This window comes from Zophobas morio, unplaced genomic scaffold, assembly GCF_036711695.1.
Source record: "Zophobas morio isolate AGI-343-1 ecotype UQ-CSIRO unplaced genomic scaffold, CSIRO_AGI_Zmor_V1 ptg000002l, whole genome shotgun sequence".
Lineage (NCBI taxonomy): Eukaryota > Metazoa > Arthropoda > Insecta > Coleoptera > Tenebrionidae > Zophobas > Zophobas morio.
The window spans coordinates 10,456,708-10,528,796 of NW_026972107.1; the positions used below are offsets into that span (position 1 = coordinate 10,456,708).

Here is a 72,089-nt window from a genome sequence, read left to right on the forward strand (position 1 = left end):
TTGCACCTTCTTAAAAAAAACTGAGTTGGGACCCCTCAGAAGGTTTCACATTATTCTTAAAGGAAACAGTTGGAGCCTTAGAGAAGGTTTCACAATAAAATTGAGACCCCCGAGAAGGTTTCAACTTCTTAAAATAGACGGGGAGATTTCACCTTCTGTAAAAAAATACACAGATGAGGACCCGAGAAGGTTTCATCTTCTTAAAAAAGATAGTTAGGACCCCCGACAAGGTTTTACATTCTTAAAAAAAACAGTTTGGCGTCCCAAGAAGGTTTCAGATTCTTAAGAAAAGACAGTTACGACCCCCGAGAAGGATTCATCCTCTTAAAAAGACAGTTGGGAACCTCGAGAAGGTTTCCTCTTTAAAAAAAAAAACACACTTGGGGCCCCGAGAAGGTTTTATCTTATTAAAAAGACAGTTGGGACTTCAGAACTTATCACATTCTTAAAAAAAAAGTTGGGGCTCCCAAGAAGATGTCAGATTCTTAAGAAAAGACAGTTGGGGTCCCTGGGAAGATTTCATCGTCTTAAAAAGACAGTAGGGAACCTAAAGAACGTTACACCTTCTTAAAAAAAAACTCAGTTGGGACCCCTCAGAAGGTTTCACATTATTCTTAAAGGAAACAGTTGGAGCCCTAGAGAAGGTTTCACAATACAATTGGGACTCCCGAGAAGGTTTCCACTTCTTAAAATAGAGGGGGTGATTTCACCTTCTGTAAAAAAATACACAGATGGGGCCCCGAAAAGGTTTCATTTTCTTAAAAAAGATAGTTAGAACCCCCGACAAGGTTTTACATTCTTAAAAAAACAGTTTGGGCTCCCAAGAAGGTTTCAGATTCTTAAGAAAAGATAGTTAAGGCCCCCGAGAAGGTTTCATCCTCTTAAAAATACAGTTCGGAACCTCGAGAAAGTTTCCTCTTTTTTAAAAAAACACAGTTGGAGCCCCGAGAATATTTTATCTTATTAAAAAAGACAGTTGGGGCCCCGAGAAGGTTTCACATTCTTAAAAAAAAGTTGGGGCTCCCAAGAAGATGTCAGATTCTTAAGAAAAGGCAGTTGGGGTCCCTGGGAAGATTTCATCGTCTTAAAAAGACAGTAGGGAACCTAAAGAACGTTACACCTTCTTAAAAAAAAACTCAGTTGGGACCCCTCAGAAGGTTTCACATTATTCTTAAAGGAAACAGTTGGAGCCCTAGAGAAGGTTTCACAATACAATTGGGACTCCCGAGAAGGTTTCCACTTCTTAAAATAGAGGGGGTGATTTCACCTTCTGTAAAAAAATACACAGATGGGGCCCCGAAAAGGTTTCATTTTCTTAAAAAAGATAGTTAGAACCCCCGACAAGGTTTTACATTCTTAAAAAAACAGTTTGGGCTCCCAAGAAGGTTTCAGATTCTTAAGAAAAGATAGTTAAGGCCCCCGAGAAGGTTTCATCCTCTTAAAAATACAGTTCGGAACCTCGAGAAAGTTTCCTCTTTTTTAAAAAAACACAGTTGGAGCCCCGAGAATATTTTATCTTATTAAAAAAGACAGTTGGGGCCCCGAGAAGGTTTCACATTCTTAAAAAAAAGTTGGGGCTCCCAAGAAGATGTCAGATTCTTAAGAAAAGGCAGTTGGGGTCCCTGGGAAGATTTCATCGTCTTAAAAAGACAGTAGGGAACGTCAAGAACGTTACACCTTCTTAAAAAAATACTCAGTTGGGACCCCTCAGAAGGTTTCACATTATTCTTAAAAGAAGCAGTTGGAGCCCTAGAGAAGTTTTCACAATACAATTGGGACTCCCGAGAAGGTTTCCACTTCTTAAAATAGACGGGGAGATTTCACCTTCTGTAAAAAAATACATAGATGGGGCCCCGAGAAGGTTTCATCTTCTTAAAAAAGATAGTTAGAACCCCCGACAACGTTTTACATTCTTAAAAAACAGTTTGGGCTCCCGAGAAGGTTTCAGATTCTTAAGAAAAGATAGTTAAGGCTCCCGAGAATGTTTCATTCTCTTAAAAAGACACCTGGGAACCTCGACAAGGTTTCCTCTTTAAAAAAAAAAAACACAAATGTGGCCCCGAGAAGGTTTTATCTTATTAAAAAAGACAGTTGGGACCCTGCGAAGGTTTCACATTCTTAAAAAAAAAGTTGGGGCTGCCAAGAGCATGTCAGATTCTTAAGAAAAGACAGTTGGGGTCTCTGGGAAGATTTCATCGTCTTAAAAAGACAGTAGGGAACCTCGAGAACGTTGCCACTTCTTAAAAAAAACTCAGTTGGGACCCCTCAGAAGGTTTCACATTATTCTTAAAGGAAACAGTTGGAGGCCTAGAGAAGGTTTCACAATACAATTGGGACCCCCGAGAATGTCTCAACTTCTTAGAATAGACGGGGAGATTTCACCTTCTGTAAAAAAATACATAGGTGGGGCCCCGAGAAGTTTTCATCTACTTAAAAAAGATAGTTAGAACCCCCGACAAGGTTTTACATTCTTAAAAAAACAGTTTGGGGTCTCAAAATGGTTTCAGATTCTTAAGAAAAGAAGTGGGGGCCCCGAGAAGACTTCACCTTCTAAAACAGACAGTTGAGGCCTCCGAGCAAGTTTCACGTTGTCTCAAAAACAGTTGGAATCCCCGAGAAGGTTAAAAAAAACAGTTGCGGACCCTCAGAAGGTTTCACATTCTCAAAGGAAACAGTTGGAGCCTCCGAGAATGTTTCACCTTCTTTAAAAAACGACAATTGGTGCCTCCGACGTTTCACCTTCTTTAAAACAAAAAAAAGAACTTTAGGGCCCCCTGAAAGGTTTCACATTCTAAAAAAAATTGGCGAACATTATTTCGACAGAAATTCCGTCGAGGTTTAAGTCTAGACTCATAGAACCCGCACAAGTATGGTTAGAATGAAATATGTTTTTTAAAGCAAATAATCAACGAGAAAAATAAAGAAATTCTCAGTTTCTCCGTACATGCTTAACTTCAATTGTTTATGTATATACTTCGAAAAAATTCGACTATTAGGGCGTTCAGATTACAAGCGTCGGTAGCTAAAACGAAATGAAATTTGATTTTATCTTCTCAACGCAGAAGAGAATACTGATAAATTATTTAACCACACTCAGTTTTTTTTTTCCAAAATCACTCATGATTCTGAAGAACATTAGTTCGGCAAAAAAATTGTAAAATAAAGGACAAATTTTGGTTAACCAATGACCTTAAGATGTTTACAAGATTCACAGGATTTGGTGTTAGCAATCACAAAGTACGATTGTAAAATATTGTTAAAAAATTTTCATTTTTTCCCCAAAAATCTGGATGCCAATGGTAAAAACTCAACATAAATGCAGCATGTTATTTTACAAAATTTAAAGAACATTTTTCCAGTAGAATTAAGATCATTTTTGGGGAGGTTATAAAGGAATAGATTTTGATTAACCTTAATAATGCTTCCTGAAACTTTAAAACATATGCAAAATTTCAGACCACTCGATTTTGGATTTTCAAAGTTGAATTTAAAAAATTGTAAAGTGCAATTTTGAATTTTTTCCCAAAAATTTGAAAGTCTATGGTCAAACCGGGATTTTTAAATCATTCATGTAGGAATATATAATTCTATATATAATTTAAACAACATTTATTGAGCAAAATTGTAAAAATACTACTACATAATTTTGGTTAACGATTTACCATGTTTAGAATAATCTAAACATGTTTGCAAGATTTTACAGCACTTATTTTGTAGTTTTAAATTTAAATTGCAATATATTATATAATTTTGATTTTTTTTGCAAAAATATGGATGTTTGGGTGAGAAACTGAACACGGATGCATAAACCACATGTGAAGGTGTATCTTATTTTATATAATGTAAATAAAATTTACTAATGTAAAACCCAAATTTTGGTTAGCATTTACCGTCTACACGATATTCCTAATAGACATATAATTTGACACAATCAGTCTAGTAGTTTCGGAGATAGGTAGGCAAGCAGATGGAAACGAGGGACCTATTTTTTCGTACTCTGGGGGTCCTGAAACGTCGGGAAAACTGAAGTAGCCAGTCGTGGACGAGTTATCGACGAAAGTTGACAATTTACACAAAAATTAAACTCTAATTAACATTAATATAATATAAGTTCCCTTTCTATCTCAATTTAACTATTCGGATGCACAGATGCGGGCAAACATGATAAAACTTGACCTTCCTCTAGGCCCCCGAAATCCCATTATCACGGCAACTTGTAGAAGATACTGGGGTTTACATGGTAGGTATGTGAAACATATAAATTTCATACAGTTTTTTTCATTTCAGGTCTAGAACGAAATCTCACCTGCGACCCTCACTAAATAATAAGTTTGTTCTTGCTTTATTTGTTGTATTCGTTACGAAGTTGCGGACAACTCCTTTGAGTCCTACCCTGCGTGTCCTGCGGCCCTTTCACTACCCAAATTTACAATCCATTTATCAGAGACATGCCCGTATTCGACAGTAATGCCACTTGATGGATGAGTTCTACTGACCATCTCCCCTCAGTCGATAATTAGCATTCAACCGCAAACAGCGTTTGAGCAGTGAAACAGCAGTTGCTTTTCTCTGAAGACCTGTTGGAGGCAGAAGGGTTGGCACATCCCGGCCATTGTCAAATTAAAAGGATATAAAAGCTTTGTTCCTAATTCGTTACGTTTGCACCTTATTAAAAGTGCACTTGTTGTTAAATTGTTCAGGGACTCGGAAATTATTATTGTTCATAATTTTGTTGAGTTCTAAAATACGGTTCTGAACCTGATCCTAAATGGAAGGTATTTGTAATAGGACCCTCGAGTGCAATTTTCTCCGAGGATATAACGTTTCGAGAAATTGTTCTGCTTTATGCATTTTCTAGTTCAGTGAATTTTCCTTTTGATTAATATTTAACAGAAATTAAAATCGTTTTTAGCTAGATGTAATTATGAATAAGTTAGGCGGACAGGAGAAGTTACCTGCTTCAGTTTCTAAAAATAAATAATGCACTTTATTAGAAAGATTTTAATAAATTAAAGCAGTGATTTTGTTTTCAATTTACGACGTTTGCAGCATCATGATGACAAAAATACTTATTTTAGAGCGCTACTCAATAACAGAGTCGGAACTAAAATTCCACGGTTATAACATGGACAAAAACTAGAGCGTTTGACAGTTTTGTGAGTAATAAGTAAAAACGATACAAAAGCAATTAAAAAATAAGAAAAGTGCTTTTCGCTCATATTTAAAAATTACCTCGAGATTTTATTGTAGTCTACGGACGTTCAGATTTTATTTTATATTTTATTTCTCTGAAAATTCGTATCATTATTCAGAATCACCCGTATAAAATACGGAAATTTTCAGAATTAAAGAAATATATATATATATATATATATATTCTCAAATTTTTTGTGGAATTTTTCGAATTTAAAAAAAAATAATTTCAAATCGAATACTTATTTCTAAAATCTTGCTCCGGGACCATACACGTGTGTATTTTTCGATTCAGCACGTAGAAATCTACACCGCAGATTTTTTTGAGGACTTTTAGAAAATTTCGAGTTTTTTCGACCACCTTCGGAAGTTACCTGAAGATATTTTTTTTGCAGATTTCGGTTTTCCGAACAATTTTTGGTTTCATTTCTTCGAAAATTCCTACCATTTTTCCAGAATTGCCCTATAAATTAATCAAAATTGAGGATTTTTAGAAAAAAATTTAAATGTATAACAAATATTTCTAAGATCTTGCTCCGGGACCATAAACGTCCTACATTTTTCGAATCAGCACGTCCAAATCTACATCTCAAAATTTGTTGTGGACTTTTGGGAATTTTTTCAAAAACTTAATTTTTCTTCGGTTCTCTCTTTATGAAAATTTCGACATTTTCTTGACCATCTTTGAAAATGATATAAATATATTTTATGTAAATATCGACCTTTAGAAGTTAGTTCCGACTCAATTGCTTCGAAAACGTCATTTTTCCAGAATTGTCTAATAAAATATGATAAGTTTTCGCATTAAAAAAAAAATGACTTTCAAATCGAATAATTGCAAAATCTGTACTGTAAGCATGTTTTTTAAATCAGTACTAGAGATCTAAATTCAGAATTTTAGAAAATTTTTTCATCAGCTCAATGTGAAATTTCTTACGAAAATTTTTAGCTTTTTTCGACCACCTTCGAAAAATATCTGAAAACATTTTTGTAGATTTATATTTCCCGAAGTTATTTCCGGCCTCATTTTTTCGAAAAATCCTACCATTATTCCAGAATTGCTCAAAATTCCTACTATTCTTTCAGAAGTGCCCAATAAATTATGTCAAAATTTAGGATTTTTAGAAAAAATTGATTTTAATCTAAAATACTTCTAAAATTTTGCTCTGGGACCATAAAAATTCAATATTTTTAGATTCAGTACGTAGAGATCTATATCCCAGTATTTTTGATAGATTTTTAGAAAACTTTTTCAAAAGCTCAACATTTCAATATTTCCTCCTTACGAAACTTTCGACCCTTCTTCGACAATCTTCAGAAATTGCCTGAAGACATCTTCAAAAGTTATTTTCGGCTTCATTTTTTCGAAAATTCCTAACATTATTACAGAATTGCTCAATAAATTATGGAAAAATTTAGTATTTTTAGAAAAACTTGATTGTCATACCAATTATTTATAAAATATTGTTGTCGGACTTTAAACATGCTATATTTTCAGAATCACCGCGTGAAGAAGCAATATTTAGTAGATTTTTGGAAAACTTTTTCACAAGCTCGGTATTACAGTATGAAATTCCTTACGAAAATTTAGAGCTTTTTTCAACGGCCTTCCAAAAATTACCTGAAAACATATTTTTGTAGATTTAGGTTTCCCGAAGTTATTTCCGGCCATATTTCGTTGCAAATTCCTACCTTTTTTAATAAAATTTTGTCAAAATTTAAGATTTTTAGAAAAAAATAGTTTTTGTATCAAATAATTTTAAAATCTTGCTTCGGGACAACAAACATGCTACAATTTAGAATTAGTACTTTTTTAGATTTTTAGAGAACGTTATGAAAAGCTCGATATTTCTACACTTCCCTCTTAAGAAAATTTTGAGCTTTTTTCCACCACCTTCGAAAATTCCTACTATTTTTTCAGAATAATGTCAAAGGTCAGGATATTCAGAAAATATTGATTTTAATATCAAATACTTCTAAAATATTGCTCCGTAACCATAAACATGTGATATTTTTGGAATCAGTACGTAAAGATATCGCAGAATTGTTGGTAGATTTTTAGAAATTTTTTTCAAAAGCTCAATATTTCTATATCTCGTTCTTACGAAAATTTCGACGTTTCTTTGACAATCTTCGAAAGTTACCCGAAGACATTTTCTGTAGATTTCGGTTTCCCAAAGTTATTTTTAGCCTGATTTTTTAGAAAATTCACAACTTTATTCCAGAATTGCTTAATCAAAAAAATTTTAGCAAAATTATGGCAAAATTTTGTATTTTTAGAAAAACTTGATTTTCATACAAAATATTTATAAAATATTGTTCTGGGACCATGAACGTGCTATATTTTTAGAATCAGTACGTGGAGATGCAATGTTTAGCAGATTTTTAGAAAACATTTTCAAAAGCTTTATGAAAATTTCGACCTTTTTTGGACCAGTTTTAAAAATTATCTAAAAATATTTACTTGTAAATTTTGATTTTCAGAAGATATTTTCGGCTTCATTTCTGCAAAAACTCCTACCATTTTTCCAGAATTGCCCAAAAAAATACGACAATTATTTGAGGTTAAAAAAATTGACTTTCAAATCGAATAATTTTAAAATTTTCCTCTGCGACCATAAACACAATATATTTTTCGAATCATTATTTAGAGATCTATATATCTGAATTTTTTGTAAATTTGAGAAAACTTTTTCAAAAGCTCAATTTTCTACCACCTTCAAAAATTACCTGAAAACATTTTTTTGTAGATTTACCATTTCTCCAGAATTGCCCAACAAATTTGGGATTTTTAGAAAAAACTTTTTTCCAATGTCAAATATTTCTAAAATGTTGCTCGAGGACCATGAAAATCCACAATTTTCTAGATTTCGACAAAACTTTTTACAAAAGCTCAATTTTTCAATTACCTAAGAAGAAAATATTTTGTAGACTTCGATTTTCTAGAAACACCCAATATTAAAATTAAAATATTACTGTTTATACGTTTTTTAAGTTGATTTTCAGATAAAATATTTTTAAAATCTTGCTCCCTAAATTTCTGTAAAGTCCGTTAGGTAATCTTTGACATAAGCTGTAATTTTTGTAGTTATTCAGGCAACTCGTTTAAGATAAATTAAACCTCGGTTTAGTATGATTTAATCTGAAACTGAAAAAAGTGAAAAAATAATAACGATAAGAGGAAAAATCAGTAATTTTTTTTAGAGAATTTGTAGATTACGAAATTTTTAGCCGAAAATAAAAATTCCAGCTTGAACTGCAACAAAATTTTGTTTACTCTGTAACGTGAAATACAAAAGATAGATCTGAAGGGAGAAGAACTGCATTGTTTTTGTGGTTTATTATTAAATCATAACCTATATAGTTCCTTACTTCCCCTCGTGTTACCAATTAAATTAATTAAACTGCGGAGAGCATACCAGAAACACGTATACTGTGCATTTATGAGTTCAGTAATTATTTTAATGTATCCAACGTTTGCTAGTACAAACAGTGCACTGTATTAAACTCTCTCCCATCCAATATAAGCACCACGAATTTATCTAACACTGCGACTCCCTTTTGCAGTCAAAGCACAAATTTACTTGTCAGAGGACATAATATTTCGAAAGTGACCGCCGTTCTGGGAGTTTTCCGAACGTAAAAGTTGAGATTGTCACGTAACTGGAGAAAAGCTATATCTGAAACTGAGTTGGAAGAGCAACTCGTAGTTCATCCTGAAACTTTAGATTTGTGAAGAATGCGTGCATCGATTGCTAATTTGATGAACATTTGTCAAGTTCGGGTAAAATTCAGATCGTAATTAATTAATTTCCACTGTGGTTGTGCAAATGTAGTAATCTCCCAGGTCGCATTGTTATGTTTTCAATTATGGAGGGAATTTCCAGCGCAAATACGAAATAAAATATAACATAGTGCCTGCTAAATGTGACGCAAATGTGTATCTGATAGCTTATCAATATTTACTGAATTCGACTCTAATGTTCACTGAAAGTTGTTTCAGTGCGGATATTGGACATAAATCCACATAATTCACCATTCAAATTTTCAACGTTTACCATTTCTATGGCAAACTTAGTGTGCATAATGAAAATATATTGGTTTCAATTCGGAGCCGCCATTTGACAAAAACGTGAAGACTCTACATACAGGATTCATTTTATGCAGGAAGTGAGGTCTCATTTAAGGATTCTGTAGCGACAAGACATTTATAACGTATCGGTTGACTGATAACTTAAACTTGAGCATACTCTTTGCATAATTCAGGCAACAATTACTCTAATGCAGCTGCCACTTACCCCCATTGTCTTCTCCCGCACAATACAAGTGTAATCGCTATAAACGTGCCTTTATTATTTACACTAAATGTAGGATTTGTACCACTGTTATCGACAAACGATAACGACACAAGCTATGATACTAAACGCTCCGACATTACGGTTAAGCAGAAATCCGACATGTTTGGTGTCTCGTGTGATTAAAGTAGGTGACGATTTCCCGAAACGGCACAACCTATTTTCATGAATAATTGATGAGCGCCAGATGGCTGTGTAAAGAATGTTTTGTTTTAAACCCTTTGATATTTTAATATTTGTGGGGTTTGCAGCCGGCATTAAAATACTCTCTCGCTTGTACATTTTGAATTTGCGAACAATAAACGGATTTCATCCGTTGTAAAATCGAAACCGTAAATCTCGGTATAAAATTTTTGTTGCAAAATATTACTATTGTTGACGTTCGAAATGAGGCGTGCCGGCTGGAGGCCGGAGTTATGTCTTTTGTTTATTAGCATGTTTCGATGAAGTTCTGGGTTGTTTATGAATTCGCAAACTGGTGTGGAAATAGACAGCGTATTTGTTACGTCGGGTTTGTTTTTCGTTTCCATTGAACTGAGAACTGAGAAGTCCGGGTATAGGACTGTCTTCCCATTTGTTAAGAATAATGAAAAAAATTTATCGTGGCTGTCAGGGCGACATACATTGGTGTTTGTTGTGGGGCTAAATTAAACAGGAACCACGCAACAACAAAATCTGGAGAATTTAAATAAAAACCTCAAGGGACGGTTTGTTTACTCGTTATGTTCAACGAACAAAAGTTTAAAATTAATGAATTTAAAATATCTATGAACTATGTACTGATGAATAAACAAATATTTATATAATAATGTTTTTGAGATGACAATGAACTTTTCCAAAAAGGCGAATCAATAATTTCTATTTAATACACCTGATGTAGACGTAAATTTCACAAAAATCTCTCATACAATCCGTGAAATTTTTCTAAATTTAAATCTGTTAAAAACTGGAACGAACCCTTAATTATTTATAAATATTTTTATAAGTAAGTTGTGCAAAATTAACGAAATATTTGTGACCCAAGTTAAAATCGTAAAACAACTACAGATAATGTGAAGCTGATAAACCGTGAAAGGCCTCTTTTTTAAACTGATTGTTAGTTCCTACTACTCACTTTTGTTGGAAGTTTTGATTAAAAAATATATTTCAGCATTTGGTCTCTGTATTGAAAAATGGTGGATGCGCCGGGAAAGTTATTATTCAGTATTATGACTACATTCGGATTGCTGAAATCGATCCGAAAATGTATCTGTTGTGAAAAATCAAACAAAATTTTAAAACCAGCCAAAAATTCCAAATTTGGCCTTAACCTGTGATCGTCAATAATGGCAGAATGCGTTCAAATGCCAATTGGTAAACCCTAAGTTTGAAAAAATGTTCCTAAATCAAATACAAAATATAGACGAACAAATGTGTGTTCCTTTATACTGGAGAGGAAAAAAAGAGCTGTAAAATAAGTCCAACTAACTATTGAAACATACCCAAAAAACATCACAATATTTAACAAAAAAAACTAAGAAAATTTACATAAAATAACAGCTCAGGACAATTCATGCAAAGTCAGATCAGACCACGTCAGGTCAGGTCATCTCAGAACAGTTCAGGTCAGATAAAGTCAGGTCAGATCAGGTCAGCTCGGGTCTGAAATCCAACACTACTTATGACAACTTCCCAGATGTCTATGAAGATTGATCATGATGGTCAGATCAGGTCAATGTAGTGTAGGATTTGATCCACACAATTAAATCATTTTGCAAAGACAAACACAAAAATTGTTTTGACAAAAATTTCACCCTTGATAAATTATGTCAAGTCAAGTCCGGTCACTTCATTTCAGATCAAAGGAGGTCAGATCAGTTTAGTTTAGGTAATTCGATGCTTCACACAAATAACACAATTCACACGCACCTCCAACAAGTAAAACTTTTTTTAATAAAAATTTCATCGTAAACAGATCAGGTCATATCAAGTCAAGCCACTGCATGTCGGGTCACATCAGGTCAGATCAGGTTAGATCAAGTTAGGTTAGATCAGGTCAGCTTAGAAAAGATTAGGTTTCAGGATAAACGGGTTTCCCTTCACAGAAAAAAAGTTAGATCAGATTACGTTAGTATTTTTTTTTTTGAAAAAAATGTGTTTTCAAGAAGGGTCAATTAATATAAATATTTAGAACAACAGCACCTCAACGATCAAACTGAGTTTGTCCAAATTAGCAGTTTTCAATTTAGCAGATAATTTTTGCAGCAGCGTCGAGCAAGGGATGTTAGAAATGTTTTCAGAGGACTTTTCAAACAGAAGTAGCATAAATCTGAATATTTTCCAAAGATCTAAAGGAAAAATTTGGAGCTCAATTTTGCAAGGAGAGTAAGTCTGACACATTTCCTCGTTGATTTTGGTCTATTGACAATATAAGATACACATCACATTTCTATACTCAAAAAAACTGTCACATATTAAACTCTCTACCCAATGTCTGCGAAATATCCAGCTGCCCCTTCCAAGTGCACTCGGGTTTCCCCATAAAGTTTTAGGTTACAAATCGAAAACAAAACCGTAAACTTTAACTAGAAACTGCGTGTTTAGCTTCCGCCACATTATATAATGCTATTATTTCGCTTTAAATTCAATTTCAACTTTCTCGAATTTATAACAACTGTATGAGTAATAGAATTAGAAGAAATAAAATAAACAACTTTAAATTACGCCAAAAACAACAAAAATTTACCTGAAATTAAATTATGAATTAATTCAAGTTATGGATTCCATCAAAATGAAGTTCTTCAACTTTATTTCGTGAACTGCGTTAGAAAAGTCCCCAGATCATATTTTAATAAAGCACATATGAAATAAACGCAATCGGCCAGTATTAAATGCAATAGAAAATCAAAAGTAAGGTGAGTTTGGTGCGCATTTCACGTTGAGTTGCGTATCAGCAATAAAAGCTCCAAATTCAGCTTGTTGAACGATAACACACAAATAACATGAAAAAACGAGCACGTATTATACCCAACATCCCTCGGGTCCACTACGTGATATATTTATTTGACTAATGAAAATGTTCAAGGTTTTTTCTCTCAAAATAGACCAAGTTTAAGGTTAGTATAAATGCTATAACTGAAAGATTATAAATCTCGGTGAGAATCTATGAATTGTAGATAAATAAGTATCACTTAAGTAAAACATCCAAAATTTTTAATATAACATGATAAAAGAGTGAAATTTAAATTGCTGAATTTCCTGACATATGGTTTCTACGAACGTTTATATCACTGCGAAAATATGATTACAGCTTCCAAGCAAGAAAACTGATAATATATACGGCGTCGAATGTGATTCATTTTGTGTACACAATGGCTCTTTTCATGAAATTATCAACTATATTTTACATATTCCGCTACACGAATAGTGCCATCCTGCTTCGCATTCCAAAACCCTTCAAAAGTGATGTTTGTCTATTTCTCTAGACTCTTCAGAAGGGCTTACGTCAACCATTTGTAGAGAATCTTATGTTAAATTTTCTGTGCTTATTTCTGCTAACTATATGTTTTCAAATTTCTGTATAAAAGCTCCTTTATATGATATGAAATTTGCGAATTTGTGATTATTCTTGCTTTGTATCCTGAACTAATGGAGAAAACGTCCTTAATATGATGTATCAAACATGTGATATTGATGTGATTTTTTTTTAAATTAGGGGGGCAATTCTGAATCAAAGCTGTTAAATTTAAAGGGTGTTCAATTGTAAATGTCCATAGCAACGAGTTAAAAATTCGTAAATCTGATTGGCTGTTTATTTTTTAACAACCTTTAAATTGTTTGATTCAGAATTGGCCCTCAGATGTATTTACTTCTGAAACTGCTTCTAAGTCCATTTCAGCACACCCAAAAAATTTAAAATGGTAATTTTTTTACAAATAAACAACGTTGCTATCAAAATAAGCTAATTTGTCTCTAAGGTCCAGTTCGGTCAGATGCTTCTCAGTTGCTTTCAATTTATGTCAAATTGTTTTCAAAAAAAATAGTATATTCTCCTCAGGGGAGTAAAACACCAATTTAATCCCTTGGTGCATAATCAAAAAAATTTATGAAAAATAACAGGGTCTTTTATTAGTAATAATTCACTTGAGTAATGACTACTGGTTTGTATGGTTATTGTTCTAAAAAGCAAAATCAGTCTTATCTTAGTAAGTACTAGCCCAGCCCACCTACCCTCTCTTTTCTTAGAAGGTATATCATTTGCCAAAATCGGTCTTATTTTAGCAGCTACTGGCCCCGCCCACCCACCCTCTCGTTTCTTAGAGGATATAGCATTTATCAAAATCAGTTTTAACTCAACAGGTACTAGCCCCGCCCTCCTTTTTCTTAGAGGGTGTCTCATTTGCCAAAATCAGTCTTATCTTAGCAGGTACTAACCCCGCCCACCCACCCTCTCTTCTCTTAGAGGATATGTCATTGGCCAAAATCAGTTTTAACTCAGAAGGTACTAGCCACGCCTTTTTATCTTAGAAGGTATCTCATTTGCGAAAATGAGTTTTATCTTATCAGGTACTGGCACCACCGACCCACCCTCACTTTTCTTAGACGGTATCTCATTTGCCAAGATCAGCCTTATCTTAGCAGGTACTAGCCCCGCCCACCCACCCTCTCTTTTCTTAGATGATATCTCATTTGCCAAATTCAGTTTTATCTTAGCAAATACTGATGACTAACTTTTAATGATCAAAATTTGGAAACATTACGAGCTTACTTATATGCACAAGGCAGGAATTTTGAACATTTCTAGTGTTTAGTTCGTTATGCTTTAATGGATTTTTCTTTTGTTTTTGTTTATGTTTATAGTTTATAAATGACTTATTAAATGTTTCTTTTATTAATAATAATTCACAACGATTAATGGCTAGTGGTTGTTACGATTTATTGTCCTAAAAAGCAAAATCAGTCTTATCTTAGCAGGTATTAGCCCCGCCCACCCACCCCCTCTTTTCTTAGAAGGTATGTGATTTATCAAAATCAGTTATCTCAGCAGGTACTAGCTGACAGATCTGTCATCTGTCTGTCGTCTGTCTGTCTGCCGTCTGCCTTTTATCTGCCTGTCTGTCGTCTGTCTAAACGTTGAATGTACCGGCCATGTCAAAAAATGATCTACCCCTAAATAAAAAAGCAGTCGTTCCCTGAGACAAAAACCAACCTGCTAAAACTGCCTGATGGAGAAAAGTGAACAGAAAACTCACCCCTAAAGAAAAAACCGACGTCACATGAAAAAAAAACTCACACCCTAATTTCTGTGATAATTGTTACAATAAATGGATTCATATATTAATTGTTTGAGTTTAAAATCCTGAAAACAAAAAATAAACAAGTTCAAATAAGAAAGCTATATTTCTACACACAATTTTATTTAATAACTTTAAAGGGATGTCTAACTTTTAACTTACATTTCTGTCGTCTCACCACTTCGAAAAAATTAGATAAGTATTACAATCTCTGAGAAAACCTAAAAACTTTAGTACCGGGGCGCTCCAACCCTAAAGAATCACCCTAACCGGCTCATTGGCTGTTGCTCCTGCCATGGCCTAGGGTAGAAAGGATGCTTGCTACTTAAAGGTTGCTCGCAGTTTCACAAGCGCATCACACAGAGAGTCGCAATTCCACTCCATCCGAGGCGAGAGAATTAAGAAGATTAAGAGGCCTTACGAATTGCATTTACGGTTAGTGCCGTGATTACGCCGAGTGCCGCAATTCCTTCTATGACGAGTAGATCACACAGATAGCCGCGGTTCCACTCCACCCGTGACGAGAAAATTGCCTTAAGCGACGAACTTATCCTCGCCCTGCTAACTCGGGTTGTTGAAAACAAATTAAACTGTTCACACGTACCTTATTTTACACGCATGACCGTGTTCATCTGAAATTTGTACTTCCGACATTATCAGGTGGATTAAATGAATTAAAAACTGAAAAATAACCAAAATTTCATGACACCACACTATAACAACAAAAAGACAAGAATCTCCACGAAATTCAATAAATCAAAATTATTCAATCAACATTACCGAATTGCCCACCACATAAATAAAAAAATACAGGTTAAATACGGTCAAAATCAAAATAATGTCGTTCGGTACACACTTCGCTGTGAGAGGAATCCCAAAAATAAATTTTCAAATATAAAATTTGATAGAGGACAATGGTTTTTTCTAGATAACACGTAAATAACAAATTTAGACGTTGGTAGAGCTTTATCTTAAATTTATTTGTATTTTTTTTTGTACATAAAATGTTATTAGACAAAGTTTATGCAAGACAAAAATTATAGTAGTGATGAAAAGTTCTATCTGAGATGTGTTGGGAAAACAACGAAGGTAGCTCACAACATAATAATCTTAGAACATTTTAATTGAGATTAAGCAAATCACATATTTACTGAGGTGTTTAGAAACATCTGATGGGCATAGAGTCGATCGCGTGGTAATTTAATGCCGCATTAAAAATTTAATTACAATCAAATATTTAATAGAGCTTCTGTAAATCTCTTCCTTCTAACTAAAGAGTCAGACTGGGTAAAGACCCAGTCTCATATTATTATAGTTCTTGTAGTTGCCACTTTTTTTAATTTTTAACTGAAAACGCCGTTTTATAAGCTTTGATATCTACGGAACAAACCTAAGAAAACTACGAAATGGCGTGTAATAGTAGTGATATTTTTTCAAATATAATTCAAAATCCCTCAGCTAACTAGCTGTTAAATTATTTATGAAAGTTGCCGCATCTAGCATATGTAAGTATGCAATCTTAAGAAGCTTTAGTGCGCTTTTCTACTTAGTTCCCGAGTTTAAGCTAAGGAATTATTGTAATAGCGTCCATCGACGTTCCATGATCCCTAGAGAACGAAAAAGTAGGTCTCGCGTTTCCATCTCTCTGTCGTTTGTTATAGAATAGCGTACGCCTCTACTTGAGGTTTATGAATCCGCCTTTATTTTTTTTTTAAATACAATTGGGTAACAACATTTTGCGACTTAACTTTTAAACTGCAAAAAAATGGCCAAACTCACTTGAAACACACGCATAGCATGCAAAATCAAAATTTACAATTTTTCGAAAAAGCTGGATATCTCGTACTGTATTTCAGGTGCGACGAAAGTTCTATCTAAATAATCCGACCAATTTTTCGCAGTTCGTTCAATATTCATCTACTTATCAGTTATTATTTATGACACCATACTTATCAATAAAACAATTTTTTCGAATTTTCGGACGGAATCTTGCTGGCAATGTTCAAATACTAGACACAATTTTACAGCTAGGAGGGTACACAAAGTTTAAAATATATTCAGCAAAATTTGAAAAAATATGCGTCAATTTTTTGAGTGACCATTTGACGTGAGTAATCCTGCCAGGACCCAGTTTTACTGATTAGTGATTACATTTACAAAAACACAAAGATTTACTCTGCTACAATTATTTCATATGAGTTACAAACGATGCAGCTGTACTTTTTACAAACAAAATTCTAAAGAAAATCCCGCAAAACCGCCCACATGCTCCAGTAGCTTTTGGTTAATTAGTTGTTAGAGCTTTCTTAGGATAACAGACACTGAAATCTTTTACATGTTTATTATATTTTTGGAAGATTTGTTTGCACGTATTTTTTTAATTATTAAGATTACCAGATAAATAGTTCTCAACAAGGGTTTAATTTTCTCGGGAAAACGCTCGAACTAATGCTACAACATTAAATCGGGCCGAACCGATTAAGTGTAATTGAACGCTATCTGCAAATCTCCCTTTCTGAGAGGGCCCAACAATGAGTATGTGCACAGTGTTAATGTATAATGGCATTGAAAGTTATTAACTCTGACTGAAACAATACGGCTGAAGTTGGAATTATTTAGAAATGGTTAAATGTGTCGGTTGTTCTATTTATAGTGGTATCTTCGTGTTCCAAAACAATGCTCCCGGCCTGTCATTGTTTATTCCTTGTTACACACGCCGAAACGCCATGTGAAGCCTATTCGTGCGATAATGTGGTAGGTAACTGATTCATGATGTACAACAAGGGCATAATATAAAAATATGAGGCATACAGCACCTGCACTTTTACACTGTTGCTCGCTGTACGCAGCTTTTATTACGTTTCACTTAATTATGGAACCTTAATGTCCTGTTTAATGGGCGCTTTTCGCTCTTAACGTCCCGTGAACAATATAAAAGAATTTTCATCGTGTTTATATAACGCGGACTCTTCCAAAGTTGTAGTTTCGTTGTGTTCGAGCCACTGACGGGTTTTATTGTAGCATCTTGCTAAATAACGACGCTTTTATGGCGTCATGAATAAATCTAATGAAAATTTCTCGTATTAAATTAACAGAGACTTCACTGCACATGCTTGAAAACGATCTCTGATGTGGTCGTAATATGGCTTTAATAATTCAGGACTGATTGTTCAGTAAGATAATACAAAAGGTTAGACTCAACTCCGACGTTTTACCGTCTATTAGAAAGCACTCCCACTGGGGAAGATTACTTTAATATAAGTACGTTTTATCACAATTGGTGTTGGTGGGTGGATATTTATTCATAAAAACACTATTTTGCAAATATACAAAGCGTTTTTCATTTGTTGTCCTATGTTGTGTTTTGTGTGTAAATTACTTTCAGAAATGATATGAGTATACCAATATTTGCTCTAGTATGAGTGAGTTAATTAAAATGTACCTAACGTTCATCATTAATTCCATCAAGAAAGAAAGGCTAACTGCTTCTAATAATCAAGCAGATAATTTATTTAATGAAAACCCTCCAGCTAATTATGCAATTATTGTTAACCCTGTTGTACTGGCGCAAAATTTGAGTCCATCCCTGCATGCATAATAGTGTACTGTAGCTCAATTAGCTTATTAATGTTGTGATAATTCAGTTAAAATTTGATAATTACACTGTTGTGTAGCTGGTAAGTGAATACAAAACAATAACACACATTAAAGTTTTTTGTTATATACCGGGTGTCTGGAAAATTGAGGGTTAACTTTTCAGTAGGTCATATATATGAATACCTCCGGCTTACTTTCTGATTTCGTAATAACGATGGTGACTGAAATGCACCTTTTATTTTCTTTTAGGACAAAAACCAGTCATTAATTGTTGTGCTTTGTTATTAATAAAACAAGCTGTTATTTTTGATTAATAAGATACATTTAATAAGACATCTATAAATTATAAACAAAAACAAAACCAACAAGAGAAAAATCCAACTAAACACTAGAAAAAATGTTCAAAATTCCTGCATTGTGCATATAGTTCGTAGCTCGTAATGTTTCCAAATTTTGATCATTTTTAGTAAAAGTTAGTAATTCTTGCAAGGAAGTATGCATTTTGTAATATGACGCGGAGCTAATTGCAAAATCGATATTTCTTTATAAACATTTTTCATTTAAACATGTTTTAAGTTTCTTGTTATAAAAAGAAATCTAAACATATTAAAACAAAAAAGCAAAATGTAAGCCCGCCCACCCGCCCTGTCGCAATTGTGATGATTTTTTTTCTTCGCCGTGAATCAAGAGGGCGGAGCTTAACTTCAAAATACTTATTTCTTTCCATGAAATTAACAACATGTTTTTGGGTATCGTTTTGTTCAAAGAATACTACGTATATTAAGAAGAAAAAAGGCAAAATATCAACCCCGCCCACCCCCCCTATCTCAATTGTGATTATTTTTTTATTCTTAGACACTCAAGACACGTTTAAAATGGTAAATTTTTGCAAGGAAATATGAATTTTGCAATTAGGCTCCGCCCGTAGGTACGCCAACGAATAAAAACTTCATTACTAGTTAGATCAGGACAGGCATAAGTGAGGCTTAATTTTTGGCTCTAATTTTTGACTTTAATTTTTTTTCATAGTATTCTTTGAATAACACGATTATCAAAAACATGTCTTACATGATACTTTCTTCTAGAGAAATAACAACGATTTTGCAATTAAATTCCGCTCCTTTGGCTCTGGACGATTAAAAAAAAAATCATCAGAATTGAGATAGGGTGGGTGGGCGGGGCTTATAATTTTCCTTTTTTCTTAATATACGGAGTCGTCTTTTCAGAACAAGAAACTTAAAAGATGTTTAAAATTGTAAATTCTTTTAGACAAATATGGATCTGACAACGAATGAAAAATTCGTCACAATTGAAAATTGAGATCGAGGCGAGTATGGGTGGGGCTAATCTTTGGCTTTATTTTTTTCTTAATATACATAGTATTCTTCGAACAACACGACACCCAAAAACATGTTTTTAATTTCTCGTAGAGAAATAAGGATTTTGCAGTTAAGCTCCACCTTCTTGACTGACGACGAATAAAAGAAATCGTCACAATTGACACAGGGTGGGTGGGCGGGGCTATATTTTGTCTTTTGTTTTCTTAGTATGTGTAGACTTATTTCGACAACTCTACTTAATTTTTCATATCAAAAATCCGGGATATGCGTAATAATTTATAACAATTGGAATATCCTTTTCCATTTATTGCATCCTACTCAAAAATGTAGACCAAACTTGCATATTTTCACGTTGCCACTTCCGTTTCCTCTTTATTTTTGGCAACAATTTACTATTAATCACTAATGTACCAACATCCGGTCAGAATTATATGTGCTAACACTAACATTGGTTTAGATCTTACAGAACACGCTTAACGGATTTATTCATCCTACTTAGAAACCAGATAACGTAATTTCAAATATTTGTCTTTATTAGTAATTAATTGGCACGCGTTCAAATTTTAATCGCGTTATAATACAAGAATGTAATTGAAATGTATCCTTATCGCTCTCAAAATATGGTAAATCACGTCGTCTACACTTAATGCTACACATGTACCTATCTATTTTTAGATGACAAATACCATTTCTGATATTACATCAAGTCGTACAATAAAAATTCATTAAAGACCAGTAATTCAACTACTTAATTGAAAACTATATCGAGATATGAATCACACTGCATAAGGCAAATCACGTAACTAGAGTCATTTTATTTACTTTCCCTGACTCTACTTTGATAATTACTTGCTAAGAATAAACTGATTTTGGCAAATGACATGCCCTCTAAGAAAAGAGAGGGTGGGTGGGCGGGGCTAGTCGCTGCTAAGACAAGACTGATTTTGGCAAATGATATCCCTCTAAGAAAATGGGGGGACAAAATTAGTTTTACACTGTAAAATTATTTTCTAATCGTAATTATTTTATTAAAATTTCTATTAACTTATAACATCTAAAGTTATCTGTGTATCTATGGCGCTAGTGTTACAGACGACGCCTCCTATCCCCACTCCCTGGAAGACTGTACAGGGTGGAGTAGGGGAAAGGACCGGCGTCAACCTTAAACACTCGGTACTAAAAAATCTTGACCTGTCTTGAAGACTGGAGAAAAATGCATAAGCTGTTTCAGACGTTAATCCTCAAACTTTCTTCGGATGATGCTAAGTTGCTTGACGAAACTCGTTGACATTTGAATAGAGTTTCAAAGTTCTCTGCTTTAAAGTATGTTTATATGAATGTAGGGACAGTAGTCAGAAGATTGTTTGTTGTGTATTGTATTTTTTTGATTTGGGCAAATCCGGACCACTTAAAAAATTGTCACATAAATAACCACATTAAATATATATATATATATATATATATGTGAATGCACTTATAAATGACAACTGCAGACTCACAATATTTTACACATTCTAGATTTATTGGGCAAAAATTTGGGATATTATCAACTTTTTCTGGGATAAATTTTGATGAACAGATTTTCAGTTTCTAAGTTGGACACATTGTAGATCATAAAATTTATTTTTCTTCAGAAAATTTGGATACTGGAGTAGTTATATAGTGGGACTCCTAGCTCAGTTTGACGTCATTTGTATCGAACGTTTGTTATCGTCTTTTGTTCGGTTGACCTGACCCAAGGGACGGTGGTGTTTTGCGCAGACTCGAATTCTATCCCGATTGTCCCCTCATGTAGTTTAGTAGGAAAGTAGAGACTTATAAATAAGATAATTTAGTATAGTCAGGTTGGCCGAGCGGTCTAAGGCATTAGATTTAAGCTCTGATTCTCGCAAGGGAGCGTGGGTTCGAATCCCACACCTGAGAGTATTTTGCGTTAAATAAAACACGTTTTAATGTAATGTTATTTATTGCGGAAATATAGAATACGACCAATTGTAAATATTTTTAGCATTATTTAATAGACACAAACATTTTTACTTCCCGAGCGTAAGCAAAGGAAGTATTGTAATCGAGTCCGTCGGCCGACTCTCTACTTTTACGTTTTCTCGATCTTTCATGACTCCTAGAAGACGAAGAAATAGGTCTCCCATTTCCGTCTGTCTGTCCGTCTGTCCGTCCGTCTGTCCGTCCGTCTGTCCGTCCGTCTGTCCGTCTGTCCGTCTGTCCGTCTGTCCGTCTGTCGTCCCGGATTTTTATTAGACAGATAATCTCCGAAAGTACTCGACCGATTGTTGTGAAATTTTGTACTTATATTAAGAATATCATGTAGATGGTAAAACGCTAACCAAAATTTGTCTAATCATCCCCACCACTAATGCGATGACGTCACTTCAAAATTGTACATAGTAAATGGGTTTTCAATTGTATAAAATAACATAGTCCTACACATGTAGTTTACAAACTCCGAATCGACTTTTCACCCGAAACGTCCAGATTTTTGAAAAAAAAATCAAAATTATAAAACAACATTTTGAAATTTAATTTTTAATCTGCTAACCAGAATGCTTTGAAATGCTACAGATGTTTTAAGGCTATAAAGAACATCATAAATCTTTAGTCAAAAAATATTTGCTTATCCCCTCCAAAAACTTGATGACGACAGCTCAAAAGTGTGTGGAATAAATCATATCTAAAATGTACAAAATATGATGAGTCTGTACTTGTGATCTATCACTCCATTAATATTTTTTGGATTTGCATATACAGGGTGACTCAAAAAAATTAATGAATGCGTAAATTTATTTTACTGATTTACTCAGAAACTACAAAACCGAATGCTTTGAAATCTTGCAGATTTTTTAAGGTTATAAAGAGCATAATAAATGTTTAGTCAAAATATATTTGCTTATCCCCTCCAAAAAACTTGATGACGTCAGCTCGAAAGTTTGCCGAATAAATCATATCTAAAATGTACAAAATATGATGAGTCTGTACTTGTCATTCATCACTCCATTCATATTTTTTGGATTTGCATATACAGAGTGACTCAAAAAAATTAATGAATGCGTAAATATATTTTATTGATTTAATCAGGAACTACAAAACGGAATGCTCTGACATCTTGCAGATGTTTTAAGGTTATAAAGAGCATAATAAATGTTTACTCAAAATACATTTGCTTATCCCCTCCAAAAACTTGATGACGTCAGCTCGAAAATTTGCCGAATTAATCATATCTAAAATGTATAAAATATGATCAGTCTGTACTTGTGATCTATCACTCCATTCATATTTTTTGGATTTGCATATACAGGGTGATTCAAAAAAATAAATGAAAGCGTAAATTTATTTTACTGATTTACTCAGGAACTACAAAACCGAATGCTTCGAAATCTTGAAGATATTTTAAAATTATCATAAGCATGGTAAATTTTTGATCAAAATGTATTTGGTCGTCCCCCCTAAAAAATTTATGACGTCACCACAAAATTTTACTGAATAAATCCTATCTAAAATGTACAAAATATAGTGAGTCTCTTCTTGTGATTTATCATTCCATTCATATTTTTTGGATGTGCATATACAGAGTGACTCAAAAAAATTAATGAATGCGTAAATATATTTTATTGATTAAATCAGGAACTACAAAACCGAATGCTTTGAAATCTTGCAGATGTGTTAAGGTTATAAAGAGCATAATAAATTTTTAGTCAAAATATATTTGGTTATCTTCTACAAAAAACTGATGACGTCAGCTCAAAAGTTTGCCGAATAAATCGTATCTAAAATGTACAAAATATGATGAGTCTGTACTTGTGATTTATCATTCCATTCATATTTTTGGATTTGCATATGCAGGGTGACTCAAAAAAATTAATGAATGCGTGAATTTATTTTATCGATTTAATCAGGAATTACAAAACCGAATGCTTTGAAATCTTGGGAATATTTTAAAGTTATTATAAGCATGGTAAACTTTTGTTCAAAATGTATTTGTTCATCCCTCCTAAAAAAATTGATGACGTCACCCTTAAATTTTGCTGAATAAATCCTACCTAAAATGCAAAAAATATGATGAGTTTGTACTTGTGATTTATCATTCCATTCATATTTTTTAGATTTTCTTAAGAGGTGGTTCAAAAAAATTAATGAAGTCAATTTATTTTATTGATTAAATTAAAGGCAACACTTATTATTAGTATTACACCCCAACCAACCCAATTTGGTAGACACAAAATTTGTTAAAGGAAAAACTCGGTTGAAACATAAGGGTAGCACGCTTATTTACATCGACTTTAACATTACAGACCTGCATTTGTTTTATGCGCTCACTTGGTTCCGCGAATGTGGAATAGACATGTTTATAATCAACCAATTGTGAATTTCACCGTCAAGAATTAAAATAAAACCCAATGTTTTATATAATAAGCGGAAGTTGAAGCAATAAAACCGATGGTCGTTTTGTTTACAGGTTCTCAGTTTGACTCTCACGTATGCTGTTACGCTTGTCATCTTAAATTAAGAATGTTTATACATAAACGATTTTCAGTTGCCTTTCATATTACTAGACAGCGGATTTTTGTCGGGCTACGTCACGATTATAGGTGGGGACGAGCTGGATCGCCGGTACTCAGTAGCGGGTGATAGATAATCACAGAATTTAATCGGTACTAATTCCATAAATATAATTAACGATTTATTAATCAAACGGCTAAGTAAATGAGAACGGGAATTAACAGCAGAGTGCAACGAAACAGTGTTATTCTAATCTCAAATAAACGAAGTGCAGTCCGCAACCGCAATGAATTCGCATCCCGTACGAGCCGTACCGAGTTTGGCCTTGCCTAGCCCGACAGAAATCCGCTCTCTAGATATTACATACCGGCGCAGTATACGTGAGTAAATTGTTTCGTTATTTTATTGATTATAAGAAATCAATATTCAAAAGGACCCAATTCATTTTCCCGAAAATTTGGGAATACAATAATTTTATTCTTAGTATTACACTGCATCCATCCCAACTGATATACGTGTCCTTGCAAAAATGTTGATGACGTCATCACAATTTTTTTTAAATTCCCACTACAAAAATGTAATGAGAAAAAAAAACACAATAGGCATGCAGTCGTCAAGTTTCCGACAGCGAGGGAAGTACTGTCTAAACTCTTTAGACCAATTTTTTATTATTAGATATATGATAATCACGTGTTAGGATTTCTTTGGTCAATTTCAGTCTTCTGTGGATTCCTGATTCACAATTTTGGAACAGTCTTTTCCTAGCGTTTCCATGAGATAATTTTCTTTATTTCTTCCTTTCACATATACACTTCCCCCCATGCTCCTTGATGTATTCGATCAAAATTTGTTTTATCGTTAAATCTCAACGTATATTTGATATATGATAACGTTCCGAATATCTAATTTGTTTCTTGATGCTGTCATCCAGTTTTTTGAATTGTTGTGTAGGCTTGAATATTTCATCTATTGTGTTAATTTCGTGGTATATATTCTGGCAAATGAAAACCTTGTACGTCGACTACAAACAGCTTCATTTTGTCGGTTATTTTGACTGACGGGTGAGAATCTGACTATGCTTTTCTCTTGTTATCAATCCAACTATTGTGGGTGTTGTTAAAACCTAAGCACTTTACATAAAATTGGTTACCTTTCTTCTTTGGAACCTTTTCTATGCTTTGCACCTTTTTCGTCTTTCAAAAAATATGTCGTAGGGTTTGTGAGATTAATCTTCCTTTTTGTAAACATTTCATTTGACCAATTGGGTGTGTCCTCGATGACAAACTTTCGATAAAAAGTAGTGGGGCTCCTAGCTCAGGTCAAATGAGGTCAAACTGAGCTAGAAGCCCCACTATATAACTACCACCTAGCATAAAAAATCAAGGTGGATTATAAATTATAACATGAGTAAGCTCGCAATGTTTCCAAATTTTGATCATTTTTTGTAAAAGTTAGTCATCAGTACTTGCTAAAAAGACCGATTTTGACAAATGAGATACCCTCTAAGAATAGAAAGGGTGGGTGGGCGGGGCTAGTACCTTCTAAGATAAGGCTGATTTTGGCAAATTGCATATCCTTTAATAAAAGAGAGGGTGGGTGGACGGGGATAGTACCTGCTTAGATAAGAATGATTTTGGCAAATGACATATCCTGTAAAAAAAAGTGGGCGGGTGGGCGGGGCTAGTACCTGCTTAAAAGTAGCAAAAGGCCGAATTTTAAAATCATTATATGTAACTCCATCAAAATGTGAAAAGGAATTTTTTTACTATTTTTCCTAGACTCACCAGTAATCCGTCATTTTCCAGACACCCGGTATAGTACCAAACAATAGAAAATACTTGGCCGATTGCGGTCAAATTTTTATGTGTGATTTAAGAGTATCGTCAATGGTAAAACGCTAATGAAAATTTGTCAAACTGTCCGCACCTACAATTTGATGACATTTCCTCATCATTTAGCGTAGTGAAATATTATTAAATTTAAGGTTGTCCCTTAAGGGTACATTATCGAAGGATCCTGATAAGTACGAAAAAAACTTTTCGGTGTAGATTAGAAGAAAATCGTATCTAATGCATGAAAACCTTTTATTTTTTAGAACAATAGCCATAGCATCAAGATCTTCGTAACTTTGTTATTGCAAGGTAAAATTAATTAAACGTGAAGAACGGAAATACTTATTAAGTAAATGGTTCATTATTAATTGATGCGAAAACTAAACCCCTCTTTTTTTTGAAAAATAATCCAAATTTAAGATGAAGCATTTTTTCAATATTTTCTTATAGTCAAGACATCCTTCGTTAAAGTACCTTTAATGGTGTTCGTGACATTCCGGACTTCCTCTATACTGCTGCACTCGTGTTTTATGAATCTACCTTGAATTTTATCACAATTACTAAAGTAATCTTAGCCGAGTGGGTTTGCTGATGGCTCCTTTCGGAATGTTTTTTTTTACTGTGACTGGTACTAGCTATATTTTTTGACTTATACTGGTTCCCATCCCTAAATAATATTTTCCCATTTCGAGTTTTAACTGTGTTTGATTGCATTTAAAGGGCGAAGACAGCTCTGTATAAATAACCTCAAATATTTCGGAAGCGGCCCATCTAATTTCCCTGAAATTAGAGTAGTATAGAGCTAACATTGTCCCTAATAAGGTGTTACACTGGAATCTAGTTGGGTCCACCAGAAATCTACAACTTAAATTCACGAAATTATTGCGTAGGTTTTGCTGATGATTTATTAGATTGTGGTTATGTTTCAGGGCTGCGGGAAGTGTAGGTGTAAATACATTTTCCACGTTAATGAATGTAAGCTAAATTTGATCGTTTTTCATATTGCTTTGTTAATATGTCGTGTCTGAAATTTAATAAACAAAAAATTTAGTTGTTTTTTGGGATTTTACTGCGAAAACAGAGATAACAGAGAAATTTGCGCATCAGACAATTTGACAGAAATGTTGAATTGCAATTTAATTGTAACAAATTTTAAAAGTAACAAATTAAATTTTGACTGTCTTACTATTTCATGTTTACAATTTTTTTATTTTCTGATGCGAACAAAATCTCCAATTAACCATTTGTTTTTCCTCCCTATACACCTGTACACAGTGCAGTAAAACTCCTAGAATGCACAGATTAGACGACGTAACACACCATTAAAGCTAATTTTAAAAACAATCCAATTACCTCCGCTAATACGAACATACTAGCCTGTTACGCAAAAGCTAGAAACTCTCGACTGACCCCCAATAACATCCATTTCAATTTACTGCACATGCACACGGCCATAAAACTCTTCAAGTGCATAACCCATGTCATGTTAATCTGGCTCATTTTGGTCTTGTAAATTTAGATTCACATCACCCACCTCTGGATATATACGTTGATAACAAAAATTCATCACAATGTAGTTTCCCTATAAATATTAATGCAAGCCAGTATAATTTTAAAAAGGCGAACTTTCAACTGCTTTATGAAATGTTGTCGTCCTGTAATTGGGAATATAATGATGATGTTATAGACGTCGACCAGGCATGCTTGTTATTTTACAGTAAGTTATATGAAATACTTGATTTAACCGTTCCCAAAACTAAGCTGAGGAGTGTGTATCGCTTTAAGTTTCCACCGTGGTTTAATGAGGAAATAATGCGTCATATTAGTCAAAAGGATAAGTTTCATAAGTTGTATAAAAAGTATAAATCGGATTACTATTACCATTTATTTAAGCAACAGAGATCTCTTTGTAAACAACTTGCAGATGCTGCTTATAAAAACTACATTTCTAATATTCAGAGCTGTATCTCTAATGATCCTAAAGCTTTTTGGTCATTCATTCATAATAAAAAGGGTGGTACGAGAATTCCTTGCTTCATGAGATATAAAGATTCAGATCTGTCCTCGCCCACTGATATAGTTGATGCTTTTGGGGAATTTTTTGATAGCGTGTATATTAATTCTGATCCTTTATATGCTGATAGGTTAATAAGTGACATTGCTCCGCAACTAAATGTTTCTGTTGACTCTGTTACTGAGGAGGATATTCTATTTGCATTGAAAAAGTCAAAAGACACCATGACTGCAGGACCTGATGGTATACCCAGTTTTTTATTGCGTGACTGTGCATGTCTTTTTGTTTCACCTCTTCTAAAATTATTTAATCTTATATTGCAAAAGAGTACTATGCCTGCTCTTTGGAAGCAAACATGCATTTGTCCTGTGCACAAATCAGGTGATGTCACTGAGATTAAAAATTATCGTCCCATAAGCCTGTTGTGCAACTTTGCGAAGATTTTCGAGACAATTTTGTATAAACATATTTATTCTAGAGTTAGTCCTTTCATTAATTCCTGTCAGCATGGTTTCGTTCAAAAAAGATCAACTGTCACTAATTTAGGTTGTTTTGCACAATATGTTTCAGAAATAATTGACAATAGAGGTCAAGTGGATTCAATTTATATGGACTTAAGCAAAGCTTTTGATCAGATTGATCACTTTATATTACTGAGTAAATTAAAAGCGTATGGGTTTTCTGATCAACTGATTTCATTTTTTCGTGAATATCTTACCAAAAGGGAACAAAGAGTACGATATCGAAATTTTTACTCGAGTCCAATTTATCCAACATCCGGAGTACCCCAAGGATCCAACTTGGGACCACTCTTGTTTCTTATTTTTATCAATGATATCACAGTTGAGGTATCTTGTAAAGCACTACTTTTCGCTGACGACTTGAAATTATTTTTAGAAATTAAAAGTGAAGAAGACTGCATGACACTTCAGAATAATATAAAGCACATTGCAGAATATTGTAAAAAAAACTGTTTAACTCCTAATAAAGATAAATGTTATATAGTCACTTACACCAAAATACACGAACCTATAAGTTTTTCTTATGAAGTTACCGGCAAGAGTTTGGTCAGGAAGGAGAGTATAAGAGATCTAGGTGTCATATTTGACTCAAGGTTTATGTTTGTGGAACATATGTATGACATAATAGCAAAAGCATTTAAATTCTACGGTTTTGTGTATAGAAATTGTAATGAATTCACCAGCTTAAGAGCTCTTAACAATTTATATTTTACAATGATAAGATCGCGACTTGAATATGCGTGTATAATATGGTATCCATTATGTAATACTCATATCACTCATCTGGAAACCGTACAGCGTAAATACCTAAAATTCTTGTGTTACCGTTTGGATGGGTTCTATCCTGAAAGAGGCATTGATCATCTAATCTTATTGAATCGATTTGGGTTTACATCATTAGAAGTAAGAAGAACTGTTGCTGTAGTAAAGTTTTCATATAATTTAATGCACAATAAGATAGATTGTCCTGAGTTATTAAGTAAACTTTTATTTATAGTTCCTCGTAGCAACTCCCGCAACAGAATTATTATTTATGGTCAGAATTACAGAACAAATGTACTACGTAAATCTCCTGTAACCCTTATGACTGATGCTTGTAACAAAATATCTAAGGATTGTGACTTGTGGGCAGATTCACTCATTAGTATAATCAAAGTAGTTCTAAGATATTTTAAATATAATTAGTGCTTAAATTTTACATTGTATTGTGGGTATAATGCTTTATTTTTTTAATGGTGCTCTATTACCGTAATGATGTGTTATTATTAATTTTTGCATATTGTAGGAATTTATGTTTTTTTTTCTATATTACAGTTAAACAATGTTTTTGATAATGTTATATTAAGTTAATTTCCATGTAATTGGGTGTAACCTGTTTGGAAATAAATCATATCAATCATATCATAACCCATAACTTCAATAAAACATTTCTCCAGATTTGCCATGCACTTAGACCAGAAATTCAAGACTGGCGATTACTTTAATGTTACATTTCTACGAAACCTTGAAACATGTTTCGCCCGCAGCCATGCTGCTGCATGCAGAACATCCGAGCCAGGAACACAAAAACCCTCGAAAAGAAAAGCAAAAAATATTAATGGACTCGATCTCTGTTCTTTATAATTAATTGTTATCAATTCTCACTTCGCTTCCCATCAAACGTTGATTAATGGAACGGGGTGCGGAGAAGAGACGTCCTTTCAGCTTAATAGAAGCGAAAGGATTTGCCCCGGCAAAAAATACCATTCCATTGTTTCTTTACCATTTGTTGAATCCTGGAAGGTAAATCGACCGGTAGAACTGGAAATGAACTCTCGAATGTTTTGATTTTCGCGTTTGTGCTCATGCCGCTTTGAGCAATTAAAATCGCGTGAAAATTGGAGAGATTTGTTTTTCAGAGAATTATTGCGGAGAGCGCATCCGGGCCTAGGAACTTCCCCGATTTGTATTTAGTTGAATACTTCAACATTTTAAATACTCTATTTTCAGTAATCAGCACCAGGGACCTTTAGTCTGAATGAATCAGTTTATTCCCCTTCTAAAAATTGATGACGTCTTCTCGAAATTCCTGTCTAAAATGTCTCAATAATTTGAAACGTGAAGATTCGTTGACAGTTCCACTCGGAATATTTTACCTATCTCTCTGATAAGTTCAGCCGGAGGGTGAAAAAGGGCGCGAAGATGTGAGATGGTTGAAACAACTTGACATTATTAGTAAAAGGGAGGGAAAGTTACGCACTCGATTTAATTGGAAGGATTAATCAATTAGAAATTTCAAATTAAGGCGAGCCTAGTCTTGATAAATAAATCTTCAGCGAGGGACGGACTTGATGATTTAATATTTAAAAATATTCAGACATTAAAATCTAACCATCAGATGAACAATTAATTAAAATTCAGTCGTTTTCCTGTTTCGAAATGTAATAACGCTTGGGTAAGACTTTCTTGGGAATTTAAATGAGACGACAGACTGAAATTAGGTGGAACGAGAAGAAAAATTACGTATGCCTCGTTGCGATGGGTTTCGGTTAAATCAGAAAAAAATGAGCGAGAATAAATGAAATAGCTTCCGCACGAACTTATTGAAAATATAAAATAGGTCATGCAACGGAGAAACCAATCATTTTGAGACGATTTGTTGAAGTCACCGTTGATTTAAAGCCGCCGCCAGTCTATTCTTTAAAGGATTTATTGATGGGAACGGGATAAAAGTTTGAAAAATGACTAAACGTTTGTGTAGGTGGGTTCGAGTAGTATTGTAAGCCACTGATTTGTAAGCCCGGGAGGGTTTGTACCAGCATAATGTCGGAGCTTACCGCTATACCGGCCCTAACAATATTCATCGAAATATTAGTAAAGTTCAATGGTCTGGAGCGGAATTTACGCTGGTTCAGTTAGTTTTATTCGGATATTCGAAATGGTCCTGGATTATAGCTGGAAGCTTGGTAACTCATTGTAACGACATTACAAGAATTTGCATTTGAATGAATATAGGTATACATACTCGCTTTCATTACGCCTCTGCGAGACTTGAAATGGTATTGTCTTAAAACTGCAGGTACAGAAATTACAGAGAAAGGAAGCCGCCCCTCATATATTTCACAATCCTTGATCCAGCCATCGCGTTTCAAAATCGTATCGGATTCGTTTTCAAAGGATTAAGCGTGTTGTGTTGTTGGCTGAAACAATGCCAGCGTAATTTGTAGATTTAAACTGTGCGATTTGTAACTATTAAACTGAAAGGAATTACATATACTGAGATTATATTGATTCTACGAAACTGCTGTTAAATTATACAAGGGTAGCTACTAATATCGGAGCGATATGGGTCGCATGGGCCGACTACGGAATGCTTTTAATATACATTTTCTCCTTGTCTCTGATGAAATTTTCATAAAATTGTTCGGATATGGCTTTTTTACAAATCATGCTCTTCATAAACTTAAGATGAGGATAAATCAAATGAAGCCTAGACGAGGAGTGAATACTGCATGAAATAAAATATGCGTAAAGTTGGAATCTTTCTCGGGTAAAATTCTATTCATGAATGCTTGTCCTAGATAGAATAGAAAAATTGCGAGAAATTTCAGGATATTCGTGAAGTTTACTTCGTCGAGGGATGTTAGAGATCCTGGGCAAAAAGTACAAATGTCTGACTAAAATAAAAAGTAAAATATGACTGATGACATTTACCAGCTCATAAATATTGCATACTTGATATACTTTTGTGTCACATATTATAAGAAAAAATCATGTTTAGATCGAAATATGTTTGTGACCCCGATTTGTACTAAAAAATGTCTATTACCGTAACGTCTTGGTCTTTACGCGGGTTTCACCACTTCTGCATAGAAAACATCTCTCTCACGAGCTGTACTTAATTATTGAATATTTCGCGTGCTCGTTTAACATATTCGGAGGAATGCAAATTTGTTTGCTTCATTAATTTTGTAAATGAAAAATTTCATAAATTCCTTCCGCTTTTATTCTAGTTCTTGAAATTAAATTTAGGGCAGAAATGAGAAAAAAAAACCGCTTATAGTTAGTTTCTCGCTCATCAAGGCCACTTCATTAAGCAAGTGTAGTTTCTTAGACAAATTATAATGTGTCCTATTTGCTGCACCTTGTCATCCGAACACTATTTATCAACTAAGTACTTAGTAGTGCTTCCACACACAATTTTTAAAGCGAACAACGATTTCATCTCCTATTTATTACCAAATGTGGCCCCAACTTGTGTTGAAATTATTCAAAGCTCTGTAGAATATACATACTTTCTCAAACCTGGCAAAATTGCAATATCGGCGTCTCGCATCCGAAGTGAATTCTCAAATTCTGTTGCGCATTCTGTTTTAACAAGACAGGTACCTATGCTACTTTTTGTTAAAGAACTCCTTGTGCTTTAGTAACCAGTTCTGTCGAGACAATAATGGTTGCATATATTTTCACACCTGCAATAATATTTCGTTAAACGTCTACGGTAGAAACTGTTCGCATGAGAAGAATGTCATTTATTTTTCAAGTTTGTTCATTATTATTGTTACTAAATTTTGATGTATTTTCTCCAACACAACGGATAGAGATATTGAAATTAAAAAACGCCATTATTTTTAGCTTAAAGGGGAAGCTTAATTTATTACAGTTTAAATATAGTGCCACATCAACTCGTGTTTTGTTTTAAACTACAAGATATATATATTTTAACGGATTTTGGTAGATCATTAAATTAGAATGACTCATTTTGTGCCTATTAAAAAAAAATATAAATATATAATATATGTATATATAAAAATTTTAGCTTAGGGAAAGACAGTAGTAGGAGTTCATCATATGTTAAAAAGGTTGAAACTTTTCTAGTTTTTTTTTAATCTTGTAACACCACAACAATAAACCTAAAAGGATCTTAAATCTGGGTTGCGAGCTGGCCATTGAGTTGGGTCTCTATTAATTAAATCCAAATTTCATAATAAATGTTTTTTAGATTTAAAAAATACATTTGTTCAATGTTTTGGAATTAACAAAAATTATAAAGCCGAGTTACACTTTTACTGTAATAATCTCTAAAAAGTAAGAAAATAGGCAACACCAGCCATTGCCTAAAATTAAATAGACCGATGAGGGGACACCGACACTTCGTATTCAGCCTTACTTATAAAAAGTTAAATTTTTTTGTAAAAATTTGAATGCCAATCATATTATTTTATATTTATTATTTTTTTAAATCTGGATTCGGGCACCGGGACGCTTTGATGCGTCTCGGGAAAATTCCCAATTTCCAGATGGTCCCATCCGCCCTGCCCATGATGTTTTTTTTTCAGTAGTTTGAAATAATCTCGACGAGAGCTTTTATTTTGTTTTTGAAGTAGTTTGAAAGCATCTGGCAGACCACTTGTATCTAGTTTTTGAAGTAGATTAAAAGAATCTCTGGGACACCTTGTGTCTGGTCTTTGAAGTGGTTTGAAAGAATCTTGGGGACCACTTGTGTCTGGTTTTTAAGTCGTTTAAAAGAATTTCTTGGACACTTTTTGTCCGGTTTTTAAAGTAGTTTAAAAGAATCTTAGGGGCCCCTGTTTTATTTTTAAAATAGTTTGAAACAATCTCGGGAACTTTTTTTTGTTTGGTGTTTGAAGTAGTTTGAAAGAATCTCGCTAAGCACTTATGTCTGGTTTTTGAAATAGTTTAAAAGAATCTCCGGGAAACCTTTTGTATGGTTTTTGAAGCAGTTTGAACGAATCTCGGGAACCACTTGTGTCTGGTTTTTGAAGTAGTTTGAAAGAATCTCAGGGACTTTTTTAGTTTTGTAAGTAGTTTGAAAGAATCTCACTAACTACTTGTGTCTTGTTTCTGAAGTAGATTAAAAGAATCTTTTGACTAGTTTTTGAAGTGGTTTGAAAGAATCTCGAGAATTTTTTTTGTTTGGTTTCTGAAGTAATTTGAAAGAATCTGGCGAACTACTTGTGTCTGTTTTTTTAAGTAGTTTAAAAGAATCTCTGGAACACCTCGTGTCTAGTTTTTAAAGTAGTTTTAAAGCTTCCAAAAAAGACGATGGATAAACGACACCAAAGAACGATAAAAACAGCGAAAACTAAACCACACAAACTGATGAAAAAACAACAAAAAACACATAAAATAAAAAATCACAACGAAAATGAGGCGATTAAGAAAACCGGACACAGAAAAATAAATAAAAAACGAATAAATCTAAATGCGATAAAAAAATTGTACAAACGCGCCAATAAATAAAACACCGACAAAAAACGTTAAAAATCGCTAAAAAAATTAAGACAAAAAACAACAAAAAACAGCGGAAACAAGGAGGCAAAAAAGACGATAGAAAATGACCAAAAACATATAAAAGTAAAAAAATTCTAGACAAAAAGAAGGCGATTAAAAAACGCGAGAAAGTAAACAAGGGGCAAAAAATAGTCAACAAATCTATAAAAAAGGAGACTTTTTTGTTTTGTATTTTGAAATAGTTTGGAAGAATCTCCCGAATCTCTTGGGTCAGGTTTTTGAAATAGATTAAAAGAATCTCTGGGACACCTTGTGTCTGGTTTTTGAAGTGGTTTGAAAGAATCTCAGGGACTCTTTTTAGTTTTGGAAGTAGTTTAAAACAATCTCACGAACCAGTTGTGTCTTGTTTTTGAAGTAGATTAAAAGAATCTCTGAGACAGCATTTATCTGGTTTTTGAAGTAGTTTAAAAGAGTCTCTGCGACACCTTGTGTTTAGTTTTTTAAGTATTTTGAAACAATCTCGGGGAATTGTTTTGTTTGGTTTTTGAAGTGGTATGAAAGAATCTCGCAAACAACTTATATCTGGTATTTAAAGTAACTTAAGAGAATCTCTGGGAGACCTTTGTCTTGTTTTTAAAGTAGTTTAAAAGAATCTCAGGGACCCCTTTTGTTTTGTTTTTAAAGTAGTAAGAAAGAATCTCGGGGACTTTCTTTTTGTTTGGTTCTGGAATTAGTTTGAAAGAATCTCGAAGACCCCTTGTGCCTGGTTTTTAAAGAAGTTTGAAAAAATCTGGAGACTTTTTTTTCTTGTTTTTAAAGTAGTTTGAAACAATGTCGGAGACTCTTTTTCTTGATTTTTAAAGTAGTTTAAAAGAATATCGGGGACTTTCCTTTTGTGTGGTAGTGAAGTAGTTTGAAAGATCTCGCGAACCACTTGTGTCTGGTTTTTAAAGTAGCTTAAAAGAATGTCTGTGTCATTTGTGTTTGGTTTTTGGAGTAGTTTGCAAGAATCTCGAGGACCCCTTTTTTTGCTTTTGAACTAGTTTGAAAGAATATCGCGAACCACTTGTGTCTGATTTTTGAAGTAACTTAAAAGAATCTCTGTGTCACTTGTGTCTGGTTTTTGAAGTAGTTTGAAAGAATCTCGAAACCCCTTGTTCCTGGTTTTTAGACTAGTTTGAAAGAATGTGGAGCCTTTTTTCGTCTTCTTTTTAAAGTAGTTTGAAAAAATGTCGGAGACTCGTTTTATTGGTTTTTAAAGTAGTTTAAAAGAATATCGGGGGCTTTCTTTTTGTGTGGTAGTGAAGTAGTTTGAAAGATCTCGCGAACCACTTGTGTCTGGTTTTTAAAGTAGCTTAAAAGAATGTCTGTGTCACTTGTATTTGGTTTTGGAAGTAGTTTGCAAGAATCTCGATGACCCCTTTATTTGTTTTTGAACTAGTTTGAAAGAATCTCGCGAAACCTTGTGTCTGGTTTTTGAAGTAACTTAAAAGAATCTCTGTGTCACTTGTGTCTGGTTTTTGAAGTAGTTTGAAAGAATCTCGGAGACTTTTTTTGTTTGGTTTTTGAAGTAGTTTGAAAAATCTCGAAGACCCCTTGTGACTGGTTTTGAAAGTAGTTTGAAAAAATTAGGAGACTTTTTTTGTTTTGTTTTTAAAGTAGTTTGAAAGAATCTCGGAAACTTTTTTTTTTGGTTTTTAAAGTAATTTGAAAGAATCTCGGGGACCTTTTTTGTTTGGGTTTGGACGTAGTTGAAAAGAATCCCGCGAACCACTTGTGTCTGGTTTTTAAAGTAGTTTAAAAGAGTATCTGTGTCACTTATGTATGGTTTTTGAAGTAGTTTGAAAAAATCTCGACGACCCCCTTTTTTATTTTTGAACTAGTTTGAAAGAATCTCGCGAACGACTTGTGTCTGGTTTTTGAAGTAACTTAAATGAATATCTATTTCACTTGTGTCTGGTCTTTGAAGTAGTTTGAAAGAATCTCGAAAACCCCTTGTGCCCGATTTTAAAAGTAATTTGAAAGAATCTCGGGGACTTTTTTTGTTTGGGTTTTGAAGTAGCATGAAAGACTCTCGGGGATTTAATTTGTTTGTTTTTTGAAGTAGTTTGAAAGAATCTCGCGAACCACTTGTGTCTGGTTTTTGAAGTAGTTTAAAAAAATCTCTCGTACACTTGTAATTGGTCTTTGAAGTAGTTTGAAAGAATCTCGCGAACCAATTTTGCGTGGGTTTTGAAGTAGTTTAAAAGAATCTCGGGGACACCTTGTCTCTGGTTTTCGAAGTAATTTGAAAATATCTCGGGGGGCCTTTTGTCCTATTTTTGAGTATGAATTTGAAAGAATCTGGGTCTACTGAATGTCATGCAGAAAATTCAAATGTACATTTCAAAATTTACCCAACCTTTGGAAAGAACTGTTTTTTGAATAAAATAAAATATTATTCATATACGCCTATTTTGATTAAATTTCACAATAACTTGTTTTTGCGAATTGCACGTTTCAGGATGCTATTGTGGGTTTTGCGTTCCAAAAGTTTGTGTTTTTCCCAAAATAAGCAGTTCTATTATTCATAACAATGGGCCATAAAAATACAGCTTCAAAATATCTATAATTACAACGTTTGTTGATGAAAATTTTGTTTGTTGTGGATACAACCAATGAAAAGAGAAAACCAACATGATGTTCTATTCATGATAAACTAAAATTCGACAATCCAACACAAAACAAATAAAAATAGTCCTCACAATGGAAATGTTATGACATCGTTAAAAATATGGTGCAAAAATTATTTCATTCTTTGTTGTATTTTGGATTTACACTGTGGGTCAATTGAAAATTTTCTATTTAACCACAAATGAACATACGGTTAAGTTAATTATTACATAGGGATCAGATATAAAGAAAAAACCATCACATTATATTTTACTGCATTGTGTACCATCAAAAGAAGCATAAATTTTGTGTTTTGTTTCACTGACAATAACGATAAAAATCTAAATGTTTCTGACTACATGATCTGCATCAAAAAATAAACGAAAACCATTCGGTTTACATTAGGGTAAGTCACCCATTTTGAGTCGTTAGAGATAGCTGCAGCTATTAAAAGTCTACAAATCAGTAATTCACGGGACAATGGATATTCAATTCGTTAAACAACAAACCTGTTTTAGTCCAAACGGAGTGATTAAAAATTTTTGCTACGACGAAAGCACACATCACCACGACATGCATCGTTATGCTAAAAATTTAGGTCATATTGATATTTTATCATTATTCATTGGTATCCCCACCACAAACTGATGGCGTCACATTTAAAATTATTTTATACGGTTATTTTACATCCAGTTGACACAGTGCTTCCGCGGCAGTCGTGTGTAAACAATTTTACAATTTTTGTTTAACCGCAAAAACGTTTTTGAATAAAGCACGGAATAACGCAAGCACCTAACGGGAAATATTTAATTTCTTCAGTTATGCCGAGTCCGCATTACAAAATTCCTTACATGACTGACCCCAAATGAATGCGGCCGCAAGTTCTGGCGATGAATAAAGGAAAACTAATTTACTCGTCCGCAACACATGCCACAAGAACCAACAACATGCTGTATGTGTATCTGGAAATGTACAAGTCGATGGAGGTTATGTGGCGCGGTTGATTTTACCGACCGCAGTTTCTATTTGGGCGAACCCAGAATGCCCATAAATATCTATGAATTGAGCATTAAGTATTAGATGGAGCGTAGGTTGCTTTTAAAGGAAATGTGTACTAAGTACATCGAAATTTACGGCAGACATTATTCAGTTATTTTTAATAAAGCTCTTAAAATTGTTACCGAAGCTTCACACTTTTATAATTTTACGAAATGATTTATTCGCGGGTTTGGGGCTTAAGGCGTAAATGCTTGCTGGGGAGATTAAATGAGACAAGTGTTCTAGTGGTAGCCAACACCACTATAAAGTTTCAAGTTGGAGTTGCTGTATTACGCAACTTAAAAACGTGCCGTTTTTGAATTATTCGGTACGGAAAAATTACAGTCGTTTAAGAGTTCTAAAGTATGAATTACGCTGTCAAGTAGTTTGTTGTTGCGAGATCTTCCAACGAAAGCGTTTCATTGTATCTGTCGAGCTTCATAAAAGTTAAAATCGCGTTACGCGAACTTTGTTGTTAAAATAGAGTTGTTAAATAATCCAGCTTTAGAAGTAATCGTGAAAATATCATCTGCAGAATTTACACTGGTTGCAGAAGCTTGGAAGAGGATTCCCGGGGTGAAGCACCAAGATGCATCCGCATTGGAAATCACTGAAAAATGATATTATATTTCTTGGGGGATAGATGAAGTGGATTACGGAAAATGTTGTCGGCCATTCAAATAGCGTGAGAAATATACAGCTAGGGGCGATTTTTCTGGACGAGTCGCCAGACATAGAGCGAACTAGGAAATCTAATAATAACGCGATAAATAAGTAAATAGGTAATCTGGTGAAGTAATCCCAGGACCAATTTGCTGAATTAAATGACAGTGACCAGGTTTTTTATTGGCTCAAGTTTTGTGTTGTATAAAATAAGAATCACATTCCGCTTCGTGTCGTATTTTTAAAAGTTCTATAAGCGCAGTATTGTTGCAATTCTATGTATCGATAGTGGTCCCTTGCGAACCAAAACATGATTCAACTTGGATTCTGTAGTCACAGATTGTTTTGTTCACTTCGATAAGGAAAACGATGTGGAGGGAATTTTAAAGTTTAACCATGTGTTTTCTGTGATTGTTCACCTTTGTGTAGATTTGTTTGAAAATAGAACGAGGCATTTATTAGCAATTTCCGAAGAAGAATTTGCTTCTCGTGCATTTGAATAAAAATTGGACGTGTATTAAAGTCGTAAATGTGTTTTTGCGCTGCCATAGTTGTAATTGACATTTTACGTTGACACGTGGCGTGTCGTAATGACAATGAAAAAGGATCTAGCGCCGCAAAATACAAACGAGGAATTTAAGCTTTGAAAAAATAAATTGATTATCACAAAGTAATTACGACTAATTGATAATCATGTATCTAAAGTTATTATAACAAAAAGTGGCTCGAAATTTTAAAAAAGCGCAATTTAAGTTGTAATCTTAAATAGGGGAATTTGTTCAAATTTTGGATTGGTAGTAATTTGACAGTTGACACTACTAGATGGTTTACGTTGTTGACAGCATTATGTTATTAGTGTTTGTTAGTAGTTCTTGCTTATTAAAAAAACCGTTTAAACTTGACGTTATTCACACTATTCGCGACCTCAGGCTGATGATAATCACAAGATTGCGAAAAAACGTACTATTTATTGAATTGTATAACAAGAAAAAAGAAACTAAACATCTGGAGGTAACAACTTACTTATTGTTATTAATAAAATTAATGGTAAAATTATTGCAGTTCGCGAACGTGAAATTTCCCTGTACATCTTTGAATGCAAGAGATGAATTCTTGTTTTGAACATTCATCGACGCAGTCGAAGTAGAAGGTCCATGAACGTCTCCGGCATTTAAGTTTTCAACCGATGGCTCCCAAGTACACTTTGATGTGGACGGTAGAGGGTTGTCAAGGGATGATCTTGAAGAAGACCCAGTGGTTAACTGCTCAGCTATAGCAATTTTGTCGCGGAGGGACTGTTCAATATAGCCTTCTGCTACAGTGGATGATTTCCATCCCCCAATACGTTTAATTCCCAGAAAATCAACACCTTTTGCCGCCAACAATGTTGCACTGCTTCTTCTGAATGAGTGGCCTGTATAACTTTGCGGGTTGGGTAGTCGAAGGAATTCAGCAATTTTCCGAGGCATAGTGCCAAACGTATTCATTCCCACTGGTTGTCGCGAGCATTTGTTATTACCGTAAAATAAGAAAAAACGTTGATGTGGAGTATTTGGTGGTCTTAATTCGTAATACTTGCGAATTACCAACAGCCATTGCTCATTGTTTATAACAAAGGTGCGATTAGTTTTATTTTTTGTGTTGCATAATGTCACAACAATTTGATGCGGCATGAACGTAACATTATCTGTCAGAAGATTTGTAAGTTCCATCCGTCTGCAAGCTCCAGATATTGCAATGATCAGAGCAGTCTACAACATAATACTAATTTTAGATCTTTGTTTAAAAATTTTATGTCTGTATTGTAGTAAATTACTGTATGTATAAATAAAGTTAAAATTACGTTTGTACCTTAATCATTAAAAACCTCTCGTCTGGAGCTGTATTTAAAAATGTTTCCACTTGGGACTCTGTCAGTATTTCAGACTTCTTAGGCTTGTAATTGTCATTCTGCCGTTTTAAAAACGTTGTTAATTTATGAAATTTCGAAAGATCTATGTTATTTTTGAGGCCAAGAGTAGTTTTCAAAATTGAATATATTGTCCACAGTGTGGAAGCTTTCATAATTTCCGACTTGATTTGGAAATAGGCCAAAAGCGTTGTTTCCGAAAATTCACGAATTTCATTTTCTTCGCACCATTGAATGAATTTGTGATATTCTGCCTCATACCGACTTGCGGATTTTGTAGGCAACAAATTTGATGTTGCTTTAGCAGCAATTTGCTGAATATGTGGAGGAATTTCCATTTCAACTTTGAAATTCAAAATCTAGCCCGGACAAATTGACAATTTGGTATTTGACGTATTTGGTGATAAATTCAATACCAACATAATTTCGGTTCAATAATATTTATTCTTTTAGCGATTGAAAAATATCATTTTTTCAAAAAGGCAGCGCAAAAAATATTGTATGATACTCGTGTGAAAACTCCATTGCATTACTCACTTACATACAGCGCTCGACTGCGTCTCGCGCCGTATTCCCGTTCGTAATGCAATGGACTGTTTTCAACACTTGTAACATAAATAACTATTGTGTGCAGTTCAGGCGTGGTGGTGCAGACGGGGACTAATATAGGGGGTAGTATTTCGTTTAATAAGCAATAATGTTTCATTGCGAATAGGCAATTCTTTCCTATAACAAGACATTGCAGCATTACGTAGTCATTTAAGTAAAATATTCCCTGAAACTACAATGCAAGACTTTTTTCATATCGTTTTGCTACAACTGTTAAAAAAGTTGCCACAAACTAAACTTAGATGACGTCCCCTCAAAATTTTCGAGATAAATGCTATTCAAATTTTATAAAATAACATTTTCGCATATATGATGTATTTAAAAAAAATGTTTTGTTTTATTTATTTCAAAGGCAAAGTAAGTTCTTTTTAATTACACAAGACCATTTTAACTTCCCGAGCTTAAGGTGGCTACTTTCATGTTTCCATGATGTGTTATAACCCCTAGAGTACCAAAATATAGGTCGCTCGTTTCCGTCTACCTGACTGTATATCGGTCTGTTTACCGTCTGCACGGTTTTGTATTACGCACTTCGAAACTACCGGACTAATTGTTGTCAAATTTGGATGTATGTTAGAAATATTATGTGAATAGTAAATTTTATATATCTTTAATCAATAAAAAATCAAAATTTTATAGTAACATTTTACAATTTAAGTTAAAATTGCAAAATCGAGTGCTCTGAAATCTTGCAAACGTTTTAAATTTATCGCAAACAAGCAGGTTCATCGTTAATCAAAATTTATCCGTTCATTTCCTTCCAAAAATTGTTGATGTCATCTTACAATTTTGTATAATAAGTGTTAATAAGTAACATAGTCCTGAACTTGTAGTTTATGAATCCATGTTGAGTTTGTATTCCAGATATCGAGATTTTTGAAAAAAATAAAAAATTTGTAACAATTCATTTTTTCGATTTTCGATTTTTCATTTCGATTTATGACTTCTGAATTTTCTAGTTTTTCGAATTCTCAATTTCAATACATGTTTTAAGATCCATGAATTTTTCGAAATTTAAAATTTTCGATTTCCGGATTTTTTTATTTTTCAATTTATCAATTTTCCGATACATATTTCAGTTATACGATTTTTCGAGTCTCCAATTTTTCTATTCCTCAATTTTCAATTTTTCAATTTTTCAATTTTTCGATTTTTCGATTTTTCCATTTTTCAATTTTTGGCACTTCTCGATTTTGATTTTTCAATTTCTGTTTTTTTCGACTTATCAATATTCCAAATTCTTGATTTATCGATTCTTCTCAGGTCAGGTCAATTATTCAATTTTTTGGTTTTTTAATTTTCCAATATCTCAGTGTAGGAATATTTCAATATTTCGATTTCTCAATTTTTTGATAATTTGATTTCTCAATTTTTCAATTTTCTACATTTTAGACTTTTAGTTTCAATTCGTTTAATTTTTTTAGATTTCTTTATTTATCGTTTTTTTTTTAAATACGCTAATTTTTAATTTTTAAATTTTAAGATTTTTAATTTTCCGATGTTTCAATTTAGGCATTTTTCATTATTTCGATCCTTCGACTTTTCAGTTCGATTTCACGATTTCTCGAATTTTTACTTTTTCGAATTTTGGAATTTTCAGCTTTTTCAGCTTTTCGGTTTCTCAATTTTTCGACTTTTCTGCTTTGAGATCTTTCAGTTTTTTGATTCTTCATTTTCACGATTATTCAATTTCTGGATTTTTCAATTTTTCAGTTTCCCTATTTTGAAATTTTGATATTTCAGCTTTGGGCTTCTTCAATTTTTCGATTCTTCAGTTTTTCAAATTCTCAAATGTTCGATTTCTATCTCTCAATTTCTATGTCTCAATTCAATTCTTCACTTTTTGAGTCTTCAATTTTTCCATAGTTTGTTAATTCCTCGATTTTTACATTTTCGATTTTTCAATTTTTCGACTGTCTAAATTTTAACTTTTCGATTTTTCAATTCGTTTAAATTTTCGATTTTTCAATTTTTTGGTATTACGATTTGTCAATCTTTCGATTTTTCGACTTTCCGGATTTAGATTTTCTAGGATTTTTAATTTTTCGTTTTCTCCATTTATCGAGATTTCAATGATTTGACTGTCTAGTTTTCCGGGCTTTTGCAATTTTTGAATTTCTTCATTTATCGATTTTTGTTTTAATTTCCTAATTTTTCAATTTAATGATTTTTTAATTCTTCGATATTTGAGCGTAGGGATTTTTCAATATTTGGATTTTACGATTTTTCGATTTTTTCTTTTTCGGCTTTTCGATTTCTGTATTTTTAACTTTCGGTTTCTGAATGTTTCGATATTTCAGCTTTGGGATTTTCCAGTTTTTTGATTCTTCAATTTTTCGATTATTCAGTTTTTCAATTTCTCCATTTTCAATTTTTCAATATTTCAGTTTTGGGATTCTTCAATTTTTCGATTTTTTAAATTTTCGATTTCTCGATTTTTCTATTTTTCAAATTTTTAATTTCACGATAATGTTCATTCTTTCTCCTTTTCAAATTTCCTATTTCTAAGTTTTTATGTTTCAATTTCTCAATTTTCCGATACATAAATATTTCAGTTTATGATCTTTTAATTCAATTTTTAGGTCTTCGATTTTTGGATTTTTAAATTTGTATCGATTGTCAATTTCCGAATTTTGATTTTTTCTCCATTTTTCACGTTTAGATTTTTGGTTTAGCATTTCTCGATTTCTCGATCTTTCAATTTTTCAAATTCTCGATTTATCGATTTTTCAATCCTTCAGTTTTTTGATTTTCCAATTTTTTTTAGTTATCAATATTCCAATTCCTCCATTTTTCGAATTTATATTTTAATTTGTCGATTTTTACATTTTCAATTTTTCTATTTTTCGGTTTTTGATTTTCCGGATTTTCAATTTTTTGGTTTTTAAATTTTTCGATCTTTCAACTTTTCGATTTCTCGATTTATCAATTTTTCGATTTCTCAATTTTTCAATGTTTCAGTTTTGGGATTTTACAATTTATCGGTTCTTCAGCTTCTTTTCGATTTTTCAATATTTCGATTCCTCCATTCTTCGATTTTTTTGTCTTAAGTTCTCAATTTTTTACATTTTCGATTTTTCGTTTTGATTTCTCGATTTTTTACATTTTACATTTTTCTATTTTTCTGTTCGTTGATTTCTATATTTTTCAATTTTCCGAATTTTTCAATATTACATTTTTTAATTTTTTGATATTGCGACTTGTCAATCTTTCAGTTTTTCTAGTTTTTGATTTTAGATTTTTTGATTATTCGGTTTTTAATTTTTTGATTTTTCAACTTTTCTATTTCACGATTTATCGAGATCTCGATGTTTCGATTGTTCAATTTTCCGATTTTTGTGTTTCATAATTTTTGATTTATTGTTTTTTATTAATTTTTCAATTTTTAATTTTTCGATTTTTTAATTTTGAGCTAATTCGATTTCCCAGGTTTTCGATTTCGCGACTTTTCGTTTTCCCGACTTTTCCATTTTTCGATTTTTCAGTTTTTCCATGTTTCGTTTTTATGATTGTTCAATTTCTCGATTTTTGCAATCTTCCGATTTTCTAAATTTTCGATTTTTGGAGTTTTAGTTTTTTGATTTGTCGATATCAGGGTTTTTCGATTTTTTTAATTTTTCGACTTTTTGTTCGATTTCTCTATTTTTCAAATTCCTGGTTTCTCAATTTTTCAATATTTTAATTTTCGGAATTTTTCAAGTTTTTCATGTTTTACTATTAGGAATTTTTTATATTTTAGGTTTTCCGTTTTGTCGTTTTCTCAATTTATCACTTTTTCAAATGTTGGATTTTTCGATTTTTTGATATTTCAACTGCCCAATCTTTCCGAATTTTTCAATTTTAGATTTTTTAATTATTCTATTTTTCAATGTTTTAGTTTTGGAATTTTTCAATTTTTCGGTTTTTCTGTTTTTATTTAATTTTTCAATTTTCGATATTAATTTTCCAGTATTTCAGTTTAGACTTCTGAATATTTCGATTCCTTTTCCGGATTTTTTCGTTTTCAATTTTTCGTTTTTATTTCTTAACCTTTTGCATTTTCGATTTTCAATTTTCAATTTTTTAAATTTTAGATTTTTCTATTTTTCAGTTCGTCGATCTCTTTTTTTCAATTTTCCGAATTTTTCAATTTTAGTTTTTTAATTTTTTTGATATTGCGACTTGTCAATATTTAAATTTTTCCATTTTTCGGTTTTAGATTTAGCGGATTTTCAAATTTTCGGTTTTTAAATTTTACGATTTTTCAACTTTTTGATTTTTCGTTTCATCAGTATTTCGATTTCTCAATTTTTCAATGTTTTAGATGTGCGATTTTTCAATTTTTCGATATTAATTTTCCAGTAAATCAATTTAGGAATTTCTCAATATTTCTATTCATCCATTATTCGATTTTTAGCTTTAATTTCTTGATTTTTTACATTTTCGATTTTTCAGTGTATCGATTTTTTAAATTTTAGATTTTTCAATTTTTGAGTTCGTCGATTTCTCTATTTTCAATTTTTCGATTTTTTAATTTATCCGATTTCTCGATTTATCGAGATCTCGATGTTTCGACTGTTCAGTTTTCCGATTTTTCTGTTTTATAATTTTTCGATCCATTGTTTTTTTTTAATTTTGAATTTTTCGGTTTTTTGATTTTTCAATTTCTGGATTTTTGAACTTTAAAATTTTTTGATATCTCGACATTAAGGTTTTTCGATTTTTAAAATTTTTCGACTTTTTATTCGTTTCTCGATTTTTCAAGTTTTTAGTTTCTCAATTTTTCAACATTTTAATTTTGGGAATTTTTCAAGTTTTTCACGTTTTAATTTTGGAATTTTTTATATTTTAGGTTTTTTGTTTTGTAGTTTACTCGTTTTATCAATTTTTCAAATGTTAGATTATTCGATTTTTCAATTTATCGATTTTTTGAATTTTTGATTTTTGAATTTTTCGATTTCACAGTTTTTCGATTTTTGAGTGTTTCCATTTTTTGATTGTTCGATTTCTCGATATTTTGATTTTTCAATTTTTCGATTTTTGCCTTGTTTTTCTACTTTAAATGTATTTCATGTTGTTCATACTTGTACTTCTGTCCAAATAAGCTTCGAGCAATTTTTTTGCATGTGTTGATATAATAAATCTGATACATTTATAACGACGCTAAATTTTGTAAAATGTTTGCTACTATGTAGTGTCAAAACTATGATTACATTTCTAAAATTTTCCAAAAAATTAACGACGATCTTAGGGATAAATATTGTCTTCAAGCGGTGAAGTATTAGTCCTCGGGAGTTCAAAGCTTCGTATATTGTATGTGTTGTTTTAGAATTCATTCTTATTCGTTCAGCTTTAAACGCACGTCACCCCTCGCTTTACACACTTTATTAAATAAATAGCTAAACAACGAAAAATATATTCTCACTGAGAAAACATATTGTGTTGTAGTTTCCTCCGAAAATATTTATTCTAAAATATAGCTGCCAACAAAACATGCTTCGAAATTTTTTATTATTTCTACTTTTATTGAAAAGACAATTTGAATCCTGGTCGCGGCACCAAAATGTGTATTAACAGATTTTTAACGTCGTTATTTTAATTTTCAGTAGTGTCGTCTATTCCAGTCGGGTTTATAATATAATGTAAATGAAATTTTGTAGCCTTACGGAGCTTTCATCCAACTGTTATTAGTTTGTTTTAGCCTAGACGGCGAATCTGAGCTTTATGTATTTAAAACCTATGTTAATAAACACGTTATACATCGCCTTTGGTTGTGTTATTAAACTTCGTGTTTACCACTCTCACTAAGCGCTATTTACAATTTCAAACCTGCAACCACATCTGAAAAATTGTCATTAAAAGCTCTGTCCTGTTTGAGTAGAATTCATAATCGTTTCGTTAAAAAATTAATTACTGTTAATCCTAGCGGGATTAAATTCGGACTGTTGGACAGAATAAATCCCATTTATTTACTCGTCCCGCCATTAGCGATTTACATTTTGTAGTCCATGACAATGATGTATGGTAATCAGTGGATGCAGACTATTAATTATTATTGAATTTATAAAATATGCCTCGCTCGTTAATAAAAGTTTTAAGTCGCTGGAAAATCCCGCCTAACCCGATGGAACTGGAGCGCAATGTGGTCGTCCATCATTCCCAAATCACGACGCGTAATGTGCATCAATATAATCGAGATATCTAATGGTACAAAGCCTATGCGGTAACCGTGGGCTCCACAGCACAAGTACACATATGTATCCAGTTGAGCAGCGGAAGAAGACAGGAGATGGTGCTATTTAGTAACTGACCCAATTTCCGGTGTCAGATGGCCGGAACAACTCACTCTGTTTTCCAGTGCGTCCATTGGTCATTTGAATCGAATTCCCTGTTAAGTCTGACCCGCAAAACCCACCTAACTTGTTAATGGGAAGAGGAAAGCTTTAAAACTGCCAATTTAATTTGGCACAGATGCTTTACAAGACACATCGTAGGCCCGGGCCCTGGATTCTTCGCAATTTTCAACCAAAACTTGAACAAACCGATAAATGCGGCTTCGGCCTTAATCCTCGAAGTTAAAAAATGGTGGAAGGTTATGTCGAACTTTCCTCGCCTTTGAAGTGTAGCCGAGCAAATCCCGCTTGTTTGAAAATTATACAAGATTTTGTGTATTTTGTTTTCTGATAACCTCTATAAAGTAAAAACCTGTGGCCTACTTACACTCCCGCAGCTACTTTGACTTAAATTTCTCAATTCTTCAATTTCTCATTTTTGTTTTTTCAGTTTTTCAATTTTCCAAATTTTGAATTTTGCAAGTTTACGAACTGAGTTCTCAAGTTTTCAATTTTTAATTATTCAATATTTCGATTTGCAGTTTTTCGGTTCGGGTTTTTATTTTTCTTACTTTTCCAATTATTTAATTTTTCAATGTTTCGATTTTATCATCTTTTATTTTTTCATTTTTCGTTTCTTTAGTTTTTCAATTTGCGATTTTTCAATTTTCCATTTTTAATATTTTTTCAATTTTTATATTTCGCAATTTTTCGATTTAAAACTTCTCAAGTTTTCAATATTTAATTTTCCCATTTTTTGACTCTTGAATGAATCATTCCTACAAATTTTCCAACTACAATTTTTGGTTTCAGTTTTTATTTCTTTTGTTTTTACAATTTTTCAATATTCCGGTTTTATAATTTTTTGTTTTACAATTTCAATTTTTTCAAATGTTCGTTCCTTTAATTTGACGATTTGCAACGTTTCAATTTTTTTTTGTTTCTTTAATTTTACGAGTTTTCATTTTCAAATTTTCCGGTTTTCAATTTTCCAAATTCTGGATTTTCCAAATTTTAGATTTTGCAATTGTCTTCGATTCTTGAAGTTTCCATTTCTTCAAATTTGCCATTTTACGTTTCCATTCTTTATTTTCTTTATTTTCCCCGGTTTTCAATTCTTTAATGTTCCGATGGTACAATTTTTTGTTTTTACAATGTCAGTTTTTAAATTTTTCGTTCCTTTTTCAATTTGCAAGGTTTCCATTTTTAATTTATTTTATTTTTTCAATTCTGCGAATTGCAAGTTTTCGAGTTTTCATTTTTAAATTTTTTAATTTTTCAATTTCACAACTTTTGGATGTTTTAATTTTTCGATTTTGCAATATTTCAATGTCGTTTTACATTTTCTTCATTTTTTAAATTTTTCGATTTTTCTGGTTCGTGGCTAGATTCTGATTTTACAAATGTTTTTTTTAGATTCTGCAATTTTTTGATTTGAAATTTCCCAATTTCTATTTTTTAATTTTTCGGTTTTTCATTTTTTGATTTTGTCATTGTTTCATTTCGGTTTTCTATTTTGTTTATTTCTTCAATTTTTCGGCTTTTCAATATTCTGATATTGTAATCTATCTTTTTTTAAATTTTCGACTTTTCGATTTCTCCATGTTTCAATTTTTCGATTTCTCTGTTTTTCAATGTTTTAATTTTGCGATTTTTCAATTTTTCCATACTTCAGTTTTTCGATATTAATTTTACAGTATTTCAGTTTAGGAATTTTTCAATAATGTGATTCCTCCATTTTTGGATTTTTCTGTTTAATTCTCTATTCTTTACATTTTTGATTATTCGTTTTGGTTTATCGATTATTTACATTTTCAATTTTTCAATTTTTCGATTTTCTAAATTTTAGATGTTTTATTTTTAGTTATTCATTTCTCCAGCTTCAAATTTTTTGAACTTTTCAATTTTAGCTCCTTTAATCTTTTGATATTGGGAGTTAATTTTTTTATTTTTCGGTTTTAGATTTTTCAAATTTTTAATTTTTAGGTTTTTAAATTTCTCGATTTATGGAAATTTCGATGTTTCGGTTGTTCAGTTTCCGATTTTTCTGTTTTATAATTTTTCTATTTATTTTTTTTTTAATTTTCCAATTTTTAAATTTTTTCGATTTTTCGATTTTTAGCTATTCCGATTTTTCAATTTTTCGATTTTGCGACTTTTCGGCTTTTTGATTTTTCGATTTTCTAGTTTTTTAAATATTTCTTTTTTGACAATTTTCAGTTTCTCGATTTTTTCAATCTACCGATTTTCCAAAGTTTCGATTTTTTAAACTCTAGATTTTTCGGTTTCTCGATTTTTCTTTGTTTTTGATGTTTGAATTTTTTGATTTTAGTATTTATTGACGGTTCGATTTCTGGATGTTTTAATATTTTATTACTTTAATTTTTCGATTTTTTAAATTTTCGATTCCTCGATATCCTGGTTTTTCGTTTTTTGTTTTTTTTTAATTTTTTGATCCTTTGTTTTTTCAATTTTTTCAAAATTTTCAATTTTCCAAGTTTATCCAAATTTTCGATTAACAATCTGATTTTCGATTCTTTATCTTCTTTATTTTCATAAATTTTCAATGTTTCAATGTTTTATGATTTTTTGTTTTTGCAATTTCAGTCTTTTCAATTTTTCGATTTGATAAGTTTTCTGTATGTTCAATTTTACGATATGGAACTTTTTCAGTTCTCATCATTTCTTAATTTTTTAGTTTCTCAATTTTACAATTTTGTATGTCTCAATTTTTAGATTTTGCAATTTTCGGTTTGGATTTTACGAGTTTTCAATTTTTAGTTTTTCAATTGTTCAATTATTCAATTTTTGATTTCAATCTTTGGATTTCCAATTTTTCATTTCGGTTTTTTGTTTTCTTTATTTTTTCAATTTTTTGCCTTTTCTGGTTCGTAACTCGGTTATGATTTTATATATTTTTTTTATTGAATGTTACAATTCTCAATTTTTTAATTTTTCTATATTTCGATTTGTTCGATGTATAATGTTTCGATTTTTTAATTTTTAGATTTTTTTAAATGGTTGTTTCTTTAATTTTTGATTTGCAATTTTTCTAGTTTTCATTTTAAATATGCAACATGCAATAATAATTAATTATTTAAAAAAATCACTTTTCCAATTTTACGATTTTAAAATATTTCGATTTTTCAATTATTGGTTTTTAAAACTTTCATTTATTTGATATTTGATGTTTTTGATCCTTAATTTATCGATTTTTCATTTCCTTAAATTTTCGATTTTTAATTGCTCGTTTTGGTTTATTATTTTCTTTCTTTTTCCAATTTTTTGGTATTTCATCAATTTTCTCAAATTTTTGTTTTTTCAATCTTCCCAGTTGCAATTTTCCAGCTTTTAATCTTTTTTTCTTTCTTCATTTTTACGACATGTAAAGTAAATTCTGGATAAGCAAGTGGAGTTTAGTATCTACATGATATTCCTAATATAGGTACAAAATTTGGCAGCACTCGGTTCAGTAGTTTCAAACATAATCTTTGAAATAAAAATCCGAACAGACTGCAGACAGACAGATAGACAGACAGCCGGAAACGGGAGTCTGTCTATCTACATGTGTTTATGCTTACTATTCTGTTTTTATTTTCGAGCTTTCAAAGCTGGTGAAAAACGATTTGCCCTTGAAACGTTCTTATCTGTTGACCTTTACGGCTTTAAGTTTCTACTTTCGTTCACGTAATTTTACAGTATTTCAGTTTAGGAATTTTTCAGTGATGAGATTCCTCCATTTTTCGATTTTTCGGTGTAATTTTTCGATTCTTTACATTTTCCGTTACTCGTTTTAATTTATCGATTTTTTACGTTTTCAATTTTTCAAATTTTCGATATTCTAAATTTTAGATGTATTATTTTTAGTTCTTCATTTCTCCAGCGCTAAATTTTTAGAACTTTTCAATTTTAGCTCCTTTAGTTTTTTGATATTTCAACTTCTTAATTTTTTTATTTTTCGGTTTTAGATTTTTCAGATTTTTAACTTTTAGGTTTTTAAATTTCTCGATTTATCGAAATTTGGATGTTTCGATTGTTCAGTTTCCGATTTTTCTGTTTTAAAATGTTTCAATTTATCGTTTTTTTTTAATTTTTTTGTTTTTTCGATTTTCAGCTATTCCGATTCTCGGTTTTTCGCTTTTTCGATTCGGCTTTTTGATATTTCGATTTTACAGTTATTTGGAGCTCTCGTTTTTGACAATTTTCAGTTTCTCGATTTTTTCAATTTTCCGATTCTCTAAAGTTTCCATAAACTATTGATTTCTCGATTTCTCTTTTTTTTTTTGATGTTTGAATTTTTTGATTTTAGGATTTATTGATGGTTTGATTACTGGATGCACTAATATTTTATTACATATTTACATTTTTTCAATTATTTAAAATTTTTCAAATTTACAAATTTTGCATTTTTTTTTATTCTTGCATTTTTCATTTCTCCAAATTTTCGGTTTACAATCTGACCTTTCGATTCTTTATTTTCTTTATTTTCACAATTTTTCAATTTTTCAATGTTCGAATTTTATAATTTTTTGTTTTTGCAATTTCAGTTTTTTCAATTTTTCGATTTGCATTTTTCCCAAATTACATTGTTTTTTGTATGTTCAATTTTACGATATGGAACTTATTCAGTTCTCATTTCTTAAGTTTCCAGTTTTTCAATTTCACATTTTTTGGATGTCTCAATTTTTAGATTTTGCAATTTTCGGTTTGGATTTTACGAGTTTTCAATTTTTAGTTTTTCAATTGTTCAATTATTCAATTTTTTATTTCAATCTTTGGATTTCCAATTTTTTATTTCGGTTTTTTGTTTTCTTTATTTTTTCAATTTATCGCCTTTTCTGGTTCGTAGCTCGATTATGATTTTATAATTTTTTTTATTGAATGTACAATTTTTCAATTTTTGAATTTTTCTATATTTCGATTTGCAATTTTTAGATTTTTTTAAATGTTCGTTTGTTCAATTTTAGATTTTTCAGTTTTTCGTTTCTTCAATTTTTGATTTGCAATTTTTTTAGTTTTCATTTTAGAAATGCAGCATGCAATAATAATTAATTATTTAAAAAAATCACTTTTCCAATTTTACGATTTTAAAATATTTCGATTTTTCAATTATTTGATGTTTTTGATCCTTAATTTATGTATTTTTCATTTCCTTAAATTTTCGATTTTTAATTGCTCCTTTTGGTTTATTATTTTCTTCCTTTTTCCAATTTTTTGTTATTTCAATATTCCGATTTTGTTTCTCGGTTTTAATTTTCTTAAATTTTAATTTTTTTTTTGTTTCTTCATTTTTACGACATGTAAAGTAAATTCTGCATAAGCAAATGGAGTTTAGTATCTACATGATATTCCTAATATAGGTACAAAATTTGGTTCAGTAGGTTCAAACATAATCTTTGAAATAAAAATCCGAACAGACTGCAGACAGACAGATAGACAGACAGCCGGAAGCGGGAGCCTGTCTATCTACATGTATTTATGCTTACTAATCTGTTTTTATTTTCGAGCTTTCAAAGCTGGTGAAAAACACTTTGCCCTTGAAACGTTCTTATCTGTTGACCTTTACGACTTTAAGTTTCTACTTTCGTTCACGTAATTGTCGCAAAGTCCTGCGGAATTCGCGATTAACTGTGACCCATAAACCCACTTGTTAATGGTAGGAGAGGAGCTTTAAATCTGCCAATTTAATTGACGCAGATGCTTTATAAGACACATCGCATAAAGTCCGGAAGGCCGGCTTCTTCGTATATTTCCATCGGCGCTAAACTTTACAAACAACTTTTTGCCATAGGTCTCAAAATTGATTCGTTCCACACTTAGGGCTGGTGGAAGGCAAACAATCAAATATTTATTGGAAAACCATTTAGGGAGTCCCATTTGTAATTCAGGACATTGAAGATAAACATCGGAATGAGCTTCAATTCAGATTTATCGTAAATAGTATTGTAAACGATGGTCATTGTTTTTGCCGAAGGGACTGAAATTATGATTTAAATTAAGCCATCGTACATTTAGCGCCCTGCAAAGCAGAAAAATCGGGGAAAACTCGCTGGATAAACTATAATTAAAACGGAGGGATTACTCCCGGAATTTCGCGCCGGCCTTCTGGATATACAAAAAGGCCGCTTTTTTGTCACTTTGAGAAAGTACAATATCCTAATTTGCATAGATTAATATCAAAGATTCCGGTTAAAAATGAAATTGAATTGGTGTCTCTCTCTGGCTGGGGTTCGTCTCCGTCTTGCTTTTATCTATTTGTTTTGCCGCAATGATTCATCAGACAGACACCCTCATTGATTAAAGTAAGCAATCTATTATAATAATTTAATGGAACACTGACAATGAGAGGTGCTTCTCTTGCGAACAAGAGGATCAATCTTACACAGATTCCACACCATACAAGTCTATCAAAATAATGTGATGTTCACCCCAATTACGCTAAATGACTGTTATGAGCAAGGGTCACGTGCAGCGTAATGTATTTTACACAACTAAAAGCTCACATTTGACCCAGTTTTTGCTTGAGTTAACTAAACGAAATAATTGGTTTTTGTGAAAAGTGAGCTCATTATTTTAGCATCAATTTTCAACTGCAACTGTGTCTCAATGCAGTCATAAAATTTTGTTTATCTCGGTAAGTGAACCCTAATGACGTTCGGAGGCAATATTTTCAATCCTAATGATTTCCAGGGCGGTAGTTTGGCAGTTCGCTCTTATGTCCAATGTTTTGTGCACTTGATGCTTAAAAGAACAAAAAATTCTCCAACAAAACGTCAACGCTAGCTGATAATTTATTAGATCTTTTTTCCCAAAGCAGAACATTTCGAGGTATTGTGAATTGTTCCATTTCCAGTATTCCACCCACATATATCATTGATTGCGGCCATCTTCAGCCTGCACGATGGCTTTAACGACTTTATCATTGGACACATTTCCAGAAACCCAATGAGGGGCACATCTACATCAACACTCGGTTAAAGGACTGGGTTGGTCTGATAAAAACAGTTTAATATTGATATTTCGACAAAACTTACCTCGCCCCTGAAATACAATAAAACAAATCCTGTTCCTCAAATAAATTATGAAATTTGATTTTGCCAATTTGATTTTTTTTTTATGATATCCCTCTAAGTCAAGTTTTGCAAATGTTAAGTTAATGCATGTTTAAGGTGGATTTATAAGCCACATGTATCAGAGTATGTAACTTAATAAAACTTGAATAGGATTTACTACTGATAAGTGATAACAAAGTCAATCACACCAGCACCTTTAACACATTCAGAATGACTCCATCATTTCCGCCACCCCAATACGGAATCTAAGTCACCCCACTGAGAATTTGAATTTGCCTTCGTGGGTCCAAACAGCCCCTTATAACACGAATATTTCGAAAATTCATCGCACGTATTGGTATAAAATTTTACGTGTATTTTATTAACATCAAGGATAACCGTTAATTTAATTGTCAAACCCGTCTTTTGCATGTAAGCGCGACATTCTCGCCGTCTGATAATTTCGCCTTAATTATTTTAATTATTGCACTTTTTCGAGTTTAATATGTCCTCGCTCCTAATTCACGAGAAACTGCGCCAGCCCTTTTTTCGCCGTTATTACGGATTTATAAGACGAGGCGTCGCGACGGCTTCAAGGGGCCCAACTTTTTTTAATAGCGTCTAATTAAGGAGTTGATTATGCGCGACTTTTTATACTTGACTGTCACACTTTCGCAGATGTTGCTGACGCCTTCGCGAAAACTTTTGTCGAGCATTTGCAGACTAATCTCCGAGAGACTGACATGTTTATTACTAATTTTACAGCTACCGTGACACGCTATTCTTAAGTTACAAGTCTCTAGTCTGATTACTGAGTGATGTTGTAAATGTTAGTTTCTGCTCTTGAGGCCCGATTTCACTCATGATGAATGCAATTTGGAATTCTGCGGCTTTATCCTTCTTGTAAACGCTTCTGCACATACTTTTTACTGCAGATAAAACTGTGTTACAGCTCCTCGACGGAATCGTAAGATTTTATGTCTTAACGGCTTTATTCTGGATTGCATTTAGTAATATGAATTTTGAGGGAGCTCTAACGTCAGGTATTTCTTTTGTGCAGTGGTTTAGGGGGTGCAGATTATTTTGCCGCAACGTTTATGGTTTTAATTTCAAAGCAACCGTTAACGTAAACTGGAAAATTTATTATGAGCTGTCTTTATTCTCTATAATAAAATACAATCTCTTCAGTGTCTTTTTTACTTCCCGAGGGTATGCTAAGGAAGTATTGTAATCGAGTCCATCGAGCGATTGGTTGCTTAAAAAATTATGAAAAAACACAAATTAAAAAAAAAACTCATTTGAAGCACGCGCATAGCACCCTTTTTTATAATTAGCTTAACATTACGTACATAACTTTATTTTAACTTGAGGGTGGTTAAAAAAAATAAATTCTCAAAATCAAGTGTTATATTTTTTCGAAAAAGCTGGAGCTTTTATTGTATATTTCAGGAGCGAGAGAAGTTCTGTCCACCAATTTTTATAAAGTGAAAAACTTCTGTATTTGTCGTGTATGAGTTTTTAATTACACAAGGTATGTAAGTATTATTTGACTAATGACATTTTGGCAATTTGGCAATTTTAAGTTGACAGATCTTGCCGCCCATCAAAAGCTTACTTCTCGCGGTCTACCAGGTCTTCTAGGCCCCGTTTTAAAGCGAAAAATTGCAAAATTGAAGAAAAAATTCAAGTCAAGTAAGCTGCGGAAACGTTATTTGCGTCACTGGTTTTTACCTTTTAATTTTTCAGAGAAGTGGGATTTATTTGGCTGCACTTCAGGGGCGAGGGAAGTTCTGTTGAAATAACCTTCGACCAATTTTCGAAGTTTAAAAGAGAATTACTGAACAATCTAAAAACCTCACAGACGAAACATATCACACTATATTCCTGCAGTCGTTCAGGTCAAATTAATATTGTTACGTTGTACCGGTATTTAAACGGCGTGGGTAAAACAATTTATTTGTCAATAACTCAAATTTACATTACTAATTAGTAGTTTACACAGCGGTTACATACACAATAATTTCGATTTGAATGGATTTAATTAGATTCTAATTCTTCCATTGGTTGAGACTAACTCGTTTCTGAATGTGACCCATACTTCGCTTCTAAACGTTCTGCGGTCGAGGTCTTTCTGGAATACCCATCGCAACTTCCGCTTCCAGCCTTTTCTTTAGCGAATGCCGCTCGGGCGCCGTCACCGACGATCTTCGCCTCACATACTAGAAAACCCATAGGCGTCGTACCGTGTGGGTTTATTTCGGAACAACATGTTAACAATGTTATTCCTAATTCGGTGTTACTTTAATAAACCCTCTTTTTTGCGTTTTTACCTATGATGCCAAATTTGTAACCTACACTTACATTTTGCCTGAAACCTAATTTAAAATGTACACCTTCTCAGTTTTTCAAAACACCCAGAACAAGATATGAAGAAAGGGAACACAAATCTTTCTTTCAGCTTTAGCTTAGGGTCGTATCAAAGCCCCAGGTGGACCAAGGGTGAGCGAAACAGGACGAAAACGATAATAGCGGGACCTTTGACACGAGGGGAAGTGTTGGAACGCCATTTACATTTAAGAGTGCGAATATCGGTCGGAACTGTTATGGGAATTTTTAGAAAATTGCGGACAGAAGCAAGGCGCCATGTTTGTTAAATAGACAAAATGGTACCGACGTCAGCGCGAAAACGTAGCTGTTTCCAATGATACTTAGTAGAATAAAAACTCTAAAATAAACATGGTATTGAATGGTATTAAGCTGCTTATCAGTTTGCAGCTTACGAAAGAAAGAAGTTGAGGGAAGCAATTGAAATCTTTATGGAGAAATGCATGGACGTAAAGGGAAAAATTGAAAAAGCAAACAAAATAGCTAACGATATGATAGTGTGCGAGATAGAATCTCTTCCAAAGAAAATCGAAATCTTTAAATCTAAAGCGAGATTAAAGGGAACGCAGATATATATCAACGATGACCTAACACCAACCAAAAGATACAAGCGGCGATAAGGAAAATGGCAAAAGAACATAAAGAAAAGGGACATAAAGTCAAGTTAGGCTACAATAAAGTAATAAGCGACGGCAAAACCTTCATTTGGCATAACGAAGAAAAGAGGCTTAAGCCTCAAAAAAACTAGATTACCAGGTTAAGGTATATGCAGATAACCACAAAACGGACTGGAGTGATTATGGATATGATTTAAATAAAAAGGGAGAACAAAGTAAAGAAAATGGTAGTAAAAAGAAATCTAGTATTAAGGGAATGGGTAAAGTACAAAAATAGACAATAAAAGAGAGAAAATTGTAAAATTGGCTACGTGGAATATCAGAGGTCTCAATGAAGAAGGAGCGTTGAATAAGTTAGTGCGAGAAATTAGGAAATATAGTTTTGATGTAGTAGCTATACAAGAAACAAAACAAAAAGAGAATCAAATAATAGAAATAGAAGACTATATATATTTTAATAGTAGGGATAAAAGCAAAATTAGAGGCACGGGCTTTATTGTACATAAAAAACAAAACAACATATATTGCAATTTCAAGCGATATCAGATAGGATGTGCTGCTTAAGGCTGAAAGGAAGATATCAGAAGATTACGCTTATAAATGTACATGCACCAACGGAAAAAACAGATATAGAAGTAAAAGAAGAATTCTATGACACGCTCGATAAGGAATATGGAAACATAAAAAAATATGATTTGAAGATTGTATTAGGAGATCTAAATGCAAAAATTGGGGAGAAAGATATGATCATAAAAAGTAGATATTTCCAGAAAAAAGAAATACACAAAGGAACCTGGATTGCACCAGATGGAAAAACTGTAAATCAAATTGACCATGTCCTAATTGAAAGAATGGAAGAAAGAAGTATAACCGATATAAGAACTTATAGAGGACCAAATATGGACACAGACCATTTCTTAGTAGGAGCAAAAATGAAGCAAATAGTACCAGTTGCAAAAACAGGAAGAACAAAGAACGCAAAAACTTAAAAAAGTGTATTAGATTGAAAAATGAGGAGGAGAGGAAGATGTATTTGGAAATGGTGAATGATTGGGTAGCAGGTGAAAGGCAAGATACAGAAGATATAGAAGATTTATGGTTGGAAGTTAAAAATGGTCATCACAAAGCACTCAAGAAACAGGGAAGGAAAATAAAAGGTATTAAAAAATGAAACAGAAGAAAATTTAATGGCATACAAAGAACAGCGAAAAATATGTAAAAGGCTCTTACGCGAAAAGAAAAGAAAAGAAAATATAAATTCAAACTATTGGACGAGATAGAAGAAAACTACAAAAATAAAGAGATAAGAAGTATGTACCAAGGATTGAAACAAGAAAAAAAAGGATACCAATCAAGTTCGGTGTTCTATTAAAACGAAAAAGATGAACTGGTAGGAAATGAAGAAAAAATTTTAGAACTCTGACAGAGGTACTTCGACGAACTCCTAAATGGGAAAGAAAATGGAGGAATGATAGAAGAAAATTTAAACAAAGAAGATATACATGTTGAAGAAGAAGAGAAAGTACCAAGTCTAAGAGAAGTAAAGGAAATAATAAAGAAATTAAAAAATAACAAAAGTCCTGGAGAAGATCAAATAACGGTGGAATTACTAAAATACGGGGAGAGAAGCTAGAAGAAAAGATACAGAAACTTTTAGAACAAATTTGGCTGCAAGAACAAATGCCACAAGATTGGAACGAAGCTATTCTCATTCCAGTACATAAAAAGGGGATAAGATGAAATGCTCGAACTATAGAGGAATAGCACTTCTGAATGTAGTCTATAAAATTCTTGCCTCGTATATAAAAGACCAAGTAATAAAAAAAGTAGAGAAGGAAATTGGAGAGTACCAAGGTGGCTTCAGGGCGAACAGGTCGGTAGTGGACCAGATATTTACACTATGTGAGATACAAGCAGAAAGTTTTGAGTATAAAAAAGACACTTTTGTGTTATTCGTAGATTTCAAACAAGCATATGATAGAATCAAGCGCCAAAAGTTATATGAAGCTCTAAGAGAACTAGGTATGAAAAACAAGCTAATAAAGATGATAAAACTCACCTTAAAAGACACGGACAATAGAGTAAGAATCAAAGGAAAAAAAAAGGACTCCCTCTCGCCAATTCTATTTAATTGTGCGTTGGAATACGTGATTAGGAAAGCCAATTTGAATAGATCAGGGTTGCTATATCACAAAAGTCATCAGTGTCTAGCTTTTGCTGATGATGTAGCAATTTTAACAAGAAGTAGGACAGCACTACATAAAGCTATGGTAAACCTGGAAGAAGAAGCGCAGAAAATGAGACTGCAGATTAATGAAGATAAAACAAAACTAATGACATGGACTGAGAAAGAGTACGATAGTCTAGGAGAATTAAGAGTAAATACAAATACAGGAAAAACGTATCGCTTCAAGGAGGTGGAAACACTTACCTATTTGGGCACAGAATTTTATAGGAAACCAGACATGACAAGAGAAAGCAGAATAATGGCCGGAAATCGTAGTATTTACGCATTTAGGAACATTATAAACAGAAATTCTTCAAGAGGTCTGAAGTTAAGGGTCTACAAGACAATTATTCGTCCCATTGTAATTTTCGCAAGTGAGACATGGACACTAGGAATGAACACACAAAAGATGTTGAATATATGGGAAAGAAAAGTACTCAGGAACATATATGGAAGGAAAAAAACAGAAGATGGATGGGAAAGAAGAACAAACAATGAGTTGGCAGAGGTATATCATGAACCGAACATAGTGGCAATTGTAAAAGGACAACGATTAAGATGGTTCGGTCACGTTATGAGAATGAAGGAAGAAAGAGTACCCAAGAAAATTTTGGAAAGTGGTATAGGAGGGAAACGTCGACAAGGACGACCAAGAACACGGTGGAAAGAAGATGTACTAAAGGACATAGCAGAGGCGAATATTGCAAACTGGAGGAAGAAACTTAAGAACAGGAAGGAATGGCGAGAAGCAATCAACCAAGCCATGGGCCAACTTGGCCTGGAGTGCTAATTTATATATATATATATCAGTTTGCAGCTATTTGTGACATTGCAGATAATTTTAACAAGCGGTACTTTGAATGTGAAAAAAGATATGATGTAGCTCAGGAGTTTCGGCGGCTTTGTGAATTTGGTACCGAATTTATTCACCTTATGCGTGTTCCACTGACGTGCAGCCAAGTGGTGTAAAAATTCGCGCATAATCAACTCCGTAATTAGTTGGTCCCCGAATCCGTCTGTTCATCTTATAAATCCTTAATAACTGCGAAAAAACAGCCCGTGCAATTTTCCGTGAATTAGTAGCACCGACATATTAAACCTAAAGAAGTGCAATAATTAAAATAATTTCGGCGAACTTATCAGACGGCCAAAATGCCACGGTTATGAAGTGAGACGTGCGAGGACGCCGCTATCACGTGCAAAAGCTCCGGTTTTAGTAACAAAATTTAACGGCGCGAGGCTAATTTGCATCTCGAATGGTCGACTGGATCGTTTTAAGAAGGAGAATTGCCTGGAACGAGGAAGGAGTGAAGCATGAGCCGTATAATAGCGGTTTAATCTTCAGAACCGTGTCATAAATTTATTAAAATGTATTAAATGAAATTATATCCGAGTTTCATCCGGGCAAATTAATGACCCGTAGTGACGCTTCAGCGGGCCTGTCAAAGAATATGTAATTGCAGGTAATTAACAGGCAGGGCGTTAATGCCTCCCATGAATCACCGCAAACGGACGTCTCGTCAGAATCGTTCCGCAAAAATTTATTCCACACGAATTAAACATTTTTCGCAGTTTCATATCAAGAGGATCCGGAGTTATGGGGGGTTTTTGCGCGCACCCTTCTGACTCGGGGTTACAAAGTAAACGTCCGAACGCTTTGTAACGCAAATCTTCCACACGCGTAATTCACACAAAAGAGACGGCAAATGCAGTCGTCTCGAAACGAGTGATTTGAGGTAAAGCTGTTGACAAGCGCCAATTTCGTTGATTTAATTTTAGCGCGTTCATTGTCTCTTTTAAACGCGGAATACGCCGGCCGCTGACCGTTTTCAGCCCAAGGATAAGTTGACTGAAGTCTTTGATATTGGATTTGAAAATTTAATTAATTAAATTTTACTGAAACAATGACGCCAAGTTTGTAATAAAATGTACGCGGAGCGGCCATGCACAACCTGATTCATCAAAAACAATGGATTTTCGCTTTAAAACGTAATTAAAAAAAAAGCTTACTATGGTGCGACAAGGTCCAAATAAATTGTGATAATCGAAACAAATTCAAGAGGGTGTGGTGTTCACAAAATCGCAATTTATTATTGGCTTATTATATTTTTATCAGCTAGGTACCTGTAGGCAATGACAACCTTTATAATCTCCCATTTGCGCTTAAAGTAACCGTGGCGCGCAAGTGACCAAAACCCAAAATGGGATGATAGATTTTTTTTTGCAACTACAACCATTTTAATAATTTTTCTGTATATCCAAGCACTTTATCACCTGATTTACACGAAAGTTTAGATTTTGGAGCGATATATTAAAGGTCAGACTTAAAAAATATTGTTTTTTAAACATTCAAACAACATAAGCTGGTAAACACGTTGTTGTCGCACGAACACAAAATTATTATTTTAAAAAGCGTGATTTTAACCCAATTGTGTAATCACGTACAGGATAAAAAAGCGTTGACCTACACGTAACGAGTACCATTTTACCCACTTTCAGATCGGTTTAAATAAACGAAAAATATTTTCATTCGTTTGAAAAAATGCGTACTCTAAAGCAACTCATTGCCTTGCTGAAACAGACGGGAAATTTATCTTAGCGTTGTAGATACAATAAATTATTGGAAGTAAAAGACGTGTACAAAGAGGGTTCGCTGCTGCTTGTACATTTTCTCGAGCTCGGGTTTCGGTGCGGTTTCCTATATTTTTAAAAACAACGTATTGACTAAATTAAAATCAAGTCGAGCTTTTACGCAATATAATGTATTAATGCACGTATACATTGTGTGAGACTTGTTCTGCAAGTACATAGAACATTAAATGCTGGCGGCAAATCTCTAACAACCGATTTGAGGCAACAATGTCGACAAGCGCCAATTTCCTTGATTTAATTTTGGCGCATTCCGTCCCTCTTTAAAACGTGCAAACGCCGCCCTGCGTTACGAACGATTTCATATTTATAGCGCCCCCACGCAACCCCATCTATATTCTATATTCTGATAGGTGCGCTGATCAAAAAGTATACGAGTTTTGCGATGGCTTTCCAAACAATATAACTCTATCACCTTAAAATATCAGCGCTTCGATACACGATCCGTAATAAAATTCATGCCCTTCATCATATTGTGTCGGGACTTGTAGTGTTGATTTAAAAATGTGTCTACGACAATATTGAAATTACCGCGAGACGGCTTTTAATAGATGCACGGAGGTGCAGGGATGATTTATGGCTGGAAGCGTCAACTTAATGTTGCAAGGCAAGAGATACCACCGCTCAATGTAGTGTTCCTAAAGCTGATGGTTACTTTATGCGCGAAAACCCTTATCAAATTTTGGATCGCTCCGAGCACTATGCTTATACAAAAATACCGAAAAGTTGTTATCAAACAATCTCGGAGCTAAATTAATTTTACATGCACGTTTACATGATGTGGAACAATAAATTTAAAATTCTGACAGTCGTGGCTGGCGGTATGTTATATTTATAAATATGTACGGATTCAATAAAAAGTGCACTTTAGAGGAGTACAAATTATGGGTTGGTTGACAGCATAAACGATTGCTGTGTGAAAAATGCGTACATAAAATTGTAAGGTTGGTAAATGCGTTTTGCGGTTTGAGTAGTTTGCTTTGATGGATAACGTGCTAAATGCATTTGCAGTGAAGTTTTACTACTCGAAATGTCCTGTGTTTTCAGCGATATGATTTATTTATTTCGCTCATGGCGCTGCTGAAATCACTGTTGGTGTGCAAGCTTGACTGCAGAGATGTGAAAAGTTTAAAAGCCGATAGCGATTTTCAGATATGGTTGCAATACACGTGTACAAAGGTATAAGGTTTCAAGTTCTTTATAGTTTTGTTAGTCTGTCTTTGTTTTTCGCTGGCTGACAAGAGAACACTGTTTTTTTGAGTTTTCTCTCCTCCAAAAAGAAAGTCTATCTTTCATTTATTTAGGTATAATGCTAACTTTCACGGTCAATGCTTTACCAACAACGTTACGAAACTTTTTCATTAAAGTAAAGTCAAGAGAAAGACAAAATGCAAATGAAAAAAGTAGAACTGATGATAGCAAGAACAAACACAAAAGCAAGAGGAACAGAAACAACAACAAAATTTCCATAATTCTTTCTCAATTTTTCAAGAAAAGCAAGCAAAACACTCTTAAGAGAAAGAGTAAATCCAGGAACACGAACAAGGACAAGAAACAGAGCAATATCAGCAACAAGAGAAATAAAAAGAACTATAACCGTCTTGATTCTTTCATTATTTGACAAATTTCTTCAAAAGCACAAGTAGGAGAAGTATAAAAAACAACAACGACAACAAAATTGTAGATATTAATTTTTCATAATTACAAACAAGAGCTAGAGTCAACATAAAAGCAAGATCAATCATAAAAACGAGAGCAAGAACAACAGCAACATAAATGCAACAACGTCAAAAACATACTCATGTTCCACAAGGCAAAAAGAAAGAACCAGAGCATTAACAGCAGAAACAGCAGCACAACCAAGAAAACATCGATTTTTCAACAAGTGCGAAAGCAAAACAGTGTTAAATGAAAGAATAAAGGTGGGAACACAAACAACAAGAAGCAGAAAAGCCGCAAGTAGTGGTTCTTTTATTATTTGAAAAAATTTCAAAGAAAAATTCTAGAGCACAGGTAGGAGCGGTAGAAGTAACACCAGCAACAACAATGTTGTATTAAAAAAAACGCAATGCGACCAGCAACAACGACGGTAAAAACAACAACGATACAATGATGTCATTGCTTCCTAACCTAGAACAAAAGCAAGAACATTAGTAACAACAACAAAAACAAGAATAACACTGGCAATATTAAAATTAAATTTTAATTCTTCGTAACTACAAACAAGAGCCAGAGTCAAAACAAAATCAAAACCAAGAATAAAAACGAGAACAAGAACAACAGCAACATCCTGTAACAACGTCAAAAACATGCTCATTTTCAACAAGACTAAAACAGAAACAGGAGCAATGACAGCAGAAACAGCAGCAACACCTAGAAAATACAGATTTTCAACAAGAACAGATTCAGAACACAATTTAGAGGAAGAGAAAAGGCGGAAACATGAACAACAACAAGAAGCAGGATAAAACTGCCAGTAAAAGCAAGAACAAAATCAAGAGTCGAAGCAAAAATAATAACAACATGTAATAAAAAGAATAGCAGCCATCTTGATTCTTTTATTATTTGAAAAATTTAGAAAAAAAAAAATTGTACAGCACAAGTAGGAGCGGCAGAAACAACAAGAAGAACAATTTTCTTGATTGTTTTCTAACCTCCAACAAAAACAAGAACACTAATAAGATCAACAAAAACAGAAACAGCACTATCAATATTAGCAATGAATTTTAATTATTTATTCTAATTACAAACAAGAATCAAGATCCAAATAAAAGGAAGACTGAGAATAAAAACGACAGCAAGAACAACAGCAACATAACCGCAACAACGTCACAAAACATTAACAACATTATCTTAACAAAAACAACCCTATGCAAACAGCAACAACGACAGCAAGAAGAACAATTACCTCAAGTGCAACGACAATAATGATGTTCATTGTCACTTAACTTCCAACAAAAGCAAGAACATTAGTAACAACAGGAAAAACAGAAACAACACTGGCAATATGAACAACAAATTTTAATTTTTGCTAATAATAAAGAATAGCTAGGTTAGACATGAAAGCAAGACTAAGAATAAAAACAGCAACATGACTGCAACAACGTCAAAAACATACCCATTTTCAAAAAGACAAAAAGAAGAAACAAGAGCAACAACAGCAGCAATGCCTACAGAGTTATGAAAATGAATAAGGGCGGGAACACGAACAATGACAAGAACAATATCAAAACCGCTAGCAAAAGAAGAATAGGGTCAAGAATCGGACCAAGAATAATAGCAATATCAAGGGTAATAAAAGAACGTTAACCACCTTGATTTTTTTTATTTAACAAATTTACAAAGAAAAATTCTAACAACAATAGCAACAACAATTTTGTTGATTGTTTCCTAACCTCTAACAAAACCAAAAACACCAGTAACAACAGAATCAGAAACAACAATTACCAATCTTAATATATATAAATCTCGTGTCACAATGTTGGTCCTCAATGGACTCCTAAACCACTTAACCGATTATAATAAAATTCGCACACCATGTGCAGTTCGATCCAACTTGAGAGATAGGATAGTTTAAATCTCAAATTATAGTCGCAATTTTAATTTATTGCTAATTATTTGTCTGCTATTATTTGACAGTCACAATTATCTGTTAACTCCAAGTGATTATAAAAGATGTCGATACCTTTCGACTGGGTTTCTAATATTTAAACGATTAAATTATTATTGTCAGTCAAATGCCACCGAAAAAATCTAACCTCAACAACGCGAGCAGCAAAGGGTCACGACGCAAACGTGTTGAAAGAGCTCAGCAATTACCAGAACAAATCGAAACAAGAGATGCAGCTGAAAGAATCAGGACTGCAGAAAGTCGTGCACAAGAATCTCAAGAACAGCGTGACGAACGTCGGCAACAGAATATTACGAGAACAAGAGCGGCACGAGAACGAAACATAGCTACAGTACGAGTACTAGATCGACAAAGGCAACGGATCAGCCGCTCATTAACACGTGCATCATTCGTTCGGCTTGCCTTTGAATATGCACCAGATATTAACTACTCAGCGCATTCAAAAATTGCTATCGGTGGAATGGATGAAGTATGTCAATATTGTCAGGCATTGAAATTTCGGAATGAAGCAGCCGGCATGTGCTGCGCATCAGGAAAAGTAGTGCTGTCACCTCTACCCGCTCCGCCGGAGCCTTTATTATCCCTTCTTACTGGCAATTCAGATGATTCCAAATTATTTTTGCGTAAGATACGGAAATTTAATTCTTGCTTCCAAATGACGTCATTTGGGGCAACTAAAATTTGCGATCGTGCATCCGATGGACGTAATTTTGAAACTACATTCAAAATTCAAGGCCAGGTGTACCATAAAATCGGATCACTGATGCCAATGCCTGATAACAATCCGAAATTTCTTCAAATTTATTTTATGGGCGATTGTGAAGAGCGCGTGACGACTCGGTGCCTGTATAATTTTATTGAACAAGCAGAGGAAAGAGCAATTATGATATTATTGGAAAATTTTTTAGAAGATCACAATCAACTAACTCAATTGATCAAAAGAGTTTCGCCACGACTGCAAAATGACAATTATCAAATCGTCATAAAAGCCGACAAAGTACCATTAGGTGAACATGCTGGTAGATTCAACGCTCCAACTGTTGATGAGGTTGCTGTTATTATGGTTGGTGATCGTCGAATCTATTTGTGTTAGCTAAAGACAGGTTATCCAAAAACATTGTGCACCGATTGGTGTTAAATTAAATTGAAATTGAAAGTATTTATAATTCAAAAAAATAGATATTAATGTTTAAAACTTTAAGACTGTCTGCCTTGCCTACCTCATTCATGAGTTTAAGCGTCACATGTTATTTACTCTATTATACTGTAATATACTTATATTTGTTATAAAATTAAATGGAAATAATAAATCTGATAAATTTTTATTTTGTACCTATTGATGTCTGCTTAATATCAAGTGTAAGAACATTTTAATTAATTGTGTTCAACGTACTTCCCCTTCAAATCTCAATCCAGTGAATTTGTATACCAACATCAACATTTTCGTCTTTGTTCGTAAATAATTTCATTGTACTAAAGGGTTATAGTAGTCGAAAGTCAAATAAGGAGATCACCATATTTTTTTACAAATACCATCTGTGTGAAAAAGCATAGTGGACTCCGTGACTGATGTTCTCTTATTGTTCCTCTTAGATTGTTTACTATAATGTAATATAACAAAAACTTTAGCCACAGCAACGCGTGGCCGGGTCAGCTAGTATTAACAATAAATTTAAGTTTTTTTGTAAGTATAAACAAGACATGAACGTCGGATCAAGAATAAAAATGGATATAAATATAAAAAGATAACCAAAAATGGGAACAGGAGCAAGGACAATAAACAAAGCAAAGCGAACGGGAACAACAAGATTAAGAATAAGAGCTGCAGCAAGAATAATAGCAGCCAAAAGAAAAACATCAACATTGAATCAATAATATGGGGATCAATAATAATAGCAAGAGCAGGAATAACCTTAAGTACAACGACACCAATAATGTTGATTGTTCCTAATCTCCAACAAAAGAAAAAACAAGAGTAGAAATAAAAGAAACAAAAACAATGAAAAGAACAGAAGCAAAAATAAAAGTTTGATTTTGTTTTGATTTTCAACAAAAGCGAACACAAGAATAAAATAAAAAAAAGCTATAGCAACCACAAGAATAATAATTAACTTTATTACTTTGAAATTAAGCATATTTTTTTAACGTGTTGCTAGAATTATTGTTTGTTTAAATCTCAGCAAATATATATAAGAGCGAACATTGTATTGTCGTCTAAGATGTAGAAATCTACCACAAACTGCGACGTTCAGATTACGACTCATGCTTAAAATTTTCATTCTCAGGAAAACTGATACCACTACCATAACATATATGTCTACATTATTACTATTTCTGGATTTTTACTACTAACAACAATGGGAAGTAATAATACACTTATTACTGATTCCTGCTCGGTAGCTCATAAAATACATCACATTTTTAAACAATTCTTTAACCACACTTTGAATACTTTGATGGAGACGGAACTGAAATCTTTTTCCTAATGTATTTACGTTACAAACCTTCGTGCATTTTGGTATATTAAAAAATCCGACAATTTCATTTAAAGCAATTTTATGAAAGAAAAAATTCAAATCAATTCAGTATTAATGGATATGCATTAAGGTTATAAGATTTAGAAAACAGTATGGCAAGAAATTAAATATATATTACATTATGAATTTTTTGGCAATGAAAAATATGAAAATGTTCTTATGATTTATTATTAACTATTCTTAAGGTTTCTAAAAAATAAATGGAGATGTGCATTCCAATATCGGTATGTAACAGTAGACTCGGTAAAAAAGTATTGTGGGAGAGTTCGCTATTTTGAGAAAAGGACATCCCCCGAAAATATGCTACACTTGAAAATCGAAAATTAAAGGCCCAACACGGTTGTGATAATCGCTATAGTTTAAATTTAGCTCTAATTATAAGTTCATGTATGTATATTTGATTGGAAACCACAAGCTCAGTTTATAACTCGAAAAGGTTAAATTTCGTGTTAATTAAATAACAATATTAATTAAATTGTTTAACGAAATATACATTCAATTTACTCCATTTACATTTGGCTCCAGCTTTTAAATTACAAAGTTGTACAGACTTGGAAGTTTCTGATCTGTTTGGAAACTTTATAAGCATTTTTATAATTTCATTGTATCCTTGTTATTCTGCCCCATATGCCGACAATGCTGAAGCCCAAGACTGAAAAATCCGTGTTTCCTTTGTTGAAATAATGTTTATTTACACGTCGTAGCAGACTGGTAGCATCCACCGTATTTAAATTTCTGGAAATATTTATGGAATATAAGTTCCTGGGAAACATATCAATCACAACCCGAGAATATGGCCAAAACTTTTAGTTTGAATGGGCTGTAGTAATTTAATTAAGGCGGAAAGAACCTCCCTTATCTTAAACCTTGATTAAAACGAAGAATGTTGAAGCAAGTCACCAGAAATTAATTTGTGAAAATTTATTTTATGGGGATTTAAAGTTGCTTGGGACCCCAAAAATCGTGTTCAATGAAGGGCGAGAATCTGTCGCCTTTCCCCTTCCTCCCCCTGGTTTTCTTTTCCGTTCCGCAACAAAGAAAGTGAGCCTGGGTTCTCTGGCGAATCTAATGGCTTTTCCGGCACTGATTTCTATGAACAATAATTTATATTTGAGCCGAATCTGCATATAACACGTAATTCGGGCCGCTTGTTGCAATCCATCATTAGAAGAAATCCTTTTTCTTATTTTTGAATGCCAGCGGAAAGGGAGCTGTGCGGAAACGGCTATTATTGGAAACGGTTGGCTTCAGCTGCGAAGGCGTCAAAAAGTAATAATAACGCGAATCCAGAGTAGAGCTTTGCCTTGTTAATTTTATGGCAGAGGGGCATTATCTCGTCGATAAAGAGATATTATCTTGGAGTAGACGCATGCCGGGAATTTTCTAAAGACTTCTAATGGAACTTTTCCAAGGGGAAAGTTGCTTGATTTAATTTTCGGCATTGCGATCGGTCTGGATTGAACATGTTCTTTGAGAGGTTTATTATTTCCGTGTTTATGATGACTTGCGTAATTAAAATCAGGCCTGGATGTACAGCATGCATGTGCCTTGATTCTGTTCTTGTAATTATGCGCACGTAGGCTGAAATTCCATTCCACATAATTCAAACGAATTCATGCATGTTTTTGCATTCAGGACAGGTGGATGTGGAATTTGTTTTATGTGGCTAAGTTTAAATTAATTGCGTCGATAATACATGCGCTGATATACACTACATTCTGAATTTGAAGCCAGAAACATATTAATATAAATATTTCATTTCCCGATTTTGGTTAAGTATTTATTGACATATTTTCGAGTGTGGGTGGTGTGTTATTTGTAATTTCAAACTAAATATTTATGACGTTCAAAAATGCAGCCATGTTTTCAGCGATTCAGCTGTAGGTAACATGTAATTAGCAAAGCTGTAATGTGCAGGTGTCAAGAACCAAAGTAACACTGTAAAACGAACAAACTTGCAACCGCATCACACGGTGTACCCGCAAGTCTAAAACAAATTTGATAAATAAATAAGTATGTTTTATTTTCTCTGTGCCACACGTGTAGATGAAATTCAAGAATGAAATTGGATAAAAACAACAAACAAGTCGATGTATATTTTAAGCTGTGAACTTTAAATTCTTACGTTATTCTTTTTGTTTCCTGACAAACTTAGTTGTTTAGAATTTTTAAATGATTGTGAAATGCTTTAATACCTGTTTTATAGAATACTTTTCTAAACGTTGAAGATCGATAACTACCCCGTATGTTTAGATTTGGTTTTAACAAAACGATGCGCTTTGTTAATTTAGTGGTTTTTCAGTTTTGTGACAATATTTTCTGAAATAAAAGGACTGAGAGACGTAGAAAAGAAGGGAACTCTTGATTTACAACGAATAGATTGCTTTTTGTGGATTAATTTAAAACAAGTGTATCTCACAGGAAACTTGGTGATATTCCCGTTTTATTACTAAATAAAGTCGGGTTAGAATCTCTGAGATGACCCGAAATGTACAGAGTTTTACTTACCTTTAGAGCAGGATCCGTCAAAATACGCCCTACAAAATAGGCCGTCAAAAAACCCTGATAAAATAGCTCCAGAGAAAACAGTCCAATAAATACTGCTCCTCTGAAAAACTATAAAATTTGACTTTGTGAAATTTTACTTTTTCGTGATAATCTCTATGGAGTAAAAACAATATACAAAGTATTAGTCACACTATAATAGAAAAAAAGAAGGTTGGAAGCTCCGAGAAGATTCAATATTCTTAAAAAAAGACATTTGGGGCCCGAGCGAACCTTTCTCCTTCTTTTAAAAAGGGCAACTGAAGAAGATTTTACATTAATAAAAAAAAACATTTGGGAGCCCCCAGAAGGTTTCACATTCTTAAAAAAGACACTTGGGATCCCCGAGACCATTTCACGTTCTTAAAAAAGACAATTGGCGCCCACGAGA

At 33.0% G+C, this 72,089-nt stretch overlaps 1 long non-coding RNA gene across 1 annotated transcript; it reads left to right on the forward strand.

The window, feature by feature from the left end:
- Window positions 1–40,044: 40,044 nt before the first annotated feature.
- On the forward strand, window positions 40,045–41,077 carry LOC135143761 (uncharacterized). Its single transcript, XR_010282895.1, has 2 exons — window positions 40,045–40,238; window positions 40,290–41,077. It is a non-coding gene; the product is annotated as an uncharacterized LOC135143761 (long non-coding RNA).
- Window positions 41,078–72,089: the final 31,012 nt, after the last annotated feature.